Genomic DNA, 72089 nt, shown 5'->3' with positions numbered 1-72089 from the left:
AGCAAAGGTTTACCAGGCTGATTCCTTGAATGGAAGACCTGTCATATGAGGACAGACTAAATCACTTTGGGTTGTGCTCATTGGAGTTTAAAAGAGGGAGAGGAGATTCCATGGAAACTTATAAAATGCTAACAGCATTAGACAGTGTGGTTTCAGAAAGAATGTTCCCAAAAGTGGGGGTGCCCAGAACGAGGGGTCATAGTTTGAAGATAGGGGTAAACCATTTAGGACTGAGGTGATGAGAAATTTCTTCACCCAGAGAGTGGTGAATCTGTGGAATTCATTACCACAGAAAGTAGTTGAGGCCAAAACATTGTGTGATTTCAAGAAGAGATTAGATATAGCTCTTGAGGCTAAAGGGGTCAATAGATGTTATTTAATATTATTATTCATTCGTGTCACAGGTCGGCTTACATTAACACTACAATGAAGTTACTGTGAAAATTCCCGAGTTGCCACACTCCAGTGCCTGTTCAGATACACTGAAGGAGAAATTAGCATGGCCAATGCACCGAACCAGCACGTCTTTCAGGCTATGGAAGGAAACCAGAGCACCCGGAGGAAACCCACACCGACACAGGCAGAACGTGCAGGCTCCACGCAGACAGTGGCCCAAACCGGGTTTACAGTAACTTCATTGCAGTGTTAATGTAAGCCTTACTGTGACACTAATAAATGAATTTTAAACTTTAAATAAATCTTGGTCACTGGTGCTATGAGGCAGCAGTGCTAACCATTGTGCCACCGTGCCACCCATTCCATTGCGCCGCTCATATGGGATATGGGGGGTCAGGATATTGAATTTGATGATCCGCCATGATCAAAATGCATGATGGAGTTGGCTTGAAGGGTCATTGGTGCATTGGCCTATTCCTGCATCTACTTTCTCTGTTTCTATCAGTACTTCTCACCACGGTTTTACATCCAAACAAGAATTACAGAGAGTTTCCTTTGTAAATTTGGGCTATCCACTCAACATCTCAATGCTGATGTTTATACTCCAAGTGAACCTTCTCCCACCTTCCTTCATCCTTTCCTAATTTACAATTCTAGCTTCCATTTCAATATATGATCAATAAACTTTGTAAATATTTTTGCAACTTCTTCAGTGCCTCGATATATGTAAATAATATGGTGACCAGAACTATACACAGTTCTGTGGTCCAACCAGAGATTGAGAACATAATGTTTTGATTCTATCCTTCTAGAAATGTACCCCAGTGCTTGGTTTGAATTTTTATATCTTTGTTCATCTTCTGCTACTGTGCGTAATTTGTGAATTATATTCTTTCCCTCCCAATGCCCCCCTGCTTGATTTAGATTTTTATTTTCAAAGTACGATTTGACTTCCTCTTTCTTCCTTCCAAAAGGTACAACCTCACACTCGTGTACATTTTAATTCATTTGCCAAATATATTTCCATTCTGCAAGTTTACTAACGGTTTCCTGTATTTTGTTACATTTTCCTCAGCAATATACATAGTTATTCAGCTACTTTACACCTAATTCCTGAGTCCAAATCATTATTGTAAATCATTAACAGTGGGAGTTCCAGCATCAATTCCTGTGTGCAATCAATGGCCTGCTGCACAAACCAAAATCATGTAATGTGAGCAAACGTTTAATGGTATCTTTTACGGGTAATGGGATGATGCTATCTCACTGTTTACACAGACCTCTCAGTGTTGTGAGATGTTCCTTTTATCTTAAACAGCAGCCTGGATGGAGCCAAATGCACACAGGTTAAGAGTCACAGACACCTTGACAGCTACAGGCAATGTGATTATTGCTCAGTTTTGAGGTTGGATTTGTGACTGCAGTAGTGGCAGATTTCAGTCATGAATCTTTAGTGAACTGAACGTACCTCAAGCATTGAGGTAGCTCCCTGAAGAGCATCAGTGGACATAGTTGCTGGATAAGAGCTTTGTCCCCTCCTCCTCCTGCTTTGAGCAGCTTGCCCTGCTCCAGGTGACCTTTATAGATTCTCCCAGCCACGCTCAACTCCCAGAAGAAGGCCGACCAAGCTTCCCATGTTTAGACGCAATTTGTTTAAGCCCAATCTTTTAACTGACATTAAATTACTCCAGCTCCAGCCAGATCATTTCCTGCAGATGATTCAAAATTTATGTAACAAGAACACAAGAAATAAGAGCATTAGTAGATCACACTCTCCATTATGTTTGCTCTGCCATTTAATAGGACCATGACTGATCTGGGACTTTAACTCCATTTTCCTACCTACTACCCATATCCCTTAATTCCATAAGAAGCCAAAAATCTGTTCATTCCATCCATAAATGTATTCAACAATGGAATTTCCTAACCCAATGAGGTACTGATTTCCAAAGATTCAGAACCTTTCAAGTGAAGAAATTTATTTTCATTTCAGTTCTAAATGATTGGTCCCTCATCCTGAGACTTTGCCCTGAGTTTTACATTCACTGACCAATGGAAACAATCTTTCAGAATCCCCCTTTCAGAATTTTGTACTTTTCAATGCGATTACCTCTCATTCTTCTAAATTCAAGAGAATATAAATCTATTTCGCTCAGCCTTTCATCAGCATCAAAACAAGAACAGTAAGAGATGGAAAGAATGATTCCACAAACAGAGAAAAAACAGAGAGAAAATGGAAAAGGTGGATTTATAGCAAAGTAAGATGTGACTTTTTAAAAAATCTCTCTAAAAACTTCAAACCTGAAGTTAATTTTTGGTGCCAGAAAATAAAGAAGTGAGATGAAGATTAATACAAATTTGAGAGTTGCGTGATTTGTCAGAATATACAGGGAAGTGGTTACACAATCCACATGATAGATTTTCATTTCAATATCAACACACATTCTATTCATGTTATAATAAAAAATAAGGAGCTATAATTCCTATTTGGTTCCAACAAAAGGACAGTTCAGCATTCCAATATTCACACTGTCTGTGTTGTCCATAAAAACCGTAGAATCTCTACAGTACAGAAGAAGGCCATCTGGCCCTTTGAATGAAAACTGACCCTCCGAAAAAGAATCCCACCCTGTTCCAACTCCACCCACCCCATCACCCACTGCCCTATTTCCATAACGCCACACATTTACTTGTGCTCATCCACCTAACATGCACACTAATAGACAATTTAATATGGGCAGTCCATCTAACCTGCATATGGACTATGGGAGGAGACCAGAGCACATGGAGGAAACCTACACAGACAAGGGCCTCTCCTCTACTACTTCCTGTGTTAAACTCTTGCCTTCCTGATGGTTTCTGTTTCTCTCTGCTTCTCACTGTTCAGTTCTCCTGTCTTCTTAAAACAACAGGGACTTTTATATTTGCCTGTTTTAATGGGCCCTGGCTTCCTTTTGTCTGACTCTCTACACTAGCCTGAACCCTCCGCACTGCAATTTCTCTGAGGATGCCTGAGTTGGAACGTTGGGTGTGAAATGTGCAGCTGTATTTCAGTGTAAGTTAAAAGGAGAAGAGTGACGATCCAATGTAATTGCAATTCCTTGGAATTTCAGACCAATAAAGATGGTGATCACTTTTCATGTAAGCTTGTCGGAATATACTTATCAGAGAAAACAAGATTAAAAGTGACTTTTTCACAGGAATCGTTCCTATAGACAAATGTTCAGAAACAAGAAAACAACAATTTCCACTTCCCCCTCCATTCCTTTCAGTTTTAATTTACTCCTTTCCTCTTCTTTTCATTGTCATTGTTTTGCTCTATTCTGTTAGGAATCATGATCTCCTTTCCCTCTGCTCTTCACTTTCCCTTCTTGCCCACATCCTGCCAGTCTCCATGTCTCAGTTTTCTTCTGTTCCGCTTCTATTAGAGAGTGACACTGTGTGCTATAGATGGGACTAAAACACTGTGTGTTTTAGAACATAGAACATAGAACATTACAGCGCAGTACAGGCCCTTCGGCCCTCGATGTTGCGCCGACCAGTGGAACCAATCTAAAGCCCATCTAACCTACACTATTCCAATATCATCCATATGTTTATCCAATAACCATTTGAATGCTCTTAATGTTGACGAGTCCACTACTGCTGCAGGCAGGGCATTCCACTCCCTTACTACTCTCTGAGTAAAGAATCTACCTCTAACATCTGTCCTATATCTCTCACCCCTCAATTTAAAGCTATGTCACCTCGTGCTAGCCATCACCATCCGAGGAAAAAGGCTGAAACTATCCACCCTATCTAATCCTCTGATCATCTTGTATGCCTCTATTAAGTCACCTCTTAACCTTCTTCTCTCGAACGAAAACAACTTCAAGCCCCTCAGCCTTTCCTCATACAATTTTCCCACTGATGCGCGATTAATTCACTCGGGAGGCTAGGACGTACCCGGGAATAAAGGCTTTTATTCACAACAAGAATAGAGCATACTGCTTAACAATACTATCCCAGACTAAGGGCCACTAGGAAGTAGCAGTGACCTTTATACTCCTGTAAGAAGGTGGAGCCAAACGGAGTGTACCACAGAACAATGCGAACAGGTGGAACACCCCAACCCTAACCCCAACAGTAACAAGAGTAACATATGTACAAGTACCCATAGTGGTAACCATCTATGGTTCACCACACCCACCATACCAGGCAACATCCTGGTAAATCTCCTCTGCACCCTTTCCAACACTTCCACATCTTTACTATAATACGGCGACCAGAACTGTACGCAATACTCCAAATGCGGCCGCACCAGAGTTTTGCACAGTTGCAGCATGACCTCCTGGCTCCGAAACTCAATCCCTCCACCAATAAAAGCTAACGCACCGTACGCCTTCTTAACAACCCTATCAACCTGGGTGCCAACTTTCAGGGATCTATGCACATGGACACCCAGGTCCCTCTGTTCATCCACACTACCAAGTATCTTACCATTAGCCCAGTACTCTGTATTCCTGTTACTCCTTCCAAAGTGAATTACCTCACACTTTTCCGCTTTAAACTCCATTTGCCACCTCTCAGCCCAGCTCTGCAGCTTATCTATGTCCCTCTGTAACCTGCCACTTCCCTCCGCACTGTCCACAACTCCACCGACTTTAGTGTCATCCGCAAATTTACTAATCCATCCTTCCACGCCCTCATCCAGGCGTGGAACTATTCTCCTCTGAGGAATTCCTTCCCCATACAATTCTCTAGTTACCACTGACTTCATGCCATATCTCCCACATTAAGATAATGGAACAACTCTTTAAACCATTTCCCATCCTATGACATGACAACTCTATCCCCCTCTATGAAAGAGTTAATCCTTCCTCTGCCTTTTACTTGGATTCCAACAAACAGTACTCTTTCAAATTCCAGTTCCTTTTGTACCTTTGACTTCAATCTACCTGGGACCTTTCATTTCATTCCCTGGTTTCTAGGGTTCCTGTCTTTAATTTCTGGGACTTACTTTCTGCCCATTACTCCATTGTTCTGCTTTTGCTTCTGTTACTGGTGGAGCTGTGAGAGCTGCCATCTCTCACTCCCTCACTCTAACTGCCTTGGCTCTAGTTCAAACTAAACTCAAGAGACTTTCTAACTTAAAGGTGGATTCTTTTTACTCGGCAACAGTTCAGTCCTTCTCTAAGCTCTCTTTGCTTTTTATATTGTAAAGTCTCGAAGCACAATACAGACACAAAATTCAATTTGAAATTAAATCCAAACCTCCATACATGCAAATACCATTTTTTAGCATGAATCCAACTGAGGTTTTAACCCTTTCTTACACTGAAACACTGCTTCCTGACATTTATATATAGAATAGTGGACCAAAAGGAGCCAAATGCACATAGGTTAAGAGCCATAGCCACCTTGACAGCCACAGGCAATGCTCTGTTTTGAGTTTGGAATTGTGACTGTGGTAATTACAGATTTCAATCACAAACCTTTAAGTGAGGTGAAGATATGTTGAGCAATGGTCTGCACTGAAGTAACGCTCTGAAGACCACTGGTGCATATTATCCCCTGATAAGAACCCTCACCACCTCCTCTTCCTCCTCCCTCTCCTCACACCTTGATTCATGTGACCTCTGTTTATGCTCCCAATCATGTTCAATTCCCAGAGGAAGGCTGACCAAGCTCCCATATTTGGAAGCAATTTGTTTAAGCACAAATGTTTAAGCGGCCATAAAGTACATCAGCTCCAGCCAGGCCACTCCCTGAAGGCTACTCAAAATTTATGCAACAATAATATAAGAAATAGAAGCAAGAGTAAACCACATGTTCCTTGAGATTGCTCCACCATTCAATACGACCACGGCTGATCTAGGGCTCCAACTCTCATTTCCCTTCCACTCCACATATCCCTTAATTCCCTCAGAGAATAAAAATCTGTCTATCCCAGCCTTAAATGTGTTCAAGAATGGAGCATCCACAACTCACTGGGGTCGAGGATTTTAAACATTCACTATCCTTTGGATAGTCAGAAGCTTTTTCCCAGGGTGAAAGAGTCAATTAATAGGAGGCATAGGTTTAAGGTGCGATGGGCAAGGTTTAAAGGAGATGTACGTGGCAAGCTTTTTACAGAGAGGGTGGTGGGTGCCTGGAACTCGTTGCCGGGGAAGATAGTGGAAGCAGATACAATAGTGACTGTTAAGGAGTGTCTTGACAAATACATGAATAGGATGGGAATGGAGGGATATGGTCCCCGGAAGCGTAGGGGGTTTTAATTCAGTCGGGCAGCATGGTCGGTGCAGGCTTGGAGGGCCGATAGGCCTGTTCCTGTGCTGTAATTTTCTTTGTTCTTTGAGTGAAATAATTTCTCCTCATCTTAGTCTTAAATAATCAACTCCTTATCCTGCATCTGTGCCCGGAGTTTTGGATTCCCTGACCAGCAGAAATAATCTCTCAGTGTTCTCCTTTCAGAATGTTATACATTTCAATGTGATTGCCTCTTGCTCCTCTAAATTCCAGCGAATATAAACCTTATTTACTAACTCTCTCTTCACAGGACAACCTCTCATCCCAGGACCCATCTTGTAAACCTTCATCGTACTGCTGATAATGCAAGTATATATTTTTTGAAATGTGGGGACCTAAACTGCATTTGATATTCCAGATGTGTTCTCCCCAAAAACCTGTACAACCATAGCAAGGTTTATTTATTCCTGAATTTCTATCCCCTTGCTATAAAGACAACATGGTATTTGCCTTTCTAATTTCTTGCTGCACTTGTGTGCTAACTTTGTGTGCTCCTTGTATGAGCACATCCAAGTCCCCCTGAATATCAACACGTGCAAGTCTCCCACCATTTAAAAAAATGCTTTTCTATTCTTAGAAACAAAATAAATGACTTCACAATTCTCCACATGATACACATTCTGATAACTTGTTGCCCAGTCACTTCTTTGCATCCTCTCTGTGACCATGCCCCCACCGCCCACACCCCCGCCCACTAACACCACCCTCCCCCACCCCACACACAGCTTACCTTCCCACCTCTATTTGTATCATCACCTAAGTCATTAATATAGAATGTAAATAGCTGAGGCCCCAATACTAAACAATGCGGTACTCCACTATTCACAACTTGCCAACTTGATACAACCTCATTTACACCCACTCGCAGCTTTTTATCCATTATCCAAACCTCTATCAGTGCTAAAAGACTACCCCCGATTCCATGAGCTTTAATCTTGTCTATTAACATTTTGTGTATTATTTTATTGAGGAACCTTTGGAAATCCAGCTGTACGACAGCGACAGGTTCCCCTTCATCTCCCCTAATCGTTATATCCTTAAAAATCCTTGATTTTTTTTCCAATAGGATTTCCCTTTAGTAAAACAATGTAGTTTTGCTTTAATTATACAATGCCTTTCAAAGGCCATTGTTAAAACTTACTTTATAATATATCCTAGCATTTTCCCAACACTAATATGAGGATAACTCTCCTGTAGATCATTGTTTTCTTTTCTGAACTCTGTTCTGACCTCAGCTTGGTTGTGCTGCTGCACTCCAAGTTTTTGTTATTTCAAAATATGACTGTTCCAATGGTGGCATAATGATTAGCACTCCTGCCTCAGGGAGTTGGGTTCAATTCCATCCTTGGGTGATATGTAGAATTTAGAATTTTATACATTTCTATGAAATTCACTCTCACTCTTATAAACTCCAATGAATACAATCCTAATCGACTTAGTCTCTCCTTATACGACAGAGCGATCATCCCAGGACTCAGCCAAGGAAGAATTTGGCTATACTCCCTTTATAGCAAGGACACACGTCCTCAGATAAGGTATCCACCTCTTACAATTTACACCATTCAAATAATCATTTGCCTTTCTATTTTTGCGACCGAAGTGGACAACTTCACATTTATCCACATTATATTGCATATGCTGTGCATATGCCCACACACCCAGCCTGTCCAAATCATGCTGAAGCGTCTCTGCATCCTCCTCACAGCTCATCCACCCACCCATCACTCGATTTGGTGACAATGGACTCTATTTTACCATTTTGATTCTAAGTGCTGGGCGGACTTCAAACTGGGAGTGTTTCAGATGCGACGTTTAGATCCATTCTGAGGGGTCCCCATAAGCACTCTGCCTGAAAAAATATCAGTGATTCTGAATCGTGCTACACAAGCCTGTGGGCGGGGCTTAGCATGCCCAAAACCCTGTAGCTGCGATCGGCATCTCCAACTGCGCATGCGCAGAAAACAAATGATAAAATGCTGCTCCCCTGCCACATCCCTCCCGGGCTGGATAATGCTTCCCCAGGCTGCCACAGATATTGCCTCACACCCCAACATTACTGACCCCATAACATACCCACCATCCCGCCACCCAGACCGACCACAGGCCCCTCCTCCCTTCCCCCTCCACGGATCACAGTCAGATTGGCAGTGGATCCCTTTCCTTCCCCCCCACTGATCTCAGCAGAGTGGCAGCAGCCACCCCTTCTCCCACCCCAATCTCAGGCAGAGTGGCAACAGGCCCCTCCCCCCCCCCGCCCACTGATATCAGGCAGAGTGGCAGCGGACACCCCTTCCTCCCACTGATCTCAGGCAGGGTGGCAGCAGACCCACCTTTCCCCCCACTCCCCTACCGATCTTAAGCAGTGAGTCGTCGGACACTAGGCACTTAGGTCCTCACTAACACTCACTGATGAAGCGCCCATATTAGTCTTATGTAGAGTATGTCTGTTTCGTGCCGATTCCAGATGGGCGAACGCAGTGATAAAGTGGAAGTGCCAGTAACGTTGGGTGTGCAGCCAATTAAGTCAATTTAAATGCAAGCAAATGCATTTGCCCGTTCCGGGCACGGTCCCAATTGTAGCCATTTTCAGGCCTTGGTAAAGGGGGAACCAGCGCAGAGGTGGGAGTGGATCATGCAACTCACCTCATGTCCAACGTTACCAGGTTTTCGCACCCAAAAACGGGTGCAACGCGATGGTAAAATCGGGCCCAATATGTTTAGTTCCCTCTTCCAAATCATTAATACATAATGTGAACAGTTGGGGCCCTATCACAGATCCCTCTGTTACTCCACTCATCACTGTGGAAAAATACGCATTTATGCCAACACAATGCTTCCTATCTACTCACTAGCTTTCGATCCATCTCAAGACACTATCCTCAATCCCATGCGATTTAACTTTACAAAGTGGTTTGCTTTGTGGAATCTTGTAGAAATCCTGCTGAAAGTCTAAATAAACCACATCCACCGGTTCTTCTTGGTCAGCTCTATGAGTTACATCCTCAAAGAATTCCAATAGATTTGTCAAACATGATTTCACTTTTGTAAATCCGTGTTGATTTTGTCTGATTCTCCCACTGCTTTCCAAATGCTGAGCTATGAAATCCTTGACAATGGATTCGAGCAACCTCCACGATACTGACATTAGGCTCACTGATCTATAGTTCCCTGTCTTCACTCTACCTCCCTTTTTGAATAGCGGGCTTACATTAGCTACCCTCTAATATGTAGGAAACAATCCAGAGTCCAACGAATTTTGGAAAGTGACCATCAATGACAAAGAAGAATCCAAAGAGTTTCTATAAATAGATAATGGGCAAAAGAGTAACGAGAGGGTGAGTAGGGCCTCTTAGGGATCAACAAGGTCATCTATGTGTGGATCCACAAGAGATGAGTGAAATCCTAAATGAATATTTCCCATCAGTATTTGCTGTTAAGAAAGGAATGGATGTTAGGGAACTTGGGGAAATAAATAGTGATGCCTTGAGGACTGTACATATTACAGAGAAGGAGTTGCTGGAAGTATGAAAGCGCATCAAGGTAGATAAATCCCCGGGATCTGATGAAGTGTATCCCAGGATGTTGTGGGAGGCTAGGGAGGAAATTGCGGTGTCCTAGCAGAGATATTTGAATCATTGACAGCCACAGATGAGGTGCCTCAAGATTGGTTGGTGGCTTTTGTTTAAGAAGGGCTGCATGGAAACGCATGGGAAATACAGGCTGGTGAGCTGAACATCTGTAATGGGTAAGTTGTTAGAAGGTATTCAGAGACAAGATCTACAGGCATTTAGAGACGCAAGGACTGATTCGGGACAGTCAGCATGGCTTTGTGAGTGGAAAATCATGTCTCACAAATTTGATTGAGTTTTTTGAAGGGGTAACCAAGAAGGTAGATGAGGGCAGTGCAGTTGATGTTGTCTACATAGACTTTAGCAAGGTACCACATGGTAGGTTGTTGCATAAGGTTAAATCTCACAGAATCCAGGGTGAGGTAGCCAAATGGATACAAAATTGGCTTGATGACAGAAGACAGAGGGTCATTGTAGAAGGCTGTTTTTCAAACTGGAAGCCTGTGACCAGCAGTGACTCAAAGATCACTGCTGGGTCCACTGTTATTTGTCATTTATATTAATGATTTAATGAGAATTTAGGAGGCATGGTTAGTAAGTTTGCAGATGACGCCAAGATTGGTAGCATAGTGGACTGTGAAGAAGATATCTCAGATTGCAATGGACTCTTGATCAGTTGGGCCACTAGGCTAATGAATGGCAGATGGAGTTTAATTTAGATAAATGCTAGGGGATGAATTTAGGAAGATCGAATCAAGGCAGAACTCATTCAGTTAATAAGAACATAAGAACATAAGAAATAGGAGCAGGAGTAGGCCATCTAGCCCCTCGAGCCTGCCCCGCCATTCAATAAGATCATGGCTGATCTGACGTGGATCAGTACCACTTACCCGCCTGATCCCCATAACCCTTAATTCCCTTACCAATCAGGAATCCATCCATCCGCGCTTTAAACATATTCAGCGAGGTAGCCTCCACCACCTCAGTGGGCAGAGAATTCCAGAGATTCACCACCCTCTGGGAGAAGAAGTTCCTCCTCAACTCTGTCTTAAACCGACCCCCCTTTATTTTGAGGCTGTGTCCTCTAGTTTTAACTTCCTTACTAAGTGGAAAGAATCTCTCCGCCTCCACCCTATCCAGCCCCCGCATTATCTTATAAGTCTCCATAAGATCCCCCCTCATCCTTCTCAACTCCAACGAGTACAAACCCAATCTCCTCAGCCTCTCCTCATAATCCAAACCCCTCATCTCCGGTATCAACCTGGTGAACCTTCTCTGCACTCCCTCCAATGCCAATATATCCTTCCTCATATAAGGGGACCAATACTGCACACAGTATTCCAGCTGCGGCCTCACCAATGCCCTGTACAGGTGCATCAAGACATCCCTGCTTTTATATTCTATCCCCCTCGCGATATAGGCCAACATCCCATTTGCCTTCTTGATCACCTGTTGTACCTGCAGACTGGGCTTTTGCGTCTCATGCACAAGGACCCCCAGGTCCCTTTGCACGGTAGCATGATTTAATTTGTTTCCATTGAGATAGTAATCCCATTTGTTATTATTTCCTCCAAAGTGTATAACCTCGCATTTATCAACGTTATACTCCATTTGCCATATCCTCGCCCACTCACTCAGCCTGTCCAAATCTCTCTGCAGATCTTCTCCGTCCTCCACACGATTCACTTTTCCACTTATCTTTGTGTCGTCTGCAAACTTCGTTACCCTACACTCCGTCCCATCCTCCAGATCATCTATATAAATGGTAAACAGTTGCAGCCCGAGTACTGATCCCTGCGCCACTAGTTACCTTCCTCCAACCGGAAAAACACCCATTTATTCCGACTCTTTGCTTCCTGTCGGATAGCCAGTCCCCAATCCACTTTAACACACTACCCCCAACTCCGTGTGCCCTAATCTTCTTCAGCAGCCTTTTATGGGGCACCTTATCAAACGCCTTTTGGAAATCCAAAAACACCGCATCCACCGGTTCTCCTCCATCAACCGCCCTAGTCACATCTTCATAAAAATCCAACATGTTCGTCAAGCACGACTTTCCCCTCATGAATCCATGCTGCGTCTGATTGATCGAACCATTTCTATCCAGATGCCCTGCTATCTCCTCTTTAATAATGGATTCCAGCATTTTCCCTACTACCGACGTTAAGCTGACCGGCCTATAGTTACCCGCCTTTTGTCTCCTTCCTTTTTTAAACAGCGGCGTAACATTAGCCGTTTTCCAATCAACTGGCACTACCCCAGAATGCAACGAGTTTTGATAAATAATCACTAACGCATCCACTATTACCTCTGACATTTCTTTCAATACCCTGGGATGCATTCCATCCGGACCCGGGGACTTGTCCACCTTAATGGTAGGGTGTTGGGGAGAGTCATAGAACAAAGAGATCTATAATTATAGATTCATAGCTCCTTGAAAGTGGAGTCACAGGTGGACAGATTGGTGAAGAAGGCATTCAGCATGCTTGGTTTCATTGGTCAGAACATTGAATACAGGAGTTGGGATGTCTTCTCAAAGTTGTACAAGATGTTGGTAAGGCCACACTTGGGATACTGTGTACAGCGCTGGTCACCCTATCATAGAAAGGATATTATTAAACTCGAAAGAGTGCAGAAAAGATTTACTAGGATGCTACCGGGACTTGATGGCTTGAGCTATAAGGAGAGGCTGCAGAGATTGGGATTTTTTTTCCCTGGAGCTTAGGAGACTTAGGGGTGATCTTATAGAGGTCTATAAAATAATCAAAGATCTGCTAGATAGTCAACATATTTTCCCAAAGGTAAGGGAGTCTAAAACTAGAGGGCATAGATTTAAGCTGAGAGGGGAGAGATACAAAAGGCTCCAGAGGGACAATTTTTTCATACAGAAGGTAGTGAATGTCTGGAACAAGATGCCAGAGGCAGTAGTAGAGGTGAGTACAATTTTGTCTTTTAAAAAGCATTTAGACAGTTACATGGGTAAGATGGGTATAGAGAGATATGGGTCAAACACAGGCAATTGGGACTAGCTTAGTGGTTAATAAAAAGGGCAGCATGGACAAGTTGGGCCGAAGGGACTGTTACCATGCTGTAAACCTTTATGACTCTATTACTCTATTATTTCTAGAGCCACTTCCTTAAGGACTCTGGGATGAAGATTATCAGGCCCTGAAGATTTATTCCCCTTCAAGCCCATCAATTTCCTAAAAACATTTCTCTACCAAGACCAATTTCCTTCCTTGTTTCTCTCAGAACCTCTGGTACATTATTCATGTCCTCCTTTGTAAAGACAGAAGCAAAGTAGGAATTGAGTTCCTTAGCCACTTCTTTGCTCCCCATTATGAATTCTCCCATTTCTGACTGTGAGGGACCTAAGTTCATTTTTGTCAATCTTTTTCTTGTTACATACTTGTAGAAACGTTTACAGTCAGTTTTTAATGTTCCCTACTATTTTATCTTCATACTCTATTTTCCCATTCTTAATCAATCCCCTTATCCTCCTTTGCTGAATTTTAAACTGTTCCCAATCCTCAGGTTTATTGCTTTTTCTTGCCAATATTTATGTTTCTTCTTTGAATCTAATACTATCTTTAATTTCCATTGTAATCCATGGTTTGGCCACAGTTCCCTTACGATTCTTACGCCAAACAGGAATAAACAACTTTTGGAGTTCACCTATTTGTTCCTTAAATGCCTGCCATTGCTTGTCCACTGTCCTTGCTTTGGATAATGTCTCCCAGTCCATCATGGCCAATTCAGGTCTCATACCATCGTAGTTACCTTTATTGAGATTCAGGTTCCTGTTCGCAGAATCAACTACGTCACTATCCAACTTGACAAATCCACCTTGGCTATCATATTATGGTCATTCATCCCCAAGGATTCTCTCACAACTAGATTGCCAACTAATTCTTTCTCATTGCACAAATACCCAGTCCAGGATGACCTGTTCCCTTGTTGGTTCTCCAGTATATTGGTTCAGAAAATCATCCCGTATACATTCCAGAAATTCCTCCTCTTTTGTACTGTGTCTAATTTGACGCTCTAAATCTATATGCAGGTTAAAGTACCCCATAATCACATATATGTTCCTCTGACACATGTATCTCTGATTTCCTATCTAATGCTATTCCCAACTTTACCACTACAGTTTGGTGGTCTGTAAGCCACTCTCACAAATGTTTTTGACCTTTTGTATTTCTTCATTAAACCTCTTGCCCCTCACCTTGAACCTATGTCCCTATGTCCCCTCGTGACTGACCTTCAACTAAGGGGAATAGTTGCTCCTTATCCACTCTGTCCATGCCTCTCATAATCTGGTACACCTCAATCAGGTCACCCCTCAGTCTTCTCTGCTCCTACGAAAACAACCCAAGCCTACCCAATCTCTCTTCATAACTTAAATGTTCCATCCCAAGCAGCAAACTGGTAAATCTCCTCTACACCAGTGCAATCACATCTTTTCGATAATGTGGCGACCAGAACTGCACACAGTACTCTAGTCGTGGCCTCACCAAAGTTCTATACAGCTCCAACATGACATCCCTGCTTTTGTAATCTATGCCTCGATTGATAAAGGCAAGTGTCCCATATGCCTTTTTCATCACTCTACTAACATGATGTTCCGCTTTCAGAATCTTTGGACAAACACACCAAGATCCTTTTGTTCCACAAAACTTCCTAGTGTCCTACCATTCATTGAATACTTTTGTGTCAAATTACCCCTTCTAAAGTGTATCACCTCACACTTTTCAGGGTTAAATTCCATCTATCACTTATCTGCCCATTTGACCACTCTGTCTATATCTTTTTGTAGCCCAAGACACTCTGCCTCATGTTTGAAATCAATAAATTCTGATGGTAGTCCTCCTTCAATCTTTAACTAAAGACACAGTTGGGAAATGATATACCATATAAAGTATTCATTCTCTTTCACAGAGATTAGATGGCTTTGTCTTCAATAGCACCATTCTTCAAACAGGAAGAGCTGAATGAATTTAAGTCTGCTTATGAAACAGGTGGGCTGGGGGCTGCCACTGTGTCTCTGATTCAGAGGAAGGTAAATGAACTGCACAATACAGAGCTTAACTTCGCAGTGACAGGAGAATCAGGTGCAGGGAAATCCACCTTCATCAATACTATGAGAGGTCTTCAGAGAACTGATGTGGGAGCAGCTAGTTCTGGTACCACAGAAACTACAATGGAACCATCCCGATACCCACATCCCAACATGCCAACTGTTTGTTTCTGGGACCTGCCAGGGATAGGGACTACAAATTTCCCAGCAGATGTGTACCTGCAGAGAATGGACTTCAATAAATATGATTTCTTCATCATTATCTCAGACTGTCGATTCAGGGAAAATGATGTCAATCTCGTCAAACAGATTAAACAGCTGGGGAAGAAATTCTACTTTGTTCGATCTAAAACTGAAAATGATCTTAATGCTGTCAGACTGGAAGGTCGAAAGAATGACAAAGATGCAGATATAGATGTAGATGTAGAACTGAACAAGATCAGGAAATACTGTGTCAGCAACTTGGAAAAAGCAGGGATTGCATCACCCAGCTTTCCTGCTGTCAAACTTTGAAGTGAATAATTTTGATTTCCCAAAATTACAGAAGACCCTCAAAAATGATTTTGACAATATAAAGAAACATGTATTTTTGCTATCACTTCAAACCACAAAGTTGGAGATTATAGGGAAAAAGAGAAATGAGCTAAAGAAACAAATCTGAATGTTGGCCACACTTTCGGGAGCAGCAGGAGCAGTGCCAATTCCTGGTATGTCACTTGCTTGTGACATTGGAATACTGGTTACAGCAATCATAGATTTCCGTCAATGTCTGGGTCTGGATGATGCCTCTCTCCAAAGACTGGCCAACACAGCAGGGAAACCTGTGGAAGAACTGAAAGCTGTGGTGAAAACTCCTCTATTGGGGGAAATAAATAAGGAATTTGTGAAAAGAATGCTGCTGAGTTCCACTTATACCGTCGTTTCAGGAATTGAACTTGCCCTCGATTTTATACCAGTGATCGGTGGCATCTTTGGAGCAGCACCATCATTTGCACTGACCTACAAATTTCTGACTGATGTACTGGATGATCTCACAGAGAATGGGAAGAGAGTAGTGCAGGCTGCATTTGGGACTGATTAAAATGATCAGTACTAAACATCAGGACATTGAACTCTGAAAAATCATCATAAATTCAAGAAAAATAACGATGTTGATATTGGCAATTACCATATCCTCAGGACAATGCAAATTGGTCAATGATAAATGAGTTATCCAATAGTATAGAGTCATTTGCAGTATAATCCAATAGTATAGAGTCAAGTGCAATGTAATGCAATAGTATAGAGTCTATAGTGTTATCCAATAATGTAGCGTCAACTGCAATATAATCCAATAGTAGAGGGTCCATTGCAATGTAATCCAATAGTATAGAATCATTTGCTTTGTAATCCAATAGTAAAGAGTCTGCTGTGTAATCCAATAATATAGAGTCAATTGCAGTGTAATCCAAAAGTGTAGAATCAATTGCAATGTAATCTAATAGTATAGAGTCAATTGTAACTCAATTCAATGGTACAGAGTCAATTGCAATGTAATCCAATAATACAGAGTTATTTGCAGTGTAATCCAATAGTATAGAGTCAATTGCCATCAAGTCCAATTGTAAAGAGTCAATTGTGGTGTAATCCAATAGTATAGAACCAATTGCTGTGTAATCCAATAGTATAGAGTAATTTGCAACTTAATTCAATGGTATAGAGTCAATTGCAGTGTAATCCGAATGCTCCGAAACAGTCCAAAGATTTCCAGGTTAGGTGATTGGCCGTGCTAAAATGTCCATTAGTGTCCCAAGGTGTGCACATGATGTGGATTAGCCATGGTAATATGCAGAGTTAAAGGCCAGTGGGGCTGGGTGTCGGTAAGGTGCTCTTTCAGAATTCGGTACAGAGTCGATGGGCCAAATGACCTCCTCCTGCACTGTAGGATTCCTATGGTTTCTATATTGAGTCAATTGCCTTGTACAGTTATAGTGCAGAGTCAATTGCACTTTAATCCAATTGAGTCAATTAAACTGTAATAAAATAGAATAGAATCAATTGCAGTGTAATCCAATCATATAGAGTTAATTGCAGCGTAATCCCATAGTAAGGAGTGAATTGCAGTGCAATAGTATAGAGTCAATTGCAGTGTAATCCAATAATATAGAACCATTTTCAGTGTAATCCAATAGTATAGAGACAATTGCATCTTAATCCAATAGTGTAAAGTTAGTTGCAGTGTAAACCAGTAGTATAGAGTTCGTTTCAGTGTAACCTAATAATATCGAGACAATTGCAGTGTAATCAAATAGTATAGAGACAATCACTGTGCAATCAAATAATATAGACAATCGCAGTGTAATTCAGTAGTGTAGAGTCAATTGCACTGTACTTCAATACTATAGAGACAATTGCAGCTTAATCCAATTGTATAAAGTTAATTGCAGTGTAATTCAGTAGGGCGGCACGGTAGCACAGTGGTTAGCACTGCTGCTTCACAGCTCCAGGGTCCCGGGTTCGATTCCCGGCTCGGGTCACTGTCTGTGTGGAGTTTGCACATTCTCCTCGTGTCTGCGTGGGTTTCCTCCGGGTGCTCCGGTTTCCTCCCACAGTCCAAAGATGTGCAGGTTAGGTTGATTGGCCAGGTTAAAAATTGTCCCTGAGATGTGTAGTTAGAGGGATAAGCGGGTAAATATGTGGGGGTAGGGCCTGGGTGGGATTGTGGTCGGTGCAGACTCGATGGGCCGAATGGCCTCCTTCTGCACTGTAGGGTTTCTATGATTTCTATAGAGTAATTTGCAACTTAATTCAATGGTATAGAGTCAATTGCAGCGCATTCCGAATGCTCCGGAACAGTCCAAAGATTTCCAGGTTAGGTGATTGGCCGCGCTAAAATGCCCATTAGTCTCCCAAGGTGTGCACGTGATGTGGATTAGCCATGGAAATATGTAAAGTTAAAGGCCAGTGGGGGTAGGTGTCGGTAAGGTGCTCTTTCAGAATTCGGTAGAGTCGATGGGCCAAATGACCTCCTCCTGCACTGTAGGATTCCTATGGTTTCTATATTGAGTCAATTGCCTTGTACAGTTATAGTGCAGAGTCAATTGCACTTTAATCCAATTGAGTCAATTAAACTGTAATCCAATAGTGTCAAAGCAATTGCTGTGTAATCCAATAGTACAGAGTCAATTGCATTGTGAACCAATAGTATAGAGTGAATTGCAGTGTAATCCAATAATATAGAGTTAATTGCAGTTTAACCATTTGTATAAAATTAATTGCAGTGTAATTCAATAGTATCGAGTTAATTGCAGTGCAACCCAGTAGTATAGAGTCAATCACACTGTAATCCAATCGTATAGAGTCTATTGCAATACAATCTAATGCTTGCAACCAAATCAAATGCAGGTAAATCTGTCTGGCTCCTGTTGTAATTTTCCATCTTTTAAATGATTGTTTTTATAATTTTGATGATTGAAATGTTGGAAATGTGGCAGTGAATTTGCACACAGCAAGCTCACACAAACTGCAATGTGATAATGAACAGTTCATTGTTCCATTGTACTTTTAGTGAAGTTCAGCTTTAGCTATTGGCCCACACACTGGGTTAACTCCCCTGGTCTTCTTTCAGCTCGTGAAATGGAATCAGTTACATATGTCAGTAATTGAAGAAGGTACAGCACTTAGTCAATACTGTGATGGAGTGTTATCCAAAATGTTTGTGCTCAGTCACCAAATAGTCCATAAACTACCTTCTGACGCAGAGGCATGAGTACTGTAGACCAGATGGTCATGTGGACATTAATATAACACAGGCACAAAAGGGATCACATGTCACAAGCACGGGAGTTCTCCCTGGACAGAGACAGACAAAAAGCATTTATGAGCTGGTCAATATTATCAATAAATATTGATTGTTGTTAGTCTCTGGTCACCAGTTAGTACAACCCAGTACTTCCACAAGTAAGATTAACAGAGTCACAGTAGATGATATCTGGCCTGCAGTCAGTGTCGTTCTGATATGGGCTGCTCATATAGTTGTTCTGGAGGTGAAATTAAAATATTTGGTGTAATTATGATGAAAAGCAAATTAAGCTTCACAAAGCACCTCAGAAACAAGCCCAGATTCTACCAATTATTCGCTTCTTCTGTAATACTGTGTCCCTCTCAGTGCCCATTTCAGAGTGGGGCCAAGGAACTTACTGGGTCCTGGCTCAGTCAGTTATAATCTTTACCACACCGAGACTTCTCTTTCTGTTCTCCCACTGTGTTTCTACACCAATTCAAGACAGGCCACACACTTTACAGTCTGATATATTTCTGCACAACGGGACTGTGATCCATACATGATATTGGAGAGGCAATGGCCCAGTGGTATTATCACTCAATTATTAATCCAGATAATATTCTGGGGACCTGGGTTCGAATCCCGCCATGGCAGATGATGGAATTTGAATTCAATAAAAAAAATCTGGTATTAAGAGTCTACTGATGACCATGAAACCATTGTCGGAAAAACCCATCTGGTTTAATAAAGTCTTTTCGGGAAGGAAATCAGCAGTCCGTACCTGGTCTGGCCTACATGTGCCTCCAGGGCCACAACAATGTGGTTGACTCTCAACTGCTGAGCAAGAAATGGCCTAGCAAGCCACTCAGTTGTATCAATCGCTACAAAGTCTCAACAAAGAAATGAAACCACACGGAGCACCTGGCATCGACCGAGGCACCAGAAAAGACAATGGCAAAACATTGACTCCATCGACCCTGCAAAATCCTTCTTACTAACATCTGGGGGCGAGTACCAAAATTGGGAGAGCTGTCTCACAGACTAGTCAAGCAACTGCCTGACATAGTCATTCTCATGGAATCACATCACAGACACCATCATTATCATCCCTGCCGGTGGGACAGGACATATCCAGCAGAGATGGCAGCACAGTGGTATAAGCCGGGAGGCAGTTGCCCTGGGAGTCCTTAACATTAACTCCGGACCCCATGAAGTCTCATGGTCAAAGAAACCTCTTACTGGTTATCACATACCGTCCTCCTTCAGCTGATGAATCAGTACTCCTCCATGTTGAACAATACTTTGTGGAAGCACTGAGGGTGGCAAGGATGCAAAATGTACTCTGGCTGGGGGACTTCAATGTCCACCACGAAGAGTGGCTCGGCAGCAGCACTACCGATCGAGCTGGTTGGGTATTAAAGGATATAACTGCGAGACGAGGCCTGCAACCGGTGGTGAAGGAACCAACAAGACGAAAAAAAACATACTTGACCTCATCCTTACCAATCTTCCGGCTGCAGATACATCTGTCCATGACAGTATCGGTAAGTGTGACCACCGCACAATTCTTGTGTAGACGAAGTCCTACCTGCACATTGAGAATAACCTCCATCGTGTTGTGTGGCACTATCACAGTGCTAAATGGGACAGACTTTGAACTGATCTAGCAACTCAAGCTTGGGCATCCATAAGGCGCTGTGGGCCATCAACAGTGGTGCAACTGTACTCCAGAACAATCTGCAACCTTATGGCCTGACAAATCCCCCACTCAAGCATTAACATCAAGCCAAGGGATCAACCCTGGTTCAATGGAGAGTGCAGGAGTACATGCTAGGAGCAGCACCAGGCATACCTAAAAATGAGGTGTCAACCTGGTGAAGCTACCAAACAGGACTACTTGCATGCCAAATGGCAAAAACAACAAGTGATAGACAGAGCTAAGCGATCCCACAACCAACGGATCAGATCTAAGCTCTGCAGTCCTTCCACATCCAGTCGTGAATGGTGGTAGACAATTAAACAACTCACTGGGGAAGAGGCTCAACAAATATCCCCATCCTCAATGATGGAGGAACCCAGCACATTAGTGCAAAAGATAACAAAGAACAAAGAAAATTACAGCACAGGAACAGACCCTTCGGGCCTCCAAGCTGCACCGACCATGCTGCCTGACTTAACTAAAACCCCCTATACTTCCAAGGACCATAATCCGCCTATTCCCATCCTATTCATGCACTTGTCAAGACGCCCCTTAAAAGTCACTACCGTATCCGCTTCCACTACCACTCCCGGCAACGAGTTCCAGGCACCCACTACTCTCTGTGTAAAAAATCTGCCTTGTACATCTCCTTTAAACCTTTCCCCTCGCACCTTAAACCTATGCCCCCGAGAAATTGACTCTTCCACCCTGGGAAAAACCTTCTGACTATCCACTCTGTCCATGCCCCTCATAATCTTGGTGGCATCTATCACGTCTCCCCTCAACCTCCGTCGCTCAAGTGAGAACAAACTAAGTTTTTCCAACCTCTCCTCATAGCTAATGCCCTCCATACCAGGCAACATCCTGGTAAATCTTTTCTGTACTCTCTCCAAAGCCTCCACATCCTTCTGGTAGTGTGGCGACCAGAATTGAACTCTATATTCCAAGTGCGGCCTAACCAAGGTTCTATAAAGCAGCAGCATGACTTGCCAATTTTTAAACTCAAAGCCCTGGCCGATGAAGGCAAACATGCCATATGCCTTCTTGACTACCTTCTCCACCTGCATTGCCACTTTCAGTGACCTGTGTACCTGTATACCCAGATCCCTTTGCCTATCAATACTCTTAAGGGTTCTTACTGTATCTTTCCTATCTGTATTAGACCTTCCAAAATGCATGACCTCACATTTGTCCGGATTAAACTCCATCTGACATCTCTCCGCCCAAGTCTCCAACTGATCTATATGCTGCTGTTTCCTCTGATGGTCCTCATCGCTATCTGCAAATCCACGAACCTTTGTGTCGTCTGCAAACTTACTAATCAATCCAGTTACATTTTCCTCCAAATCATTTAAATATATTACAAACAGCAAAGGTCCCAGCACTGATCCCTGAGGAACACCACTTGTCACAGCCCTCCATTCAGAAACATACCCTTCCACTGCTGCCTTCTGTCTTCTTTGACTGAGCCAGTTTTGTATCCACCTTGCTAGCTCACCTCTGATCCCATGCAACTTCACCTTCTGCACCAGTCTGCCATGAGGAACCTTGTCAAAGGCCTTACTGAAGTCCATGTGGACAACATCCACTGCCCTACCCTCATCAATCACCTTCGTCACTTCCTCGAAAAACTCGATCAAGTTCGTGAGACATGACCTCCCCTTCTCAAAACCATGTTACCTCTCACTAATACATCCATTTATTTCCAAGTGGGAAGAAATCCTGCGTCAAAGAATCCTCTCCAATAATTTCCCTACCACTGAAGTAAGGCTCACCGGCCTGTAATTACCTGCATTATTCTTGCTACCCTTCTTAAACAAAGGAACAACATTGGCTATTCTCCAATCCTCTGGGGCCTCCCCTGTAGCCAGTGAGGATACAAAGATTTCTCTCAAGGTCTCAGCAATTTCCTCCCTTGCCTCTCTCAGTATTCTGGGGCATATCCCATCAGGCCCTGAAGACTTGTCTACTTTAATGTTTCTCAAGAACCCCAGTATCTCCTCCTTTTTGATCTCAACATGACTCAAACTATCTACACATCCTTTCCCAGACTCATCATCCACCAAGTCTTTCTCTTTGGTGAATACTGACGCAAAGTACTCATTTAATACCTCATCCATTTCCTCTGGCTCCACGCATAGATTTCCTCCCTTGTCCTTGAGTGGGCCAACCCTCTCCCTGGTACCCTCTTGCTCTTTATACATGTATAAAAAGCCCTTGGATTTTCCTTAATCCTGCTGGCCAATGCTTTTTCATGACCCCTTTTCGCCCTTTATACTCCTTGCTTAAATTTCTTTCTACTTTCCTTGTATTCCACACTTGCTTCGTGTGTTCCCAGCCTCCTAGCTTTGACAAATGCTTCCTTTTCCTCTTTGACTCGGCTGAAGTATTCACAGCAATCTTCAGCCAGAAGTGCCGAGTGGATAATCCATCTCAGCCTCCTCCAGTTGTTCCCAACATCTCAGATTCCAGTCTCCAGCCAATTCGAGGCTACTGATGACCATGAAACCATTGTCGGAAAAACCCATCTGGTTTAATAAAGTCTTTTCGGGAAGGAAATCAGCAGTCCGTACCTGGTCTGGCCTACATGTGCCTCCAGAGCCACAACAATGTGGTTGACTCTCAACTGCTGAGCAAGAAATGGCCTAGCAAGCCACTCAGTTGTATCAATCGCTACAAAGTCTCAACAAAGAAATGAAACCACACGGAGCACCTGGCATCGACCGAGGCACCAGAAAAGACAATGGCAAAACATTGACTCCATCGACCCTGCAAAATCCTTCTTACTAACATCTGGGGGCGAGTACCAAAATTGGGAGAGCTGTCTCACAGACTAGTCAAGCAACTGCCTGACATAGTCATTCTCATGGAATCACATCACAGACACCATCATTATCATCCCTGCCGGTGGGACAGGACATATCCAGCAGAGATGACAGCACAGTGGTATAAGCCGGGAGGCAGTTGCCCTGGGAGTCCTTAACATTAACTCCGGACCCCATGAAGTCTCATGGTCAAAGAAACCTCTTACTGGTTATCACATACCGTCCTCCTTCAGCTGATGAATCAGTACTCCTCCATGTTGAACAATACTTTGTGGAAGCACTGAGGGTGGCAAGGATGCAAAATGTACTCTGGCTGGGGGACTTCAATGTCCACCACGAAGAGTGGCTCGGCAGCAGCACTACCGATCGAGCTGGTTGGGTATTAAAGGATATAACTGCGAGACGAGGCCTGCAACCGGTGGTGAAGGAACCAACAAGACGAAAAAAAACATACTTGACCTCATCCTTACCAATCTTCCGGCTGCAGATACATCTGTCCATGACAGTATCGGTAAGTGTGACCACCGCACAATTCTTGTGTAGACGAAGTCCTACCTGCACATTGAGAATAACCTCCATCGTGTTGTGTGGCACTATCACAGTGCTAAATGGGACAGACTTTGAACTGATCTAGCAACTCAAGCTTGGGCATCCATAAGGCGCTGTGGGCCATCAACAGTGGTGCAACTGTACTCCAGAACAATCTGCAACCTTATGGCCTGACAAATCCCCCACTCAAGCATTAACATCAAGCCAAGGGATCAACCCTGGTTCAATGGAGAGTGCAGGAGTACATGCTAGGAGCAGCACCAGGCATACCTAAAAATGAGGTGTCAACCTGGTGAAGCTACCAAACAGGACTACTTGCATGCCAAATGGCAAAAACAACAAGTGATAGACAGAGCTAAGCGATCCCACAACCAACGGATCAGATCTAAGCTCTGCAGTCCTTCCACATCCAGTCGTGAATGGTGGTAGACAATTAAACAACTCACTGGGGAAGAGGCTCAACAAATATCCCCATCCTCAATGATGGAGGAACCCAGCACATTAGTGCAAAAGATAACAAAGAACAAAGAAAATTACAGCACAGGAACAGACCCTTCGGGCCTCCAAGCCTGCACCGACCATGCTGCCTGACTTAACTAAAACCCCCTATACTTCCAAGGACCATAATCCGCCTATTCCCATCCTATTCATGCACTTGTCAAGACGCCCCTTAAAAGTCACTACCGTATCCGCTTCCACTACCACTCCCGGCAACGAGTTCCAGGCACCCACTACTCTCTGTGTAAAAAATCTGCCTTGTACATCTCCTTTAAACCTTTCCCCTCGCACCTTAAACCTATGCCCCCGAGAAATTGACTCTTCCACCCTGGGAAAAACCTTCTGACTATCCACTCTGTCCATGCCTCTCATAATCTTGGTGGCATCTATCACGTCTCCCCTCAACCTCCGTCGCTCAAGTGAGAACAAACTAAGTTTTTCCAACCTCTCCTCATAGCTAATGCCCTCCATACCAGGCAACATCCTGGTAAATCTTTTCTGTACTCTCTCCAAAGCCTCCACATCCTTCTGGTAGTGTGGCGACCAGAATTGAACTCTATATTCCAAGTGCGGCCTAACCAAGGTTCTATAAAGCAGCAGCATGACTTGCCAATTTTTAAACTCAAAGCCCTGGCCGATGAAGGCAAACATGCCATATGCCTTCTTGACTACCTTCTCCACCTGCATTGCCACTTTCAGTGACCTGTGTACCTGTATACCCAGATCCCTTTGCCTATCAATACTCTTAAGGGTTCTTACTGTATCTTTCCTATCTGTATTAGACCTTCCAAAATGCATGACCTCACATTTGTCCGGATTAAACTCCATCTGACATCTCTCCGCCCAAGTCTCCAACTGATCTATATGCTGCTGTTTCCTCTGATGGTCCTCATCGCTACCTGCAAATCCACGAACCTTTGTGTCGTCTGCAAACTTACTAATCAATCCAGTTACATTTTCCTCCAAATCATTTAAATATATTACAAACAGCAAAGGTCCCAGCACTGATCCCTGAGGAACACCACTTGTCACAGCCCTCCATTCAGAAACATACCCTTCCACTGCTGCCTTCTGTCTTCTTTGACTGAGCCAGTTTTGTATCCACCTTGCTAGCTCACCTCTGATCCCATGCAACTTCACCTTCTGCACCAGTCTGCCATGAGGAACCTTGTCAAAGGCCTTACTGAAGTCCATGTGGACAACATCCACTGCCCTACCCTCATCAATCACCTTCGTCACTTCCTCGAAAAACTCGATCAAGTTCGTGAGACATGACCTCCCCTTCTCAAAACCATGTTACCTCTCACTAATACATCCATTTATTTCCAAGTGGGAAGAAATCCTGCGTCGAAGAATCCTCTCCAATAATTTCCCTACCACTGAAGTAAGGCTCACCGGCCTGTAATTACCTGCATTATTCTTGCTACCCTTCTTAAACAAAGGAACAACATTGGCTATTCTCCAATCCTCTGGGGCCTCCCCTGTAGCCAGTGAGGATACAAAGATTTCTCTCAAGGTCTCAGCAATTTCCTCCCTTGCCTCTCTCAGTATTCTGGGGCATATCCCATCAGGCCCTGAAGACTTGTCTACTTTAATGTTTCTCAAGAACCCCAGTATCTCCTCCTTTTTGATCTCAACATGACTCAAACTATCTACACATCCTTTCCCAGACTCATCATCCACCAAGTCTTTCTCTTTGGTGAATACTGACGCAAAGTACTCATTTAATACCTCATCCATTTCCTCTGGCTCCACGCATAGATTTCCTCCCTTGTCCTTGAGTGGGCCAACCCTCTCCCTGGTACCCTCTTGCTCTTTATACATGTATAAAAAGCCCTTGGATTTTCCTTAATCCTGCTGGCCAATGCTTTTTCATGACCCCTTTTCGCCCTTTATACTCCTTGCTTAAATTTCTTTCTACTTTCCTTGTATTCCACACTTGCTTCGTGTGTTCCCAGCCTCCTAGCTTTGACAAATGCTTCCTTTTCCTCTTTGACTCGGCTGAAGTATTCACAGCAATCTTCAGCCAGAAGTGCCGAGTGGATAATCCATCTCAGCCTCCTCCAGTTGTTCCCAACATCTCAGATTCCAGTCTCCAGCCAATTCGATTCATTCCATGTGATATCAAGAAATGGTTGGAGGCACTGGATACAGCAAAGGCAATGGGCCCTGATGACATTTTGGCAATAGTATTGAAGACTTGTGCTCCAGAACTTGCTGCTCCCGTAGCCAAGTTCTTCCAGTATAGTTACAACACCAGCATCTATCCAACAATATGGAAAATTGCCTAGGTATGTCCGGTACACAAAACGCAGGGCAAATCCAACCCCCAGCCAATTACCGCCCAATCAGTCTATTCTTGATCATCAATAAAGTGATGGAAGGGGTCATCAACAGTGCTATCAAGCAGCACCTGCTCAGCAATAACCTGCTCAGTGACGCCCAGTTTGGGTTTTGCCAAGGTCACTCAGCTCCTGACCTCATTACAACCTTGGTTCAAACACGGACGAAAGAGCTGAATTCTAGAGGAGAGGTGAGAGTGATAGCCTTGACATCAATGCCGCATTCGACCGAGTGTGGCATCAAGGAGCCCAAGGAAAACTAGAATCAATGTATATCAGGGGGTAAACATTCAGCTGATTGGAGTCATACCTGGTACAAAGGAAGGTGGCTGTGGTTGTGGAGGGTCAGTCATTTCAGCTCCAGGACATCTCTGCAGGAGTCCTTCAGGATAGTGTCCTCGGCCCCACAATTTTCAGCTGTTTCATCAATGACCTTCCCTCTGTCATAAGGTCAGAAATGGGGATGTTTGCCGATGATTGCACAATGTTCAGCACCATTCACGACCCCTCGATACTGAAGCAGTCCATGTTCAAATGTAACAAGATCTTGACAATATCCAGGCTTGGGTTGAGAAGTGGCAAGTAACATTCGCGCTACACAAATGCCAGGTAATGACCATCAACAGTAAAAGACACTCTCACCACCATCCCTTGACATTCAACGGTATTACCATCACTGAATCCCCCACTGTTAACATCCTTGGGATTACCATTGACCAGAAACTCAACTGGATTCACCACATAAACACAGTCACTTCAAGAGTAGGTCAGCGGTTAGGAATACTGCGGTGAGTAGACTCAAAGTCATAGAGGTTTACAGCATGGAAACAGGCCCTTCGGCCCAACTTGTCCATGCCACCCTTTGTTTTAAACCTGTAAGCTCGCCCCAATTGCCCGCATTTGGCCCATATCCCTCTGTACCCATCTTACCCATGTAACTGTTTAAATGCTTTTTAAAAGTCAAAATTGTACCCGCCTCTACTACTACCTCTGGCAGCTTGTTCCAGACACTCACCACCCTCTGTGTGAAAAAATTGCCCCTCTGGACATTTTTGTATCTCTCCCCTCACACCTTAAACCTATGCCCTCTCGTTTTAGATTCCCCTACCTTTGGGAAAAGATATTGACTATCCAGTTGATTTACGCCCCTCATTATTTTATAAACCCCTATAAGATTGCCCCCTCAGCCTTCTACGCTCCAGAGAAAAAAGTCCCAGTCTATCCAGCCTCTCCTTATAACTCAAACCATCAAATCCCCAGTAGCATCCGAGTAAATCTTTTCTGCACTCTTTCGAGTTTAATAATATCCTTTCTATGATAGGGTGACCAGAACTGTACACAGTATTCCAAGTGTGGCCTTACCAATGTACTGTACAACTTCAACAAGACGTCCCAACTCGTGTATTCAATGTTCTGACCAATGAAACCAAGCATGCTGAATGCCTTCTTCACCACTCTGTCCACCTGTGATTCCACTTTCAAGGAGCTATGAACCTGTATCCCTAGATCTCTTTGCTCTGTAACTCTCCCCAACGCCCTACCATTAACAGAGTAAGTCCTGCCCTGGTTCAATCTACCAAAATGCATCACCTCGCATTTATCTGCCATTTGTCAGCCCACTGGCCCAATTGATCAAGAATCCATTGCAATCCAAGATAACCTTTTTCACTGTCCACTATACCAGCAATCTTGGTGTCATCTGCAAACTTGCTAACCATGCCTCCTACATTCTCATCCAAATCATTAATATAAATGACAAATAACAGTGGACCCAGCACCGATCCCTGAGGCACACCGCTGTTCACAGGCTTCCAGTTTGAAAAAACAACCCTCTACAACCACCCTCTTGGCATCAAGCCAATTTTGTATCCATTTAGATACCTCACCCTGGATCCTGTGAGATTTAACCTTATGCAACAACATACTATGTGGTACCTTGCCAAATGCCTTGCTAAAGTCCATGTATACAACATCAACTGCACTGACTATCGATGGTTCAAATATCGCTGCTCGGGGTCCCGCAATTTCCTCCGTAGCTCCCAAATAGTCTTGGGATACACTTCACCAGGTCTCGGGGATTTATCTATCTTGATGCGCTTTAAGACTTCCAGCACCTCCTTCTCTGTAATACGTACACTCCTCAAGATATCACTATTTATTTCCCCAAGTTCCCTCACATTGGTGCTTTTCTCAACAGTAAATACTGATGAGAAATATTCATTTAGGACCTCACCCATCTCTTGTGGATCTGCACATAGATGACCACGTTGATCCTGAAGAGGCCCTACTCTCTGCCTAGTTACTCATTTGCCCTTTATGTATTTATAGAAACTCTTTGGAATTTTCCTTTGGCTTATCTGCCAAAACAATCTTGTGCCCCCTTTTTGCCCTCCTGATTTCTCTCTTAACTCTATTCCTCCACCCCCTATACTCTTCAAGGGATTCGCTTAATTCCAGCTGTCTATGCATGTTATATGCCTCCTTCTTCTTGACCAGGGCCTTAATATCCCCAGTCATCCAGGGTTCCCTCCTTCTATCAGCCTTGCCCTTCACTCGAAGAGGAATGTGCTTATCCTGAACTCTGGTTAACACACTTTTGAAAGCCTCCCACTTACCAGACGTCCCTTTGCCTTCCCACAGACTCCCCCAATTAATTGTTGTAAGTTCCTGCCTGATACCATCAAAATTGGCCTTGCCCCAATTTAGAATTTTAACTTTTGTGCCAGACTTATCATTCTCCATAGCTAGTAACTCACCTCCTGACTTCCCAAAGTCTATCACCACAAGGCACAAGTCAGGAGTGAGATGAAATACTCCCCACTTGCCTGGATGGGTGCAGCTCCAACAACACTCAAGAAGGTCGACACCATCCAGAACAAAGCAGTCCGCTTGATTGGCATCACAAATATAAACATCTAGTCCCTCCACCACCAATGCTCAGTAGCACCAGCGTGTACTATCTACAAGATTGTAAGATGCAGCAAATCCATCATTTGGATGAACTCCATAGGATACACTGACATTATATTAAACCTGAAAGCACACGGTCAATTTGCCAATTAGGTTAAGGTTGAGGGAGGGTCTAGGATTCTTCTTGTTTTTGTGTAAATTTTGCAAATCGTGTAATGCTAAGAATTTACATTGTGCTGTTAGAGTTTTCTTTCCATAGCATAGTATTGTAGTGTCTGTGTTTTATTGACTGAGTTTGGTTGGAGTTATTCTTAAATAAATTATTTTAAAATTACCTTTGACTATCTCTCTCTCTCTCATCATCCATCTTGGTGAGTCACTAAAAAGCCAGAACATAATTCCGGGGTACAGAACCATAAAGGGGCTGAGCACTCCAAAACTGCTCACTCAAGGGGGTCTACTGGTCAGGAACAAACAGTGGTCCCTCCCTCTCTCTTGCGAAGCTGTCCCAGCATGACACTTCTGGGTTGTGAGTTGAACACCGGCAGGAGAGAGACACCCATAGTTATCAGTGGCATCTGAGACCCGTCTGTGCGGAGAGTAAAAGCACCTTTACAAGTTGCACTGCAGCAATTCACCAAAGACCCTTAGATAGCACCTTCCAAAGCCACAAGCACTTCCATCTAGAAGGACAAGGGCAGCAGATCCATGGGAACACCACCACCTGCAAGTTTCCCTTCAAGCCACTCACCATCCTGACTTGGAAATATATCGCCATTCCTTCGCCGTTGCTGGGTCAAAATCCTGGAATTCCATCCCTAACGGTACACGGTACAGGGTGGCACGGTAGCACTGTGGTTAGCACTGCTGCTTCACAGCTCCAGGGACCTGGGTTCGATTCCCGGCTTAGGTGACTGTCTGTGTCGAGTTTGCACATTCTCTTCGTGTCTGCGTGGGTTTCCTGCGGGTGCTCCGGTTTCCTCCCACATTGCAAAGATGTGCGGGTCAGGTTGATTGGCCATGCTTAAATTGCCCCTTAGTGTCTTGAGATGTGTAGGTTAGATGGATTAGTGGGTAAAATATGTAGGGATATGGGGGTAGGGCCTGGCTGGGATTGTGGTCGGTGCAGACTCGATGGGCCGAATGGCCTCTTTCTGTACTGGAGGGTTTCTATGATTTCTATAACGGCATTGTGGTCAACTCACAGAACATGGACTGCAGCGATTCAAGAAGGCAGCTCACCATCACCTTCTCAAGGGCAAATAGGGATGGGCAATAAATGCTGGCCATCGAGCGGCACCCATGTCCCATGAATGAATAAAAAAATCCTCCTATATGAGAAGCTGCTGTGTTGTATATAGATTGAACAATATTGTTTATGTTGACCTGACACAAAGAATAATGGGAAAGCAGCAAGGGAGGCAGGAATTTAAAATAAGTGGCTGCCCAAGAGGGTGGAACACGTTAGTCTTGCAGAGGTTGCTGTGGCAGGGTTGTGTGGTGTCGTGGTCACTGTTCTCCTGAAGGCTGGGTAGTAAACTCTTGCAACTCGGCCAACGTTGTCGTTGATACGCTGCAGGAAAGGATATCCCGAGCTACCAAATAAACCTGTTGGACTTTAACCTGGTGTTGTGAGACTTCTTACTGTGTTCACCCCAGTCCAACGCCGGCATCTCCACATCATGAACTTTAAAATAAACAACTTCCTTAGGCACACAGCCAGCATTCAGACACACCTGTATGGCTTTGTTTTCCAAGAGGGTGGCATTACAGAGAGTAGCATTTTCTTTAAAACATTGTAAAATGCAGATACAGTTTGAGAACGATATTCTGTTACACTAGGAGTAAAAAGTGATTTTAAAAAGTCCCCCTCCCCAAATGCTGCACATTTATACAAAGTAGCATAAGTTTCAGAGTCCAACATTTTATACTACATTATTTTACAATTGCACAGTAAAAGAAGCAAAGAGGAACAGACAATAGTCAAAACTACTCGTTGGGTCTCCACAGGTAACTCCTTCAGTGAGACCAATTGGAACTGATATTCTTTGAAGGTCCCATTCAGTTTCATTATTATTCACAACTGCTGCTGGTCATACAGGAAGCAGTGGTCTCAATGCAAGTGTCTGCTGTATGGGACATATTGTTACATCATTACCTGTTGCCTTGTAGTAAACGTTGGGCTGCAAACGGGGAAAGAGCTATTGATTTGCTCCATGACATCCGGAAGGTCTGTACTCGTGTCCTGGGGCGGAATCAATGAATCATCTGTCTGCGAGCTGAAGCCCACATTCCAGGTGTGACCATTTCCAGCAAGCTGAAAGGGAGCAGTTGGAGAAACCGAAGGAACTCCATTCAGCTTCGATTCTGTTAATGGCTCTTCCAGGAGTTTTCGCAGTCGGCACAACTGTGACTCCAGTTGTTTGTTGTGGTCCTCCAATATCTGCATTCTGGCCTCAAGTCGTCCCTTGTGTTGCCGTAGGAGCTTAGCCTCAGCCAGGAGCTCAGCATCATGATAGTTCTGCTGGTTTGCTGAGAAGGTTGGCGACGGAAAGGGTTTTTGCAGCAGACCCTAAGAGATATAAAATCCCCTCCCCTCCCACTCCCCCGCCCCCCCCCCCCCCCACCCCACCTCCACAGAGGATGGGACGTCAGACCCTCCCACCTCCCACCCCCGACCAGTGGATGACCTGCGTCCCGCCCCCCCCTCCCCTCCCACCCCTCACCCCCGACCAGTGGATGACCTGCGTCCCGCCCCCCCCCCCCTCCCACCCCCCACCCCCGACCAGTGGATGACCTGGGTCAGAGAGCCGTTGCGGGCTCTGAACCCGCTCTTCGGAGGCTGCAGCGGCGGCTGCGGATTTTTATTTTGCAGGTCGATTAGAGCGCGGACGCGGCTTGGGTCAGAAGACGGTAAAGTGGGATTTGGCGGTAAGTTTGGGCGCACGGTTCATTCAGTCGATTTTAAATGCATGCAAATGCAGTTAAAACGGCGGGCCGCCCGATTCGGGCACACGCCGGACCCGTGCCCGAATCGGGTGTTCTGCAAGGAATCGGGTGCGCACCGCGGTATAGGCCCGACGCCCACGGGCGCGACGTTTTGGTAAAATCGGACCCACTGACACTTCGGTGGGTCCAGTTAGTGGTGAGGCTTCTGGGTCACTCTCTGGTGAGCATGACACATCTGCTGTTGTACATTGAATGGAGGAGGGAACGTCTGAGGCCTCTCCATGCAGGGGTCTGCTGGAGGCAAGGACTCAGCTGGCCCCAGGCTACATGCTGGGCCTTTGAGATCATTTCTCCCTCAGCTGCTGGAGATGCAGCAACAGAGCCAGGGAATGCAGGAGGGGCTGATGGCCACACTGGACCAACTGCGAGGCTGTTGGGAAGAGTCTGAAAGCTTTCAGGTGGACCAGCTATTGCCTGTCTTGTTTGCTTCCCAGCTCAACACTGCAAGGGTGGTGTCTGCAGTGGAAAGCCTGGGGCAGGGGATTATCACCATGAGTGTCAGGCTCCAAGCGATTGCTGAGTCACAGTGGGCCACACCTGAGGGACTGAACAGGCTTCTCGAGATTCTGCAGCCCATGGCTGAGAGGCTCGAGGGCTCGTAGGATACCCAGTGGGACAAAGCTGAGACACAGCGAGCTACGGCAGCAGCCCTTGAGAACATGGCCCAGTTGCAGATGGCCATGGCTGAGGGCTTGCAGAGCATGGCCCAGTCTCAGAGGGGACTTGCTGCGGCCATTGACAGATGGCCGGCCACCATGGGTAGGACACAGGTGGTCCTCCAGGACTGACAGGGCCAGATGACGCCTGAGCTTCTGGAGCTCACTGCAGAAGGACCGCCATCACATGGAGTGACCCGTGGCCCACATGAACCGCAAGGGAAGAGGAAGGGCTCAAGCCCATGGTGGGGCCTTCCAACCAGGGGACTGTGGCTGTGGCTGCACCTTCTGACTTCCTCCTTCCTGACTCTGGGGCATCTCAGGGCCATCGGGATGTAGCGGGTGTCATGGAAGCCAGACACCTGGAAACCGGCCAGGGCCTCCCGAGGATGCCCACCATACGCATCACAGGCAACGGGGTGAGGTAGGTAGCTGGCCCTATCGACCTCCGGTGTACATTTTGGGGAGTCACTGAGACTTAATGGTGGTTAGGATGTTGTAGTTGCACTGAGAGGCACGGGTGAAGGGCTGTGCTTGTTAAATAGATATTTAAGCACCTTAACGTTTTCACAAGATTTATGTCAGAACTTATCATTTAAACACCATTATTGCAATTATTAAATGTTTTTCACCACCCACCTGTGACTAATTTGTCTCAAATAGGAATCCTCTTCCATTGATGATCGCCGGAGCGATGTTTCATGTTGTCGTCAGTTTGGAGGCCCCTCAATGCTGTGTCACTGAGAAAAGGAAGCCATTGGTTCCCCAGAACCCACGAGTGATTCCCTCCATCCCCCACCCCACTCGTACCACATGGATGGGGGTTTCAGATTCCTTACCCACTACACAGATGTGGGCCCAGGTGCCATTGTGCACGTGGAGCTCCAGTAGGTGTCAGACTAGATTGCACCAGGGCATCATCATATTGGTGCTTAGCGAGTTGTCATCACCCTCCTGCCTGTCAAAAAAACTCATTAACACAGCGTACCCAGGCCCACCACTCTGGTGTGGCAATGTTGCAGGAGATAGAAGGACTTTTGGGGTGGGGAGGGGGGTGGGGGGGCGAGGGGAGGGGGGGGGGGGCGTGGGAATGGAACCCACAGACTCGGAGGCCACTGGCTGCAGCGCTGAATTGCCTGGTGATTAGGACCTCCCTTACCGTCCTCGCATGCCTCATTTGAGCTGCCAACCCTCCAGTGCCTGGGTAGTGTTCCAAGGTGTGCTCTTCTTCATCTTCCCCCTCCCTCCTGCTGGTCAGTCTCCACGTAATCCTCCTCCGCCAATAGGTCACCTCTCTGCAGAACCAGGTTGTGCAAGGCACAGTACACGACCACAATACGGGAACAGGCCACAGGCCTGTGTTGGAGGGCCCTGTCTGAGCGGTCTGGGCACCGGAATCTAATTTTAAGGAGCCCGATGCACGTCCCCACTATCCCGCAGGTGGCTACATGAGCCTTATTATAGCGGGTGTCTGCTTCTGTCACAGGCCTCCGCACAGGCATCATCAGCCATGTCTGAAGTGGGTAACTCATATCACCCACGAGCCGCCCCCGCAGCCTGGGCTCCTCCTCAAATGCCTCCGGGATATCAGAGCTCCTGACAATGTTGTGCACGCTGCCTGGGTGTCTTGCGCAGACATGCATAATGTTCATATTATGGTAACACACCAGTTGAACATTCAGGGAGTGGAACCCCTTTCTGTTGATGAATCTTTGTGGATCAAAGTCATAGAATAGAAGTCATAGAAACCCTACAGTACAGAAAGAGGCCATTCGGCCCATCGAGTCTGCACCGACCACAATCCCACCCAGGCCCTACCTCCATATCCCTACATATGTACCCACTAATCCCTCTAAACTACACATCTCAGGACACGAAGGGCAATTTTTAGCATGGCCAATCAACCTAACCCGCACATCTTTGGACTGTGGGAGGAAACCGGAGCACCCAGAAGAAACCCACGCAGACACGAGGAGAATGTGCAAACTCCACACAGACAGTGACCCAAGCCGGAATCGAACCCAGGTCCCTGGAGCTGTGAAGCAGCAGTGCTACCACTGTGCTACCGTGTTGCCCCCTGTGCTACCATGCCGCCCCCTGTAGGATCCTATAGGGGGGTGTGAGGGCGACGTGTGTGCAGTCAATGGCCCGCTGTACATTAGGCATCCCCACAATGGCTGCGAACCCTGCAGTCCAGGCTTCCTGATGGGCCTGGTCCAGGTTAAATTTGATGTACTGCCCTGGCCGGGCATACAGGGCTTCTGTGACCTGCTTGACACAGTGTGCACAGCTGACTGGGAAATGCCACATGCATCTCCGCTACGGGTCTGGAAGGAGCCAGTCGCATAAAAGTTCAGAACGGCCATCAATTTGACAGTCACCGAGAGTAGGTACTCCCCCCTGCCCCTAGGTGCCAGGTCCTGCAACAGGTGGCACAGGCATTGCACTGTCTCCTTTCGGAGGCGGAGACATCGGCGGCACATGGTGCCCGACATCTGTTCAAATGACACTCGTGCAAGAAACTGCCAGACTCTCTGCTCCCTCCTTCTCCTGCGCACCCCCACCACCACCCCCCGGGAGAATGGCAGCCACCTCCTGCCCCTGTTGGTCGTCTCCTTCTAGTCCTGCAAGTGGTAAGGCCTGGGCCGCCTGTGCCCGCAATTCTTCATCCGGCTCCTCCTCCTCAGCTCCAGCAGCAACCAAAAGAACAGCAAGATCGATTGGTTACATTGCAAAAGCCATCTCGTCACTCTGAAGGGGCGGGGGATGGGGGTTGGAAATGGAGAGGAACACATGTAGAGGCTAAGGAATGCTGCTTCCCCCGAGCACATCAACAGTCACTGTCCATACTGCCCATTCCCCCAGCCACATGCTCCCCAAAATCACAGCACTGTCCCCCCTGCAATTCCCCAACCACATGCTTCCCAGAAGCATAGCTCCTTGAAAAGTTGAGAGGCTGCAACAGTGTAATTTGCAAGGGCTTTGTGCACATCCTTCAGCTGGAAGAGCGCTGAGTGCACTAGGACCCAGCAGCACTGGAAGACCCGAGGTCAATACTGAGGCCCGGGTCTGTGCTGCAAATCGGACTTCGGAGACCCTGCTGAGCAACAGCCCCCCATCCTCCACACACTCACAGAGCCGCCACCAATCCGAGAAAGAAAATGGCCACAACGCAAAGACACCCTTAAACAACAGAGAGCTGTTGAACGCTATGCATTTACCTCCTCACTGACCCTCACTGATGGAGCACCCGAATCGGACTTTTATGGAGCATGCCTGTTTCGTGCCAATTCCGGATTGGCGAATGCGGTGGTAAAGGGGGGAGTCCTGGTAAAGTTGGGCGTGCAGTGCATTAATTCAATTTAAATGCATGCAGAAACGGGCACGGATCGCGCTACTCGCGTCATGCCTGACTTTACCAAGTTTTTGCACCCACAAACAGGCGCAGCCTGATGATAAAATTGGGCTCATAGAGGTTTACAGCATGGAAACAGGCTCTTTGGCCCAACTTGTCCATGCCACCCAGTTTTTACCATTCAGCTATTCTTGCGTTTGGCCCATATCCCTCGAGACCAATCTTACTCATGTAACTGTCTAAATGTGTTTTAAAAGACTAAATTGTATCTGCCTCTACTACTCCCTCTGGTCGCCATTCACGACACTCACCACCCTCTGTGTGGGAAAGAAATTGCCCCTCTGGGCGCTTTTGTATCTCTCCTCTCTCACCTTAAACCTATGCCCTCTAGTTTTAGACTCCCCTACCTTTGGGAAATGATGTTGACTTTTACCTTATCTATGCCCCTCATTATTTTATAGACCTCTATAAGATCACCCCGAAGCCTCCTACGCTCCAGAGAAAAAAGTCCCAGTCTATCCAGCCTCTCCTTATAACTCAACCCATCAAGTCCTGGTAGCATCCCAGTAAATCTTTTCTGCACTCTCCCTAGGTTAATAATATCCTTTCAATAATAGGGTGACCAGAACTGTGCACAATATTCCAAGTGTGGCCTTACCAATGTCTTGTACAACTTCAACAAGACGTCCCAACTCCTGTGTTCAGTGTTTTGAAACCAAGAATGCCGAATGCCTTCTTCACCACCCTGTTCACCAGCAACTCCGCTTTCAAGGAGCTGAGAATCTGTACTCCTAGATCTCTTTGTTCTGTAACTCTCCCCAATGCCTACCATTAACTGAATAAGTCCTGCCCTGGTTCAATTTACCAAAATGCATCACCTTGCACTTATCCAAATTAAACTCCAGTTGCCATTCATCAGCCCACTGGCCCAATTGATCAAGATCCTGTTGCAGTCCGAGATAACCTTCTTCACTGTCCATTGTGCCACTAATCTTACTAACCATGTTTCCTAAATTCTCATCCAAATGTTTGATATAAATGATAAATAACAGTGGACCCAGCACTGATCCCTGAGGCACACCACTGGTCACAGGCCTCCAGTTTGAAAAAAGGACTCTAAACCACCCCTGTCTTCTATCATCAAGCCAATTTTGTATCCAATCAATTGGCTACTTCGTCCTGGATCCCGTGAGATTAATACTTATGCATCAACCTACCATATGGTACCTTGTCAAAGTCCATGTAGACAATATCGACTGCACTACCTTCTTCTACCTTCTTAGTTACCCCTTCAAAAAACTCAATCAAATTTGTGAGACATGATTTTCCACTCACAAAGCCATGCTCATTATCCCTAATCAGTTTTTGCCTCTCTAAATGCCTGTAGATCTTTTCTTTAGAATACCTTCTAACAACTTACCCACTACAGGCATTAGGCTCACCAGCCTGTAGTTCCCAGGCTTTGCCCTGTAGCCCTTGTTAAACAAAGGCACAAAATTTGCCATCCTCCAATGTGTGTGTCTGTGGTATGCATGTGTATGGATCTGTGGTGTGTGTTCTTTTTATTCATTCATGGGACATGGATGCCACTGGCTGGCCAACATTTATTGCCATCCCTAGGTGCCAGAGGGCAGTTGAGAGTCAACCACATTGCTGTGGCTCTGGAGTCACATGTAGGCCAGTCCAGGTAAGAATGGCAGATTTCCTTCCCTGAAGGACACGAGTGAACCAGATGGGTTTTTCCAACAATTGACAATGGTTTCATGGTAATCAGTAGATTCTCAATTCCGGATTTTTTTTATTGAATTCAAATTCCACCACCTGCCGTGACATGATTTGAACCTAGGTCCCCAGAACATTAGCTGAGTTTCTGGATTAATAATTAATTAATAGCGATAATACAATTTGGCCATCAGCTCCCCATATGTGTGACTGTCTGTGGTGTGTGTGTATGTGTGTGTGTGTGCATGTATGGATCTCTTATGTGTATGTGTATATCTGTGATGTGTGTATTTGAGGTGTGTGTGCATGGATCTGTGGTGTATGTGTACATGGGTGGCACGGTGGCACAGTGGTTAGCACTGTTGCCTCATAGCGCCAGGGACCCGGGTTCGATTCTCGGCTTGGGTCATTGTCTGCGTGGAGTTTGTACATTCTCCCTGTGTCTGTGTGGGTTTTGTCCGGGTGCTCCAGTTTCCTCCCACGTCCAAAGATGTGCAGGTTAGGTGGATTGACCATGGTAAATTGCCCCTTAGTGTCAGGGGGACTAGCTAGGGTATATGCATGGGGTATGGGATAGGGCCTTGGTGGGATTGTGGTCCAATCAGACTCGATCGGCCGAATGGCCTCCTTCTGCATTTAGGATTCTATGAGTGTGTCTTTGTAGTGTGTGTGTTTCTATGTGTGTGTGTGTGTGTGTGTGTATATGTGTGTGAATCTGTGGAATGTGTTGTGTGTGCGTGTGCGTATCGATGGCGTGTGTATGTCTGTGGTGTGTGTATACCTGTGAGTGCTGATGTGATTTTTCTCAGTGAGCACATAGATGCAATGGTGGTCAGCTGGACTTTCAATATTCTTTCAGGCTGTCTGTGGATATTTATGTTCTCATGTCCTGAAACAAACCATCAGTCTCTGAAACTATTTGGAGCATTATGTTACAATTTATCAGGTTGTCAGGATGTCACTGATGGACTGAGCCTCCTCCCTCCATATTGCCTGTATCACCCTCTTCTGGGACTGTCTTGGTTGTTGAAGAGCTGGTTTCTCCTTGTTCTACCTCTGTCAGCAGTTCCCTCAGGGGTCTGTGAGTCTGGGTGCTTGAGTCACAGCAGAAGATCCACTTGCTGCTGCTCCTATTGTTTCAAATTGCTCCATAATTTGATAATCCATATGGGCTGTGACGGCAAGCTGAAACACCGACTACAATCAAACAGATTAGGTGTGAATTTCCAGCAGTGTCCTGTGGACAGTTATAAGTTCTGTTGTGCTATACTAGATGAATGGAGTAAGATCCATCCACAGCACGTTGCGTTGTGGTCAGTCAGTGCCAGTGATATTGAACAGTTTCGCATTCCTCATCAAAACTGAAGAAGTTTTTGTCAGGACCTCCCTGCAGCCAGTTTTAAGGACAATTAAGAATATCTTATGGAATGAGAACCAATGGCGACCAATAAGCAACTTTTAAAGTGGATTTGATAAATGAGCAGAATTTAGTTTAAAAAAATGAAGAGATGCCAGAAAATCAGAGTGGTGATGGTCTTAGTTTACTCTCCCAGATGTTTTGACAGAATATAAGGGCTCACCGATTTAAGAGATGAGGAAAAATAATTCCTGACAGAGGATGATGAGTCTATGGAACTCTCCCTGAAAAGGCAGTGGAAGCAGAGACTATGAATAAATTTAAGGCAGAGCGAGATAGATTCTTGATAGGTGAGAGGGTGAAAGTTTGAGTGGTCAGTGAAAATGTGAAGTTGAGGTTACAATCAGTTCAGGCATGATCTTACTGAATGATGGAGCAGGCTCAAGGGCTGAGCTATGTACTCCAGCTCCAAGTCATAGGTTTGTTAATGAGTGGTTCATTTGACCATTTCAGGATCAGAGAATCACAAAATCTTTACAGTGCAGCAGGAGTGGCCGTTTGACTCATCGGGGTGAATTTTACCGTCCTGCCCACCATGAGAATCAGAGTGAGCAAGAGGAAAGGTCCATTGAATTCAGGTGGGATTCTTTCAGGTGAGCAAGGCAGGAAAATCCCTCCCATCGAGTCTGCACCGGCTCTCTGAAAGTGTATTTTAAATAGACCCACCCTCCTGTGTTATCCCTGTAACATTGCACATTCTTTCTTTTCAGATAGCTTGATTGAATCTGCCTCTCAGGAAGTTTGTTCTTGACTCCAATCAACTTCTGGGTGAAAATATCACTTCTACTCTTTTTGCCAATTATTTTGAATCTGTGCCCTTTTGTTCTTGATACACTGTTGAGTGGAAACAGTTTCTCTCAATTTACCCTGTCCATACTCCTCATGATCTTAAATACCTCTTTGGCCTTCTTTTCTCCAAGGAAAACAGTTCCACACTCTCCAATCTATTCTCATAGCTACATTATCCCTGGAACCATTCTTGTGAATCTCCTCTGTACTCTCTCCAATGCCTTCACATCCTTCCTCATGTGGGACACCCAGAACTGGATACAGTATTCCAGATGAGGCCTAACTAGTGCCTTATACAAGTTCAACCTGACTTCCTTACTTTTGTACTCAATGTCCCTACTAATTGTTTTAAGGTGACAACTTTGTATTCGATGTAATGTGGCCAATGGTAACAAGCTGTAAGGGTCAGCTGACCCAGTAAACCATGGAACCAATTACAGAATGATGTGATGTTCAGCTGACTCAGTATAAATAAGAACATGTTGGGAATTGTGGGGGACTTGGATTGGCCCAAAGCGAGGCCCCAAAACTGGAGTATTGAAGTTTCTTTATTAAACCCTTTCTTTGACTTATAAGTTGGAGGAAGTTTTGTTACATTTTTATTGTCTGCATTTGGAGAGTTCCTTCTGAAGAAACACGAATAAAACCTAGGATAGGAGATGCTTTATTAATTGCTCTCTCAACATGCCCTGCCATCTTCCATGCCTTATGTCTACATACACCAAGGTTCCTTTGACCCTGCATCTCCTTTAGAGTTAGCACTTTATTGTGTATTGTCTTTCACTATTTGTCCTCCCAAAATGAATCACCTTACATTTCTCTGCAGGTATCTTCATCTGACACCTGTGTACCCAATCCATGAATCTGCTTAGGTCCTTCTGAAGTTCAAGACTATCCTCATCACAGTTGACAATGCTTTCAATCTTCATATAATCTACAAATTTAGGATGCCAATTCATAGAAACATAGAAAATAAGAGCAGGAGGAGGAGGATATTCGGCCCTTCGAGCCTGCTTCACTATGATCATGGCGATTATAGAACATAGAACATAGAACATTACAGCGCAGAACAGGCCCTTCGGCCCACGATGTTGCACCGACCAGTTAAAAAAAAAAAAACTGTGACCCTCCAACCTAAACCAATTTCTTTTCGTCCATGAACCTATCTACGGATCTCTTAAACGCCCCCAAACTAGGCGCATTTACTACTGATGCTGGCAGGGCATTCCAATCCCTCACCACCCTCTGGGTAAAGAACCTACCCCTGACATCGGTTCTATAACTACCCCCCCTCAATTTAAAGCCATGCCCCCTCGTGCTGGATTTCTCCATCAGAGGAAAAAGGCTATCACTATCCACCCTATCTAAACCTCTAATCATCTTATATGTTTCAATAAGATCCCCTCTTAGCCGCCGCCTTTCCAGCGAAAACAATCCCAAATCCCTCAGCCTCTCCTCATAGGATCTCCCCTCCATACCAGGCAACATCCTGGTAAACCTCCTCTGCACCCTCTCCAAAGCCTCCACATCCTTCCTGTAATGTGGGGACCAGAACTGCACACAGTACTCCAAGTGCGGCCGCACCAGAGTTGTGTACAGTTGCAACATAACGCTACGACTCCTAAATTCAATCCCCCTACCAATAAACGCCAAGACACCATATGCCTTCTTAACAACCTTATCTACTTGATTCCCAACTTTCAGGGATCTATGCACACATACACCTAGATCCCTCTGCTCCTCCACACTATTCAAAGTCCTCCCGTTAGCCCTATACTCAACACATCTGTTATTCCTACCAAAGTGAATTACCTCACACTTCTCCGCATTAAACTCCATCCGCCACCTCTCGGCCCAACTTTGCAACCTGTCTAAGTCTTCCTGCAAACTACGACACCCTTCCTCACTGTCTACCACACCACCGACTTTGGTGTCATCAGCAAATTTGCTAATCCACCCAACTATACCCTCATCCAGATCATTAATAAATATTACAAACAGCAGTGGCCCCAAAACAGATCCCTGAGGTACACCACTTGTAACCGCACTCCATGATGAATATTTACTATCAACCACCACCCTCTGTTTCCTATCCGCTAGCCAATTCCTGATCCAATTTCCTAGATCACCCCCAATCCCATACATCTGCATTTTCTGCAGAAGCCTACCATGGTGAACCTTATCAAACGCCTTACTAAAATCCATATATACCACGTCCACTGCCTTGCCCCCATCCACCTCCTTGGTCACTTTCTCAAAAAACTCAATAAGGTTAGTAAGGCACGACCTACCTGCCACAAAACCATGCTGACTATCACCTATCAATTCATTACTCTCCAAATAACTATAAATCCTATCCCTTATAATTTTTTCCAACATCTTGCCGACAACAGAAGTGAGACTCACCGGTCTATAATTCCCGGGGAAGTCTCTGTTCCCCTTCTTAAACAATGGGACAACATTCGCTAACCTCCAATCTTCTGGTACTATACCAGAGGCCAACGACGACCTGAAGATCAGAGCCAGAGGCTCTGCAATCATTTCTCTTGCCTCCCAGAGAATCCTTGGATAAATCCCATCCGGACCAGGGGATTTATCTATTTTCAGACCCTCCAGAATATCCTGCACATCCTCCTTATCAATTGCCTGATCCGCGTTCCACCCAGATCCTTTGACTCCCCTCCCTTCACTCCATATCTAACTGTTTCTTGAAAACATATAGGGCAGGATTTTACAAGATTTTTTTGAAGTGTCCAGCTAGCGTGAAAATGGGAGAGTTTCTGATCTGTTTTTCAGGCAAGTTTTCATGCCGATTCTTATGCATTCAGTCTTTGAAAATATGGACTAGACCATTTCTAGCCACTAGAGGCAGTGCGTGGGGCTTATTTTGCCACACAGCAGCAGCTCAGATCTGCACAGGTGCAGAAAAAGCTAAAAAAAGAAGCTCTCCTGATAGAACCCCCTGGCCCTGATACAGCCTCCCCCCAACTGACATCAGAGACCCCCCCCACCCCCTCACATTACTGACCCCGTTACTTTCCCCACTTCTCTCGGCTCCCTCATCACCCCGCTGGCCCCGATGGCTGAGTTACATGACCCTCTCTTTCCCCTACATAATTCATAATTACAGGATATCTAGGGATAGGCAGTAATGGTGGCAAAGTGAAGTCAGGTTTTAACTGCTGAGACGGAACCAGTTCTGAAACATCCATTTCACTAAATTACCTGTTCAAACTGGATGATAAACATCAGGCAAAATCAAAATTTCGAGTCACTGATGAACCTGTTCTGCTCTCAGTAACAGGGTCTGAAGCTCAGCCTGACATTTATTTTGTGTGAAATGTTTACATTGAGTTGTTTTGTTGCCGTCTCTGTAACTGCAGTGAACACTTCCTGCTCGGTTATCACACAACCCTCCCCTTGTCCTTTGACGTCTCCTTCAGTTGCATTTTCGTTTTTGTAGCTGCTTTCTGTAGCTGCTGGACTCTCACAAAATCATCCTAATTTTAGGAGTTTGTGTTTCAAAACACATTCACAATCTGAAGAGAAACACTGTGCAAGGTGAGTATTTCTAAATCCATCGGCAAATCCAATCTAAAGCTCGGCACAACATCGTGGGCTGAAGGGCATGTTCTGTGCTGTACTGTTCTATGTTCTATGTTCTATCTCTATCTCCCTGATGAGACCAGCTATCAGTTTCTGTGTGTTGAATGTGTGTGTGCTGTTTAATTCCGTTTTAATATCTTTTGTTATCACAATCCTAAAGCCCAGAGCTCAGTGAATGTTGTCTACAGGCTCTGACATTGGACACAGTGTGGGTGAATGGTCATTTTTACTGGTTTCAAGGACAGAGCGGTCAAGTTTTGTTTTTGAAGAGAGAGTTGATGATGTGATAGTTCATATCCAAGGAGACAGAGCTGCTAATAACATCAGCGAACACTGGAGCCCCTGAGGGAAGTTAGATGATCAGAATCATGTCGAGGCAGCAAGGGGTGTGTCTCAGGAACAAGATAAACTCAGAGACAACATGAGGGGAAATAGGAGAGTTCATTGCATCTGGAGTAGTGAGCTGACTTTCCTGATGGGTGGAAAATGGGGTGTTTAGGAGAAGTAGGAAGGTGAGAAAGGTTGGGAATTGGAGAGCTGGAAGATGCACAGTGCAGGTTGGCGCTGTACTGTGAGGATTAAAAACTATTTTTGTTTTGGTGAGGGAATTTTGTCAACAGCATGTCACTCCTGGCAGCATAACCAGAAGTGTGAGCCACTTCCACTACCTTGTTTTTGCCCTTTCCCAGGTGATTACAATTCAAGTGCCAGAGAGGGGCTGAGGGAAGGGTGGGAGGGGAGGAGGGGGGGGTGTGGTGGTGCAGGGGAAACATGTGCAATCAACATGTGGCATGTGTGTTTTACAGTGTTGAGACCCACCCTCAGCTGGCAATGCAGCAGATATGGATGGGCTAGAAAAGAGAGTCCCGGATAAACAGGGAGGCTCTGTATCACATTCACAACTTTCCTATCCATTCCATTTCCATTAACATAAGACTTGAGAAAACAAAGGTGGCATGGGTGTTCTTCAAAATTAAATTTCACTTGTAAATATTTCATATTACATTGAGTTCACTTTATCCATTGTGCATCTTCATTATTTGTTGAGGCTAGCTTGGTCAGAGAGTGAGATGACTGGTATGTCTCATGATTGGAACATATTGATGGTTGTAGGGAGTTAGGGATTCCCCATCAGAGAGAAAGGTAATAATGCGGGAAATGATAGACAATCTAGTACAGGGAGGGACAGAGAGTACAAATTTAAGAATATGTCAGCAGATATGGTCAGACACTACAAAAATTATAAAAGGACAAAACTGAAGGCTTTATTTCTGAATTCATGTAGCATTTGTTACAAAACAGTTGAACTGAAGCACAAAGAGAAATAAATACAACCTGATAGCCATTACCGAGAGATGGCTGCAGGATGATATAGATTGGAACATGAATATTGAAGGGTACATGGCATTTAACAAGGACAAAGCGAGGAAAAGGTGGAGGGGTAACTGAATTAATGATGTTCTTAGCATAATACACGTTCAGGAAACTAGGGCGTAGAAGCAATTTGAGTAGAGATGAGAAATTATACAGGTAAGAAGTCACTTGTGGGAGTTATGCACTGGCCCTCTAACAGTAATCATAAGGTTGGGTGGGGTATAAAGGAAGAAATATTGGGAGCTTGTCAGAAATGTACAGTGATAATCATGGAGATTTTAATCTAATATCGACTGGAAAGATCAATTGGGCAAAGGTGGCCTAGATGAGGAATTCAAAGGGTGTTTTCAGGGTAGTTTCTCAGAACATCATATTCAGGATCCAGCCAAAGAGCATGTTATACTACACTTGGTAATTCGCAATGAAATAGGATTCATTAATCACCTCATAGAAAAGGCAATGATCATAAAATGACTGAATTTTACATTAAGTTTGAGGACATGAAGATTGGGTCTAAGACGAGCATTTTAAAACTTAAATCAAGACATTTATGAAGACATGAAACCAGAGCCTACTAAAGTGAATTGGCAAATTAGCTTAAGGGATTTGTCAAAAGAGACGTGATGGTAAACATTTAAGGGGACATTTCAGAAAACATAGAATCTGGGCATTCCAACAAGAGAGAAAAATTCCCATGGGAAGGTAAAATATATAGTTAACTTAAAAAGTTAAAGACAGTATCAAATTCATAGAAAATGCATCTAATTACGCCAAGATAACTGGCAGGTCAGAAGATTTAACAGAATATAAAAATAACAAAGAATGACTAAAAGATTAATAAGGAGGGAAAAATTGAACCACATGAGAAAGCTAACTAGAAATATAAAGACAGATAGTAAGAGTTCTGTAGATGTGTAAAAAGAAAAGAGTTAACACTGTGTGTTGGTTATACAGAAGTACTCCATTTTTAAATCTCCCCTCAATCTCATTTGCTCCAAGAAGAACAAACTCAGCCTCTCCAACCTTGTAAGTAAACGCCCCTCATCCCTAGAACCATTCCGAAGAACTACCTCTGTGCCCTCTCAAGGACTTCCCATCCTATATAATGTGGACTGGACTCTGCTTGCAGCCTAACCAGAGCTTTACAAAGGTTCACAATAGCTTTCCTGCTTTTGTATTTGAAATGTCTATTTATAAAACCAAAGATTTCATTTGCTGTGCTCACCACTCTCTCAACATCTAAACTCTGTAGCTACTCATTTAAAAATCTATGCATATGAATCTCCTCGGTTCCGCTGCCCCTATACACTCTGTAGAATTCTGAAATGTCACGTTCTATTACAGTATCCACGTCCATCTGCCATCAGGTTTCCCATGCACGTAACCTGTCTAAATCTCCTTTCAGCCTCTCTGGGCCCGATTTTACCATCACGTTGCACCCGTTTTCGGGTGCAACAACTTGGTAAAGTCAGGCATGAGGTAAGTAGCACGTTCCGTGCCCACCTCCGTGCCCACCTCTGTGCCAGTTCCCCTTTTACCAAGGCCCAAAAATGGCCACGATCAGGACTGCGCCTGAAATGGGCACGACGGCCACTTAAATGCATTTGCATGCATTTAAATTGACTTAATGGGCTGCACACCTAACCTTACCGGTACTTCTCCCTTTACCACCGCGTTCGCCCATCCATCGGCGCGAAACAGACATGCTCCACAAAGGTCCAATTCGGGCGCTCCAGTTAGTGAGGAGGTAAGTGCCTAGATCTGATGGCTCTTTGCTTGAGATCATGAGGGGGAGGGGGGAAAGGGGGTTCAGTGCCACTCTGCCTGAGATCAGTGGAGGGAAGGGGGGATGTCCGCTGCCACTCTGCCTGAGATCAGTGAGGGGGAAGGGGGGGTCCGCTGCCACTCTGCCTGAGATCAGTGAGGGGGAAGTGGGGGTCCACTGCCACTCTGCCTGAGATTAGTGGGGGAGAGTGGAGGGGATGGTGGGGAGGGGGCCATGATCGGTCTGGGTGGCGGAGGGTGGGGGGATAAGGGGGTCAGTCATGTTGTGGGGGTGGGGCAATGTCTGTGGGAGCTCGGGGGAGGCATTATCTGGCCTGGGAGCAATGTGGCAGGGGAGCAGCATTCTATCATTTTATTTTCTGCACATGCGCAGTTGGAGGCGCCGATCGGAGCTGCAGGGTTTCGGGCATGTTAAGACCCACCCACAGGCTTTTGCAGTGTGATTTGGAATCGCTGATATTTTTGCAGGCAGAGTGCGAATGGGGGCACCTGAGAACAGGTCTAAAAGTCGGATCTGAAACACTCCCAGTTTCAAGTCCGCCCAGCACTTAGAACCAAAATGGTAAAATAGCCCCTCTGTATCCTCTTCATAGGTTGCCTTTCCACCAAGCTTGGCATCATCTGTAAACTTTGATACGTTAGTCTTTAACTCTTAATCTAAGTCATTAATATGGATTGTAAATAGCTGAGGCCCCAGCATTGATCCTTGTAGCACTTAATTATTCAAGCCTGCCAATGTGAAAAAGTTCCGTTTGTGCCTACTCTCTGCGTTCTATCTGTTGGCCAATCCTCTGTCCACAGTCATATATTACACATAACTCCATGAACCCTTATTTTGCCTCTTAATCTTTCGTGTAGCATCTTGTTAATATCCGTCTATTGGCTCCCCTTTTTAACCATACTACTTACATTCTCAAAAACTCAAATAAATTTGTCAAACAGCATTTCCCTTTATTAAAATCAAGTTGACTTGTTCTAATCAGAGGGGTTTTCTAAAAGCACTGTTAATAATAGGTTCCAGCATTTTCCCAACAGCTGATGTTGGCCGAACTGGCCTGTAGTTCCCACTTTCTCTCTCCTTCCTTTCTTGAAATGCAGTGTAACATTTTCCAACTTACAGTCTGATGGACCATTCCTTAATCTATGGAATTTTGGAAGATCATCGCTAGCATATCCACTACCTCTGCATTTATCTTTTTTAGAACCCTCAGGTGTAGGCCATCAGATGCCAAACATTTGTAGCAAGGAACTTGCTGATGATATCCCACATTTCCCATTCCTTGATCAAAAGGATATTTAATAATACATCTTTCTGAGGAAGGGTGCTCGATATGAGACATTGAGATGGAAGGCAGGCATTAATTATGTTGAACAGGCCATCATGGAGTGGTAAATGAGATGTGGCACAAATGGATTCAACTGCATTGTGGGTTTTCATCAGTCAGCGGTTGTGTGGGGGATGTGATGTTTGAAAGGGCAGGACGATACGGGAGGGGTGAAGAGCAGAAGGTTCCAACTATGATGCACATTGTTGCAATCAATTGAGTGTCAGCAAGATGTGCGTGTAATGACCTTTGACGAACTAGTGCGTAGCACTCTGCTATGGAGTATAATATGGAAAATACTAAGGTCTGGAGTATTTTGGCAGCAGCACCCCAAATTAATCCAGCAAGTTTAGTCAGTAAATTGTTTCAGGCTTTGACCTTTGTTGCTGTTTTGTTCAGATGTTACCGAACAGAGAGAATCCTGTCCAGAGTTACTCCCGAGTATACTGGGTTCAGATTACGCTCTTGTCTCTGACCATCCTTGTAGATATGCATTTTTGTTTGCACTGGCATTGTGAAGGTGGATTACATAGGGTTTCAGAGAGATTTTACGTGATATGCCATGTATTGCACTACTCCATCACGGCACGGTAGCACTACTCCATCAGGGGCGGCACGGCAGCACAGTGGTTAGCACTGTTGCTTCACAGCTCCAGGGTCCCGGGTTCGATTCCCGGCTAGGGTCACTGTCTGTGTGGAGTTTGCACATTCTCCTTGTGTCTGCGTGGGTTTCCTCCGGGTGCTCCGGTTTCCTCCCACAGTCCAAAGATGTGCGGGTTAGGTTGATTGGCCAGGTTAAAAAAATTGCCCCTTAGAGTCCTGAGATGTGTAGGTTAGAGGGATTAGCGGGTAAAATATGTGGGGGTAGGGCCTGGGTGGGATTGTGGTCGGTGCAGACTCGATGGGCCGAATGGCCTCCTTCTGCACTGTAGGATTTCTATGATTCTATGATTCCATCAGCCTTATAACATCTTTGTTAAGGATCAGATCTAGAGTACAAATAATGGAGCTGGATGGCACAATAGATATCGTCAGCATAGATAAACTTGCAGGATGTGGTTGTTGGAAGATTGTTTGTTTAAATGGTGAACAGGGTTTGGGTAGCACTGAGCCCGGTGATAGTCCATTGTCCAGTCCTTTCCACGCTCTCCCCCTGGTGTGGTGGAGTGTTTCAGTAACTGTCCCAATCCACGTTGGAAGCACTGAGCAGTTTTAGGAGCAGGCCTGTGTGCCACACGGTATCATAGTCAGCTGTGAGATCCAGTGCATTCTGCTGTCTTCAGGTTCTTTTGGAAGCCATTTCCGATGTAGGTGATCTTGATCACATTTCCAGATCTTGATCACATTTCCTGCACCCCTGACAGAAACCAGCTTGGTCGACGTTTAGCATAATTTTTATTCCCAGAGATATGCATTGCAGGATAAGATGCTGAAAGATTTTTTAAGGACACAGAAAATAGTGATTTGTTCGATAGCTAGCCACCAATGTGAGATCTTTTCCAGGCTTTGGAATAGTAATGAATTTTGCCATATGCCACACCTTCGGGAGTGAGTTTATTCTTCTATGGAACTGAGTCAGCCAGACACAAGCATGGAAGCCAAGTTGTTCGACGGATTTTGGTGCTATGTTGTCATATCCTGCTGCTTTGTCATATTTCAGGTCCCTTAATGTATTCTCCAGTTCTGTGATCTCAAAGGAATCAAGCTTGCCGGGTTCTGCCTGTTGCTGGTGTATTTTTTTTCAGTTTTTTTATAGGTGATGTATTTTCTTTTCTTTTCCAATAGTGTTTGAAAGTACACGGAATCATAGAACCCCTACAGTGCAGAAGGAGGCCATTCGACCCATTGAACCTGCACCGACAACAATCCCACCCAGGTCCTATCCCCACAACCCGACATATTTACTCTGTTAATCCCCTTGGCACTAAGAAACATTTAGTATGGCCAATCAACCTATCTCTGGAGTGTGGGAAGAAACTGGAGCAGCCAGAGGAAACAGGGAGAATGTGCAAACTCCAAATAGACAGTCACCCAAGGCCGGAATTGAACCGAGGCTCCTGGCGCTATGAGGCAGCAGTGCTAACCATTGTGTCTCCATGCCGCTTGCATTTGTTTTACCATTTTCATGCTTTTTGTAACTAATAAACTTTTTCAGTCTTTACCTTAAGAAAACCTGGTTAAATTAGCTCCTTTTAAAACATAGCTATTGGGTGTGGGAAGAGGTGTCCATGAAAATCTCATTGCAACCAACAGAGGGAGGAGGGTGGTCAGATAAAGACGGGGGTAATTCATCCCTCCTCATCTGGGTTTGTAACAATTTGGAGGTATCCCAACCAACAGTAATAAATTGAAGGGTCTCTCCAGGATCAAGAACCTCATCGGGAAATCTTCTACTCCTCTGGTGTCTACTCTACATGGAGTAGATGACTGGTAGCTTAGTTCAGGGTGACTGATGGATGATTTAATGCAGGTGATTTTTGGGCTAATCCAAGTTGGCGGACCAGGCTCAGCATTTCTGGCTCGAGTTAATGAAATTGAGCCCTGCTGTCATTTCCCCCCGTCTGGCGTGATGAGCAACATTGAGAGACTTGATGTGGTGATAGAACATAGAACAGTACAACACAGTATAGGCCCTTCAGCCCACGATGTTGTGCCGAACCTTTTCCGAAACCACGATCAAGCTATCCCACTCCCTATCATTCTGGTGTGCTCCATGTGCCTATCCAATAACCGCTTGAAAGTTCCTAAAGTCCGACTCCACTATCACAGCAGGCAGTCCATTCCGCACCCCAACCACTCTCTGAGTAAAGACCCTACCTCGTACATACCTCCTATATCTCCCACCATGAACCTTGTAGTTATGCCCCCTAGTAACAGCTACATCCACCCGAGGAAATAGTCTCCGAACGTCCACTCTATCTACCCCCCTCATCATCTTATAAACCTCTACTAAGGCACCTCTCAACCTCTTCCGCTCTAAAGAGAAAAACCCTAGCTCCCTCAACCTTTCCTCATAAGACCTACCCTCCAAACCAGGCAGCATCCTGGTAAATCTCCTTTGCACCCTTTTGAGTGCTTCCACATCCTTCTTATAGTGAGGTGACCAGAATTGCACACAATATTCCAAATGTGGTCTCACCAAGGTCCTGTACAGTTGCAGCATAATCCCACTGCTCTTAAACTCAAACCCCCTGTTAATAAACGCTAACACACTATAGGCCTCCTTCACGGCTCTATCCACTTGAGTGGCAACCTTCAGAGATCTGTGGATATGGACACCAAGATCTCTCTGTTTCTCCACATTCCTCAGAACCCTACCTTTGACCCTGTAATCCGCATTCAAATTTGTCCTACTAAAATGAATCACCTCGCACTTATCAGGGTTAAACTCCATCTGCCATTTTTCGGCCCAGCTCTGCATTCTATTAAAGCGTCTTTGCAGCCCACAACAGCCCTCCACCTCATCCACTACTCCACCAACCTTGGTGTCATCCGCAAATTTACTGATCAACCTTTCAGCCCCCTCCTCCAAGTCATTTATAAAAATCACAAATAGCAGAGGACCCAGCACTGATCCCTGTGGTACACTGCTGGTAACTGGTCTCCAGTCTGAAAATTTTCCATCCACCACCACCCTCTGTCTTCTATGAGATAGCCAGTTACTTATCCAATCAGCCAAATTTCCCTCTATCCCACACCTCCTTACTTTCTTCATGAGCCGACCATGGGGGACCTTATCAAACACATGTTTGATAAAATCCATGTATATGACGTCAACTGCGCTACCTTCATCAACACACTTAGTTACCTCCTCAAAAAATTCAATCAAATTTGTGAGGCAAGAGTTGCCCTTCACGAATCCGTGTTGACTATCCTGGATTAAGTTGCATCTTTCTAAATGGTCGTAAATCCTATCCCTCAGGACCTTTTCTATTAACTTACCGACCACTGAAGTAAGACTAACCGGCCTATAATTACCAGGGTCATTCCTATTTTCTTTCTTGAACAGAGGAACAACATTCGTCACTCTCCAGTCCTCTGGCACTATCCCCGTGATGAGGAGATGCGAATACTTATAGCTCATCAAGTCTTAAAGGTACAAACAATGTGAGTGGAGAGGGCACCAGGACAGGTCAAAGAGATGTGTATTGTCTCCAGACAGGACAGCCAGTGAAATTCTGCAAGTCCAGGCAAGCTGTGGGAATTACAGATAGTGTGACATGAACCCAATATCCCGGTTGAGGCCGTCCTCATGTGTGCGGAACTTGGCTATCAGTTTCTGCTCAGCGACTCTGCGCCGTCATGTGTCGTGAAGGCCGCCTTGGAGAATGCTTACCCGAATATCAGAGGCCGAATGCCCGTGACCGCTGAAGTGCTCCCCAACAGGAAGAGAACAGTCTTGCCTGGTGATTGTCGAGCAGTGTTCATTCATCCGTTGTCGCAGCGTCTGCATGGTTTCCCCAATGTACCATGCCTCGGGACATCCTTTCCTGCTGCGTATCAGGTAGACAACGTTGGCCGAGTTGCAAGAGTATGTACCGTGTACCTGGTGGATGGTGTTCTCATGTGAGAGGATGGCATCTGTGTCGATGATCCGGCACGTCTTGCAGAGGTTGCTGTGGCAGGGTTGTGTGGTGTTGTGGTCACTGTTCTCCTGAAGGCTGGGTAGTTTGCTGTGGACAATGGTCTGTTTGAAACATCTTCCCGCTGAACATCTGCCTCCTCCAGCCTATCAGCCTGTATCACACTCTCATCCTCAAAAACATGGCCCCTCTCCTTGGTGAACACTGAAGAAAAGTATTCATTCATCGCCTCTCCTATCTCTTCTGACTCCATGCACAAGTTCCCACTACTGTCCTTGACCGGCCCTAACCTCACCCTGGTCATTCTCTTATTCCTCACATAAGAGTAAAAAGCCTTGGGGTTTTCCTTGATCCGACCCGCCAAGGACTTCTCATGCCCCCTCCTAGCTCTCCTGAGCCCTTTTTTCAGCTCATTCCTTGCTAACTTATAACCCTCAATAGACCCAACTGAACCTTGTTTTCTCATCCTTACATACGCTTCCTTTTTCCTCTTGACAAGACATTCAACCTCTTTTGTGAACCATGGTTCCCTCACTTGGCCATTTCCTCCCTGCCTGACAGGGACATACCTATCAAGGACACACAGTATTTGCTCCTTGAACAAGCTCCACTTTTCATTTGTGCCTTTCCCTGACAGTTTCTGTTCCCATCTTATGCTCCTAATTCTTGCCTAATCGCATCATAATTACCCCTCCCCCAATTATAAACCTTGCCCTGCCGTACGGCCCTATCCCTCTCCATTGGAATAACGAAAGACACCGAATTGTGATCGCTATCTCCAAAGTGCTCTCCCACAACCAAATCTATCACTTGGCCCGATTCATTTCCCAGTACCAAATCCAATGTGGCCCCACCTCTTGTCGGCCTATCCACGTATTATGTCAGGAAACCCTCCTGCACACACTGTACAAAAACTGCTCCATCCGAACTATTCGACCTATAAAGGTTCCAATCAATATTTGGAAAGTTAAAGTCACGCATGACAACTACCCTGTGACCTCCACACCTATTCATAATCTGCTTTGCAATTCCTTCCTCCACATCTCTACTACTATTTAGGGGCCTATAGACAACTCCTAACAACGTGACCGCTCCTTTCCTATTTCTAACTTCAGCCCATATTACCTCAGTAGGCAGATCCCCCTTGAACTGCCTTTCTGCAGCCATTAAATTATCCTTGATTAACAATGCTACTCCACCACCTCTTTTACCACCTTCCCTACTCTTACTGAAACATCTGTACCCCGGAACTTCCAACAACCATTCCTGTCCCTGTTGTAACCATGTCTCCGTAATGGCCACAACATCGTAGTCCCAAGTACCAATCCACGCTCCAAGTTCACCTGCCCGATCTGCAATATCAGGGTCATTAGATGATTCTTATTCCTTTGCATCAAGGAATGAATAGCCATGAGAGATGGTCGCACAAGTGGCTTTGTGAATAGCAAATAAAAATGAAGATAAACTAGTAAATTTGTGAATCGTGCGATGTGAACAATGATCCATTGTACTGCATTGAGACAGATGCCCACAATCTTGTCCACGATTAGCCTGTAACAAGCACAGAGCACTTTTAGTGGGTGGACTAACTTTAACTAGCACAGTTTAACATGAGATCAAGACTGAGTAACAGTGAAATGGATATCGAAACATGTTTTATATCAGCTTATCCAACTACTGACTCAATCTACCTTGTTAATGCAAATGCAAAATACTGCAGATGCTGGAAATCTGAAATACAAACAGATAATGCTGGATTCACTCAGTGAATCTGGCAGTATCTCCGGAGAAAGAAATAGAGTTCATGTTTCTGGCTAATACCTCAGTGACCATTTTGTTAAATTTTACCACATACATGTGGCGAGATAATATCCTCCGACAGATCTGAAAAGTCTCAAATGTCCTTGAACTCATGTCAAACATTTATATCTGATGTTCTGTTTAGAGATCAAATGGCTCAGTCTATACTCTCCAAGTTCTTCACTGCTCAGGAGAGCAGGAATCCACAATCTATGTGTAACACGGGGGAATTGGAAGCAGTGATTCTGCAGATGAATAGTAAGTCAGACCATTTCGACAATGTGCAGCTTAACATTGCAGTGATGGGTGATGCGGGCTCTGGGAAATCCACCTTCATCAATGCTATGAGAGATCTTTGGAGTGACGATCAAGGAGCTGTTCCAACAGGGAATGAAGAAACCTGGATGGAGCCGACCAGGTATCCCTATCGAGCTCTGCCTAATGTCCAATTCTGGGATCTGCCAGGAACAATTTCCTTTGGTTTTGAGCTAAATAATTACCTAAAGGAAGTGAAGTTTGAAAGCTTTGACTTTTTCATCCTTGTGTCCCAGTCCCAATTCAGAGAAAATGATGCAGAAATTGCCAAAAAGATTCAGGAACAGGGCAAAGAGTTCTACTATATCCGATCCAAGATTGACAATGATGCTCACTCACTGAAGAAGCAAGGGGTTGACCTTGATGAAGGCTGGAGCACAATCCGCAGGGACTGTATTAGTAACTTCCAAAGTGTTGGGGTTACACCACCAGCCATTTTTCTGATCTCTAGTTTTGAGAGGGAGGAATATGACTTCCCAAAGTTAAAGACCACCCTCGCCAGGGATCACCCAAGCATTAAATCAAATGTTTTCTCACTCTCCATCCCAAAAATGGTGCTGGAAATTAGAGAAGCCAAAGGAATCCGTTTGATGAAGAGAGTCTGGTTATTGGCCATTCTCTCTGGAGCAGTGGGTGCAGCACCAGTGTTAGTACCATCTTCAAAGCCAATTGCAGTGCCTGTGTGGTCTTTGTTTACCTCCATTGGGTTCACAGTTACTGGGTGGATTTATCTCCGGAAACAGCTGGGACTCAGTGACATGTTTCTGCAAAGTCCGGCCAACAAAGTCAGTAAACTCACTACAATTCTGAAAGCAGAAAGCAATCATCGATTGCCAAGGAAGATACCATCAACAGTTACCAATGTGTTGTTAGGAATCACCATCGTTACCTGTATGATAACTGGGTTTAAATATAGTTTCAGGCCAGTGACCCTCTCTGTCTTTGGGGCAGTGTCGTCCTTTGCTTTTACCTGCAAGTTATTGAAGGATTCACTGAAGGACCGTTCGGAAACTGTAAAACGGCTGGTACAGAGTGCACTGAACAGAGATTAATTTGATCCCCATTACACCAGTCAACATTACTGCTCAATTTTTAGAGATTGTGATGATGCTCGATCTGGATGCACCTGATCAGCTCAGAAGTCCAACTCACTTTCCCATTCTGGGCCAAATCCAACATCCTGGTGTTTGTTACTATTAAAATTTATCAAAATAGAAATAGATGAAAACTATTTACATTGATATTTTCCTACATTTAAAATTCATTCACTTTCTTCTATATTCCTTGATAACTGGGAGTAACCTTAAAAAAATTGGGAAATTCTTATAATGTTGACACCCCTTTTCTGCAGTGTAAAAGAAGCAAACACAGAAATCAAATGTAAACCAGACTTTTCTAGTTATATTTCTGCATATAATGGGAATTAGGAGGAGGCACACGGTCACAAATACATTTACCAGCTACATGGCCCTCTCACATTAAGCCCTGACCAAGCCACTCTCACATGACCCCCTAACAATTAGCCCATGAAAGTAAAACCCAACTTAGGAGTGGCTTAACACACACAGACACACACACACAGCCCTCTTCCTCTCTCTCTCTCTCTTTCACACACAAGGACACACTCCGTCCTCTCTCCTCCTGTCTCATACATGCACACACACCCACCCTGTTTTCCTGTCTCAAACACAAGAACACACTGTGCCTCTCTCTCACACACATGCACACACGCCACCCTCTCTCGCTCACACACGTGAACACACTCTGCCCTCCCTCACATACATGCACACACACTGCCCTCTCTCTCTGGCCAGCTAGCCTCTCTCCCGGCCAGGTGTATTTCACTCCAGTGGGGTTTAGTATAGCTCTCCACTTGTGGATAACTGGCAGCCCGACCCCACTGGAGTGAATGGGTTGGGGGGGAGGGGGGGGGTGCGGGGGGGATGGGGACGGCGGAGGGTCAATCAAGGCCTCCAAGAAGATCGGGTTCTGCGGGTCGCCCCCTGGGCATTGCCACTGCGGGGGATTGGGGCTGCTGGTGAGCGAAGAGGATTAGGAGATCGGGGCTGCAGTAGGGGAAGGGGGGGGTGGCGTTGAGGCTGGTCTGGGCATGTTCAGGTGTCCAGGATAAGGCCGTGTTGAGGAGGGGGGCGGGGGGTGGGGGGGGGGGGGGGGTTGCATGGCCGGCGATGCAGGGTCGCAGGACTAGCCTGTGATTGAGCTCATGTGGAGATGCCGGCGTTGGACTGGGGTAAACACAGTAAGTTTAACAACACCAGGTTGAAGTCCAACAGGTTTATTTGGTAGCAAATGCCACTAGCTTTCGGAGCGCTGCCCCTTCGTCAGATGGAGTGGAGAAATGCCAGCGATCGTGAGGCTGGCAGTCAGGGGCCACTGCACATGTGCTGATCTCGGCACTGACAGATCGGCGCATGTGCAGTGGCCCGCTCAGCGCTATGCTGCTGGCCTCTCAGCGGGGATAGGCCCAGCCCACAGCTTTTGGGACTGATTCACACAAGTGCACTCTGCTGTGCACAGAATGTGGGCAATTCATTTTGAGACGCAAATTTTTAATGTCCTCATTATGTCTAAATTCTACTCTATTATCTATATTTCACTGAATTAAATCTAGATTCCTTCACACACCAGTCTTGTCTTTTATCTGATGGTAAATAAAGTGCTGCCCCTCACACTCTCTACTTTCATCTCAAAGGAAAAAACCCAACACAACCAAAGGTGAAGAAGTGACATCAGGGGAGGAGCCACAAGCCTCTGCCCTCTCGCCCTTTCTGAGGAGGAAGCTCTGGAATCACTGGACACTCACACGGGGAAAGCAACGAGAGACAGAGAGGCAGGATGGGAGGAGCCAGCTCCAGGTTGGTCAAGAAACTCCTCATATTGTGTCCCTTCAGTTCCAGCACAACCTGTCATTGCAATACATTCCCATTGCTCAGTGTCAGCACTTGTAATGAGAGTGTACTGAACAATGCTACAGCTCATCTAGCTCCATTAACCTCTCCTCTTCTTCAACCTTCAGCAGAGGAGCAGCTGCTCACTTTAAATTCTGATATCCGGACCTCCCTGAGACCTGCAATCAAATTCTCCAAATCCTGATTACCAACTATCTCCCTCACCCCAAAGTCCTCCCAATTCCCAATATCCAAATTAACCGCAACCCCTGAACTCCAACATTTCAAAAATCCAATAACGAACTCCTTCCCCATCCCAACAGCCAGTGCAATTACATATTCAACTTTCCCATGAACCCCCAATTTCAACACCCTTGTTTTGATACCCAACTCTCTCTCACTGTACAGGTCACCCCAAACTCAGAAATCCAAACCAATCCCTGATACCCATTTACCTCTGTACCCTATTATCCACTCAAACCCAAAAATCCAACTCCCCCCAAATCCAATATCTAATTTCTCTGTTTTCCAAAATTCGACTACATTGATCCCTGTTATCCAATTTTCCCTTTGACCCTATTGTCCAAATCATTCCCCAGACCCACCACATTCAACACCCCTGACATATGACACCTATTTCTCCATGAATCCCTCTATACAGAACGCTGATAATAAAATCTCCACAGCCCAGATATTTTGCTCCCCAGCCCCCAATATCCACTTACCCCCAAATCCACGATACCCACACTAAAATCCAATTTCTTCAGCACTTGACATATTTCTGCCCGACTAGAATGCTCTACTAAGCTCTGATATCACATTATCCCACTCTGATATTCTTGCCACCCAATCCCCTCAACACCAATCTGCAACTCTCCAGGTTCCCAACATTCAATTCTATCCCAACCCGTGATATCCAATTCCAGCACCTTCCAAACCCGCAACTTCTACCACCTGAAAAAACAAGGACAGCAGGTCCATGGGAATTCCATTACTTGCAAGTTTTTTCTCCTTACTTGGAATGTCATTCCTTCACTGCTGCTGGGTCAAAGTCCTGGAACTCCCTCCCGAACAGCACTGTGGGTATACCTATGCTACATGGGCTGCAGTGGTTGAAGAAGGCAGGTCACCACCACCTCTTCAAGGGCAATTAGGGATGGGCAATAAATGCTGGTCGAGGTAATAACAACCACTTTCCAGGAAAGAATATAAAAAACACTCTCCAATATCCAACACAATACCCAACTCACCTTTTGACACACCAGATATCCAAATCTCTCTTAATATCCACTGTCAAATTCCATCCCTAACTTGATACACTACACTCAGGCCTGAGATTTATCTCCCACAAAATCCATGATACCCTGATTCCCAATGTACAATTTTTGTGCTCCATATTGAATTTTGATATCCAAAATAGAAACAGCTCGGTAGTACCACCACAGACCATTGGCAGGTCCTAAAGGACATGGCTGCTAGACTGGGACTGAAGCTGGTGGTGAATGAACCAACAAGAGGGAAATCATACTTTGACTTCATCCTCAACAACCTGCCTGCTATAGATGCATCTGGCCATGGAAGTATGGCCATGGCCATGGAAAAACCGCACTAACCTCCTCAGAAGACAAACACAGGACACAGTGGACAGAGTACCCTTCATCGTCCAGTACTTCCCCGGAGCGGAGAAGCTATGGCATCTCCTCCGGAGCCTTCAACATGTCATCGATGAAGACGAACATCTCGCCAAGGCCATCCCCACACCCCCACTTCTTGCCTTCAAACAACCGCACAACCTCAAACAGACCATTGTCCGCAGCAAACTACCCAGCCTTCAGGAGAACAGTGACCACGACACCACACAACCCTGCCACAGCAACCTCTGCAAGACGTGCCGGATCATCGACACAGATGCCATCACCTCACGTGAGAACACCATCCACCAGGTACACGGTACATACTCTTGCAACTCGGCCAACGTTGACTACCTGATACACTGCAGGAAAGGATGTCCCGAGGCATGGAACATTGGGGAAACTATGCAGACGCTGCGACAACGGATGAATGACCACCGCTCGACAATCACCAGGCAAGACTGTTCTCTTCCTGTTGGGGAGCACTTCAGCGGTCACGGGCATTCGGCCTCTGATATTCGGGTAAGCGTTCTCCAAGGCGGCCTTCGCGACACACGACGGCGCAGAGTCGCTGAACAGAAACTGATAGCCAAGTTCCGCATACACGAGGACGGCCTAAACCGGGTTATTGGGTTCATGTCACACTATCTGTAGCCCCCACAGTTGCCTGGACCTGCAGAGTTTCACTGGCTGTCTTGTCTGGAGACAATACACATCTTTTTAGCCTGTCTTGATGCTCTCTCCACTCACGTTGTTTTGTTTCTTAAAGACTTGATCAGCTGTAAGTATTCGCATTCCAACCATTATTCATGTAAATTGAGTCTGTGTCTTTATATGCCCTGTTTGTGAACAGAATTCCCACTCACCTGAAGAATGGGCTTGGAGCTCCGAAAGCTTGTGTGGCTTTTGCTACCAAATAAACCTGTTGGACTTTAACCTCGTGTTGTTAAACTTCTTACATGGAAGTATCAGCAGAAGTGTCCACCACATTGTCACTCGCATCGGAAGTTCCTTTTCCTTGCCTTCGATCATCTTTTTGATTTGAAGTGTGATGCGCGACAATCAAGCACGAGGTACAAGGCTTCAGCGATTGAAGGCTTTTATTGACAAACAATGGAACTATCTAACACGAGTACACCAATCCAGACTGGAGGGGTCCCGCCTGAGCAGAGGGTCTTATACCTCTCCCCAGGAGGCGGGGCCCGACCGGGATGTGCCATAACAACATCCACCACAGGTATATTAATCCCACAGTGTAAACACCCTAACCCAACAACATTATAACAACCCCCACAGTGGCAACACCCTAACCCAACAGTAACATTGGCATAACCCCACAGTGGTAACCAACGATGGTTCACCACATTCACCCCTCCTTTAAAAACAAAGGCCGGCGGGGTGCGAAAACAGGTCACATATATACAAAATTCACAAGTCCAGACGGTCTGGAGGACCGCACCGTCGCTGTGATCTCCTCAACACCGGTTGCGACACCGGAGCAGGTGCTTGCGGTGGCGTTCTCTCCAAAACAGCGTCCGGCTGTCCCCTCGAGGACTCCCGGGCCGGTTGACCCTGGTGAGGCGGTGGTGCATGGGGATCCTGGAACCTTCTGTGGTGGCGCCGATCTCCGAGTCTCAGGCAAGCTGTACATGGGAGTATAACTGTTATTCACTGGTCCCGGTGCTGACCGCGCCACGTCTGGGGAAGAAAGAAGTGAAAGGGGGTTCGTGACAGGGGGTATAGGAGCGACAGGAGTTGCTACGTCCCCTGCGGGCGCCAGGTCTCGAATCGAGACCGTGTCCTCTCGCCCATCAGGATATGCCACATAGGCATACTGAGGGTTGGCGTGGAGGAGTTGGACCGGTTCGACCAAGGGGTCGGACTTGCGGGCCCTCACATGTCGCCGCAGAAGGACGGGTCCTGGGTACGTCAACCAGGCTGGTAAGGAGATCCCCGAGGACGACTTCCGAGGGAATGAGAACATCCTCTCGTGGGGAGTAGCATTGGTTGCCGTACACAGGAGGGAACGAATGGAATGAAGCGCATTTGGAAGGACCTCCTGCCAACGGGAGACTGGAAGGCCCCTGGACTTCAGCGCCAATAGGACAGCCTTCCAGACTGTAGCATTCTCCCTCTCCACCTGTCCGTTACCCCTAGGGTTGTAGCTTGTGGTTCTACTAGAGGCAATCCCGTATGAGAGCAGGAATTGCTTCAAGTCGTTACTCATGAACGACGAGCCCCTGTCGCTATGTATGTAGCAGGGGTACCCGAACAGGGTAAAAAGATCACTGAATGCCTTAATCACTGTGGCAGTCGACGTGTCCGCGCAGGGGACAACAAACGGGAACCGGGAGTATTCATCTATTATATTGAGAAAATAGACATTCCGGTCCGTTGAGGGAAGGGGGCCCTTAAAATCCACACTCAGCCTCTCGAAGGGGCGAGTGGCCTTGACCAATTGTGCCCGGTCCGGTCGATAAAAGTGCGGTTTGCATTCCGCGCAAATCCGACAGCTTCTCGTTACTGACCTGACATCCTCCACCGAGTAGGGCAGGTTGCGGGCTTTTATGAAGTGGTAGAGCCGAGTGACTCCAGGATGGCACAGGTCATTGTGGAGGGCCTTCAAGCGGTCCTCCTGCATGATAGCACATGTTCCGCGCGAGAGGGCATCCGAGGGCTCATTGAGCTTCCCTGGACGATACATAATATCGTAATTATAGGTGGAGAGCTCAATTCTCCACCGCAAGATCTTATCATTCTTGATCTTGCCCCTCTGCGTATTACTGAACATAAACGCCACGGATCGTTGATCCGTGATCAGGGTGAACCGCTTCCCCGCCAGGTAATGGCGCCAGTGTCTGATGGCCTCCACAATGGCCTGAGCCTCCTTCTCCACTGCTGAATGCCGAATTTCGGGACCTTGAAGGGTGCGGGAAAAAAACGCGATGGGCCTGCCTGCCTGGTTTAGTGTGGCGGCCAGGGCGAAATCCGATGCATCACTTTCCACCTGAAAAGGAATGGATTCATCCACCGCGTGCATCGTGGCTTTCGCAATGTCGCTTTTCAAAGCCTTGAAGGCCAATTGGGCCTCCGGCGTGAGTGGGAAGGTCGTGGACTTGATGAGCGGACGGGCTTTGTCCGCGTAGTTGGGGACCCACTGCGCATAATAAGAAAAGAAGCCGATGCATCTCCTCAGTGCTTTTGTGCTAGCGGGCAAGGGAAGTTCAGTAAGGGGGCGCATACGGTCTGGATCAGGTCCGATGACCCCGTTTTCCACCACGTATCCAAGGATAGCTAACCTGCGCGGACGGAATACACACTTCTCCCTGTTATAGGTCAGATTCAGGCGAGATGCAGTGCGCAGAAAGTTCTGGAGATTCGTGTCATGGTCCTGCTGGTCATGGCCGCAGATGGTGACGTTATCCAAGTACGGGAAGGTAGCCCGCAACCCGTTCTGGTCCACCATTCGGTCCATAGCACGCTGGAAGACCGAGACCCCATTGGTGACACCAAATGGAACCCTAAGAAACTGATATAGACGACCATCCGCCGCAAAAGCCGTGTATTGTCGGTCCTCTGGGCGGATGGGGAGTTGGTGGTAGGCAGACTTAAGGTCTATGGTGGAGAACACCCGGTACTGCGCAATCTGATTGACCATATCAGATATGTGCGGGAGAGGATACGCATCCAGCTGCGTATAACGGTTAATGGTCTGACTGTAGTCGATGACCATCCGGGGTTTGTTCCCGCTTTTAACCACCACGACCTGCGCTCTCCACGGACTAGCACTGCGCTGTATGATCCCTTCTTTGAGGAGCCGCTGAACCTCAGATCTGATAAAGATCCGGTCTTCAGCGCTGTAACGCCTACTTTTAGTAGCGATGGGCTTGCAGCCTGGTACCAGATTCTTAAATAAAGAAGGTGTGGTGATCTTTAGTGTGGAAAGATTGCATGCGGGGCGCTTTGGGCAATTTGGAGGCTGCGGCTGATTCCCTACTGCCAGTGAAGGGAGTGGCCCACCGTACTGTAGGATCACACTCTTCATGTGGACCATAAAGTTTAGTCCGAGGAGAATTGGCGCGCAAAGGTGCGGCAACACAAGGAGCCTGTATCGCTCGTAAATTGTGCCCTGCACCTCTAGGGTTACCATACAACGTCCTTGGATCGGTACAGACCGGGACCGTGATGCCATAGAAATTGTCTGTTTGGCAGGTAGAACCCGGAGTCCACACCTTTTTGCAGTGTCAGGGTGAATAAAACATTCGGCGCTCCCACTGTCAAACAGACAATACACAGTACGACCATTTACCTTGATGTTCATCATCGAACAGTCAAGCCTGTGATGCTTTGTCTGGTCCAGAGAGATCGACGCCACCGTTGGCCCCAGGGCGTCACTGCATGCAGCCGAGGTTGATACTGAGGACCCCTGCTGGTCGCTCCTGGTCGTCGTCGACCATGATGGCCACCCCCATGAATCGCACGTGGGTGAGGGCGCCAAGCGTAGCGACTCCTGGTGGTCATCCTCCTCCTCCGTCAGCCACGATGGCGCCGTCCTGGATTCGCACGTGGTCGGGCCTCGCGGGTACTGCGACGCTGAAGGAGATTGTCTCCGCTCTGGAGGGTCACAGGCTGCACTGCCGTTCTTGGGCTTCGACCTGCAGACTTTAGCATAGTGCCCCTTTTTACCGCACTGACTGCAGATCGCCGTTTTTGCTGGACACTGTTGCCGTGGATGCTTGGCTCCTCCGCAAAAATAGCATCGCTGGCCGCCTGGAGCTGCCGCCGTCGTCGGGTCGATATGGGAGCGCGAGCCCGTGGGGCGAGGAGGGATTTGTGCTTGCTCCTGCCACGTTGTCTCCAAGTGGTCTTCGGGGTACAGAGCCAAGCTTTTCGACGCTGCCTCCAGCATCTCGGCCATCTCCATCGCTTGGGTCAAGTTGAGGTTCCCTTTCTCCAATAGCTTAAGCCGGATGTACGAGGACCCTACCCCTGCTACGAACGCATCTCGGGCGAGGTCGTACATATACTGCTCGGCCGACACAGCTTTGCAGTCGCAGCCCCTGGCAAGCTGCAAGAGCTCATTGGCGTAGTCCTCCATGGTTTCGCCCGACTGCCGACGTCGTGTAGCGAGGAGGTAACGAGCGTGAATCTCGTTGGGTGGTCTCGTGTATCGTTTCTTCAAGAGCTCGATGGCCCTCGGGTAAGTGGTGGCCGCACGAATCGCAAGATAGACCGTGTCGCTTACCCTCGCGTGGAGGACCTGGAGTTTGTCGTCGTCTGTAGTAACTGCTGCAGAGGCCGCCAGGTAGTCCTCGAAACACTTCAGCCAGTGGTCGAAGGTGTTAGAGGCACCGACCGCACGTGGGTCCAGCGTCAGACGCTCTGGTTTCAGCATTTGCTCCATACTCTCTTTACTGTCGAGAGTTTTGTGTTTGTCAATAAAATTGATGCGCGACAATCAAGCACGAGGTACAAGGCTTCAGCGATTGAAGGCTTTTATTGACAAACAATGGAACTATCTAACACGAGTACACCAATCCAGACTGGAGGGGGCCCGCCTGAGCAGAGGGTCTTATACCTCTCCCCAGGAGGCGGGGCCCGACCGGGATGTGCCATAACAACATCCACCACAGGTATATTAATCCCACAGTGTAAACACCCGAACCCAACAACATTATAACAACCCCCACAGTGGCAACCCCCTGACCCAACAGTAACATTGGCATAACCCCACAGTGGTAACCAACGATGGTTCACCACAAAGTGCTGGTTCTTTTTTCTTCAATCTGCTCGAAGAAATGTTTTGTTCCAATTCTCATCATTAATCGTATGTTTAAGTTTAAAACGATGCAGATTTATTCACACATTGTTCAACATCCAAGATGGTAGAGACCCAAAAGCTCACGAATCTCTCTGCTTACATCACGACAGGTCACGTGACGTTATACCAGCAGAGATGCACTCATTTACATACATAACAGTGCCCTACAAAAGTTGCCATGCCTGTAACAAAGGTCAGCATTTGTTGTCTATAGATGTTTTATATTCTTGAAACAGTGAGAATGAGGAATTATAACAAACAATAGTTTATTCATTCGTTAAACAGCTACTCCATGCTTGTACTCTGCCCACACACCCAGAGAGAACTTCCACACTCCCAAAATGTGAACCTTTTTGTAGCCATGTCATCATGTGACCAGTTTACATCTTCCTCATTTAGTTGGGACAACCGGTAGGATGAGATACAACAGTGTACACAAATAGAAAGTGTGCACACAATCTTGTACATAAATATTAATGAGGTTAACAATGTTTAATTACTTACATATGATGAAGCATAGAAGAAGCTATTACAGCTAATGCACTGCTCATTGTGTCTCCTTCTCCTCCCCACCCATTGTAGAAAGATGAGATTTAAAGGATCGTTCTCGGTGGTAATATAGTCCTGAAACCTCATATTTGATTTCCTGAGTATGTTGTGATACCAGTTGGTGGTGTTGCAGTCTTTCTCAGGCTAGTGTCCTCAATGTGCATCACCTGGACCGTTCTGTCCCTGTGTTCTGTGGTGCAGGCCTCACTGTGTTGGCCTCTGGAAGAGTCTGCATGTCCACTGGTGTAGGGGGCCTGTGTTATAGGTCAGATGACTGAGGTGCTCTGTTATCTGTTGGTGCAGGTCTGATACCTGTAGGAGGTGATGGCAGTTGCATACGTAATGGGCACTGTCTGAGGCTACCATGTAACTCTTCAGTTGAGGGGCATTACTGTGTACCCCCACCAACTGGTCATGGCTATATACAGTCTAAATCCTGACTATTTGACCAGGTGTTTGAGGCCTGAGTCTGTGGGCATCTCGATCATAGTGCGAGTTGGTTCTCAGTCAATATTGCAGGTGTCTGCATGGGTTTCCTCTGGGTGCTCTGGTTTCCTCCCACAGTCCAAAAGACATGCTGGTTCGGTGCATTTGCCTTGCTAAATCTTCCCTCAGTATATCTGAACAGGTGCCGGAGTGTGGCGACTAGGTGGATTTCACAGTAACTTCATGGCAGTGTTAATGTAAGCCTACTTGTGACATTAATAAATAAACTAAAACTATTCCAGCTCTGGCCTATCCAATGTTCTGTAAAACTCCTACATTACCTCTTTGCTCTTATACACTATGCCACAACTGGTAAAAGCAAGTGTCTCATTTGCCTTCTTAATTGTCCCATTCATGCGTTCTGCCGACTTCAGGGATCTGTGAATAATTATCCCAAAAACCCTCTTCCTCGGAGCTTCCCAGTGTCTGTGATTCATTAAATATTCCCCCATCTTGTTTCTTCATCCAAAGTGCATCATCTTGCACTTATCAAGATTAAATGCCATCTGCCACTGCTCAGCCTATCTGACCAACCCATCTACATCTTTCATCTTCTATTAACCACCCTACCAATCTTGGTGCCATCCGCAAACTTGCTGAAAAATCCCTCACATTTTCATCTATATCATTTATGTATATAACAAACAATAAGGATCCCAGCACTGATCCTTACAGTGCACTACTGGACACCGGGATCCAGTCACTCAAACAGCCTTCTACCACCACTTCATGTATCTTTCAGTATCTGTGAATAAATTATTCCAGCTCTCCTGATTTAAAATCAAGAAGTTCTAACTGTGTTTTTCCTTTGGCCTTTAATTGAATTTGGAGAGATTATCCACAGTGTAACATATTCATTTTGTTCCACAGAAATCAAAAGGATCAGCCTTCCAGGTCTACGTACTTCAATCAGGAAGAGCTCAAAAAACTCAAGAGCAGTTATGATGAGGGTGGGCTGGAAATGACCGTACCCCTGATACAGGAGAAGTTAAAAGATTTGGACAATATTGAGCTAAACATCGCAGTGACAGGAAAATCAGGCGCAGGGAAATCCAGCTTCATCAATACGATGAGAGGACTTCAGAACAATGATGAGGGAGCAGCTAAAACTGGAACCACAGAAACCACAATGGAACCAGCCCCATACCCACATCCCAATCTACCTAAGGTTTGTTTCTGGGATCTACCAGGAATGGGAACATCAAATTTCCCAGCAAATGAATACCTGAAGAAAATGAACTTGAAGCAATATGATTTTTTTATCATTATCTCAGCCTGTCGATTCACAGAAAATGATGTAAAACTCACCAAAGGGATTAAACGGCTGGGGAAGAATTTCTATTTTGTTCGATCTACAATTGATATTGATCTCAATTCAGTGAGAAAGGAAGGGAAGAAACTCAATAAAGAGGAAGAAATGGAGAAGATCAGGAATGATTGTGTCAGTAACTTGGAAAAGGCAGGGATTTCATCACCCAATGTTTTCCTGGTATCAAACTTTGACATTAATGAGTTCGATTTTCAAAAATTAAACAAAACCCTTGCAGGTAACCTCAGTGATATAAAGAAACAAGCTTTCATGTTGTCGCTTCCAAACACAACGCTGGAGATTATAGAGAAGAAAAGAGCAGTGCTGAAGAAACAAGTCTGGATGTTGGCCACACTTTCCGGATTTGTGGGAGCAGTGCCAGTTCCAGGCCTGTCCTTTGCTTGTGACACTGGAATACTGATTCCAGCAATCATAGGATTCCGTCAATATTTGGGTCTGGATGATGCCTCTCTGCAAAGACTGGCCAACATGGCAGGAAAACCTGTGGAAGATCTGAAAGCCGTGGTGAAAACTCCCCTGGTGGGTGAAATAGATAAGACATTTGTGATAAAAATGTTTCTTGGTGGTACTTTTATTGCCATTTCAGCAGTTGAGATAGGTCTCGACTTTATCCCAGTCGTTGGCTCTATCTTTGGAGGAGCATCATCATTTGGTATGACCTACAAACTGCTGAATGATGTATTGAATGATCTTACAGAGAATGCACAGAGTGTGGTGAAAACTGCTTTTGAGACTGAAATAGTCTGCACTAAGACATCAGACCATTGAGCTCCTATCAATCATTCCAACTTCAAGGAAGAAAAAAAACTTTGAAGAATCTTCCACATCTTCAACTCAATTGTTCCACAGCCAATGAAATATTTCCAATGTGTAGATACTGTTGTAATGCAGGCAGATATGATTACCAGTTTGTGCACAGCAAGCCAGTCAATGTCTCTCCTCATTGACCCCCACCCCCAGCAGTCTGGACCACCCCTCCAACCCCGGCAGATCTTCCCCTCCCATCCCCCAGCAGCCCCGACCTATGCCCCTTTCCACCTGGATGGCCAGCCCCGATCACCCCCTTCGCGCCCTCTGCCATTGATCTCTATGCAGAGTGGCAACGGGACCCCCACACCTCCACCAATTGCTCCCCCAATAGGCTCCACCCTTTTGGGATTGCCTAGTGCGCAGTGCCAAGGTGCCCCTTGGGCATTGTCAGTTTGCCCCTTGGACAGTGCCAGGAGGCCAGGCTGGCAATGCCCATGGGGCAACTCCCGATCTCCTGAAGGGGCCTCCACTGCCCCCCTTTTACTCCAGTGGGATCAGCTGCCTGTTTCCTGTTAGTGGGAAGCAGTAGTAAACCCTGCTGGAGTGAATCACTCCAAGAGGGAGTGGGGGGGCGGTGGGGGGGGGGGGGGGGGGGCGGGGGTGCGCAGGAGAGGCTAGCAGGCCCAGCGACTTCAGTCCTGACCCTGCTCATGAAATTGAAATACGGATTTAAATATTTAAATCAGCTCCATGCCGATTTCTGGCGCTGAGCTGATTACTTTAAAAAAAACACATTTGAAAGACATACGGAGGCCATTAAACGGCCCATTGTGCCACAAGAGCAGTGCAGCAGGCTGGGAGAATCACCCCCTTTATGTCCACTTGAGCAGATGAGGCCATGTTTAATGTCTCATTTCATAAATGCAATAAGATCACGACTGATCTGAACGTGGCCTCAACTCCGCATTCCCTCCTACGCCTGGTAATTTTTGATTCCCTTGTTCATCACAAATCTGTCTGCTTCTGCTGTAATATTTTTCAATGGCCCGGCCTCCACTGGGAAGGGTGGCATGGTGGTACAATGGTTAGCACTGCTGCCTCACAGTGCCAGGAACCCAGGTTCAATTTGACCCTCAGGTGACTGTGTGGAGTTTGCACGTTCTCCCTGTGTCTGCCTGGGTTTTCTCCGGGTGCTCCGGTTTCCTGCCACAATCCAAAAATGTCCAGGTTAAGTGAATTGGCCATGTTAAATTGCCCCTTAGTGTCAGGGTGAGTAGTGTGGTGAATACATGGAGTTACGGGGATAGTACTTGGGTGGGGTTGCAGTCTGTGCCAAATGGCCTACTCCTGCACTGTAATCTATGAAGAGAGATACAAAGACTCATGATCCTCTCAGAGAAAACATTATTCCTCACCTTCATCGTAAATGGGAGATCCCCTATTTTTCAACTGCCTCCTAGACAAGTGAAAATATCCACCCATCATCCGCCCAGGATCTTATGTTTCAATAAGATCACCCCTCAACTTTCTAAATTCTAATGGATAACCCCACCTCCCCGATTCAAGAAATGAATGGAGTGAACCTTCTCTGAACTTCTTCTAACACATTTTTAAAGGAGACCAAAACTGTGCACAGTGCACCAGATGTGATCTCACCACGCCTTACACAACTGTAATGAAACTTCCCTAAACTAATGTATTATTTACCTTTTTGATGTAAAGTCACTATGTAACTCTTTCTTTTTTTATATTAATTAATGTTGACCAGTTGTGGTGCAACCCTGTGTGTGGAGTCTGTCTCAAGTTGGTAATGTGGGACATCGAAAGATCATAGAAAGAAGATATCTGAAGAAGAATACTGTGGTCTTTAGATGCAATGCATGATGATCAATTTAGTGAAATCCAGACTTGCCTGAATTAGCGAAGTCTGCAAAATTAATTAAATTGCAGGAGAACTGGCCATGAACTGCGTGAGAGGGAGGCACCTTTTGTGTTCATTAGAGGTAGTAAATATATCGCTTTGTACCAGCCTAGGGGTTGATAAGAATGTTGAGAAAAAAAATGGAGTCAAGCTGGTTCAATCCCTTCAAGAATGAGCTTGTGAGAGGGAAAAAGGGAAAAGACAATGGTAGAGATTTTCCCAAAAAAACTAAGTGCTCAATGGGTGGGTAAATGCGAGATTTTCCTGCCCATTTTTTGGATGCACTAAGATGAATTTCTGGCACTCTGTGCTTCACAGAATCTCTGGGGGATTCATGGTGGTAGGTTGGGTGTGGCCTAATCCCACATACTGAGTGGACCATTGAGCATGCACCGAATTCTCAGTGGGGTGATCGACAAATGTGCACTGCGCACCCCCCCCATTGCCAGCTTCCCGATTGCTGGTCACCTGATGGCTTCCCAAACCTCCATATCCCCGATCTTTCCCCTCCCCATGGCCAGCCTGACCCCTCCCCCCATGGCCAGCCCTGATCGCCCCACTTCCCTCCCACCGATTGCTGTGCAGAGTGGGAGCAGTTCTCCCTCACCACCAGCACCAACTGGCTCGCCACAGAATGTCCCGCCTCCTCAGCCTCCGCCCCATTAGCCCTGTCCAGTGTCCAGTGGGCAGAGCCAGAGTGCCCGGTGGGCAGTGCCAGTGTGCCATTCTGGCACTGCCAAAGGTTGCAGCCCCCCTGATCCCCTACCTCCCCTCAGTGGCCTCTGCTCCCACCAACGAGGCCATGACGCCTGGTCCTCGTTTCTGGGGACAAGCTTTAATCCTCACTTGTGGCAACATCTCCAAGTGGGTTGTAAGACATTAATGAGCCCTGATGACACAGTGCCAGAAGCTAATGATATTGAAATGTCAATTTCCATATGGTAATTAATCTCTTGCTGTTTCCTGACTCGAGGATGGTTACGCCATAAAACAAATGGCCCAGGATAGTCACAACTGGCTGAACGTCTGCCACAAATCCC

The 72089-nt window shown here is 45.8% G+C and overlaps 2 protein-coding genes and 1 pseudogene across 4 annotated transcripts; all 3 read left to right on the top strand.

Moving 5' to 3' along the window:
- Positions 1-15198: 15198 nt before the first annotated feature.
- On the top strand, positions 15199-16411 carry LOC144492334 (interferon-inducible GTPase 5-like; annotated as a pseudogene).
- A 27915-nt stretch (positions 16412-44326) lies between these two features.
- Positions 44327-69734, top strand: LOC144492332 (interferon-inducible GTPase 5-like). Of its 3 annotated transcripts, none has more exons than XM_078210324.1 (3): positions 44327-44425; positions 58366-58528; positions 67919-69734. In XM_078210324.1, exons 2-3 carry the CDS (start codon positions 58509-58511, stop codon positions 69144-69146), a joined length of 1248 nt encoding a protein of 415 aa, XP_078066450.1. In that variant the 5' UTR covers positions 44327-44425; positions 58366-58508; the 3' UTR covers positions 69147-69734. The 3 variants fall into 3 exon arrangements, with proteins under 3 accessions (XP_078066450.1, XP_078066451.1, XP_078066452.1); XM_078210325.1 differs by lacking the exon at positions 44327-44425 and adding an exon at positions 55481-55595; XM_078210326.1 differs by lacking the exon at positions 44327-44425 and adding an exon at positions 66124-66206 and having other exon boundaries at positions 58497-58528.
- Positions 55490-56704, top strand: LOC144492333 (interferon-gamma-inducible GTPase 10-like). The gene has a single exon (XM_078210327.1). It carries the CDS (start codon positions 55490-55492, stop codon positions 56702-56704), a length of 1215 nt encoding a protein of 404 aa, XP_078066453.1.
- Positions 69735-72089: the final 2355 nt, after the last annotated feature.

Source organism: Mustelus asterias, chromosome 4, assembly GCF_964213995.1.
Source record: "Mustelus asterias chromosome 4, sMusAst1.hap1.1, whole genome shotgun sequence".
NCBI classification, from domain to species: domain Eukaryota; kingdom Metazoa; phylum Chordata; class Chondrichthyes; order Carcharhiniformes; family Triakidae; genus Mustelus; species Mustelus asterias.
This window is presented reverse-complemented; position numbering and strand designations above follow the sequence as displayed.

Excerpts from the sequence above, each read along its gene's own strand:
- LOC144492332 (XM_078210324.1), top strand. The coding sequence starts at position 58,509 with ATGGGAGGAGCCAGCTCCAG. Across the intron at positions 58,529-67,918 it reads ATGGGAGGAGCCAGCTCCAG|AAATCAAAAGGATCAGCCTT; the intron begins GTTGGTCAAGAA and ends TTTGTTCCACAG.
- LOC144492333 (XM_078210327.1), top strand. The coding sequence starts at position 55,490 with ATGGCTCAGTCTATACTCTCCAAGTTCTTCACTGCTCAGGAGAGCAGG.